The sequence below is a fragment of the Grampus griseus genome, assembly GCF_964374135.1.
Source record: "Grampus griseus genome assembly, chromosome: X".
NCBI lineage: Eukaryota > Metazoa > Chordata > Mammalia > Artiodactyla > Delphinidae > Grampus > Grampus griseus.
This window is the reverse complement of record NC_138999.1, coordinates 23,955,168-24,027,256: the sequence shown is the minus strand read 5'-3', so window position 1 is coordinate 24,027,256 and position 72,089 is coordinate 23,955,168. Positions and strand designations below refer to the sequence as shown.

The 72,089-nt window shown below is 36.2% G+C and overlaps 1 protein-coding gene across 1 annotated transcript; it reads left to right on the top strand.

Moving 5' to 3' along the window:
• Positions 1-25,815: 25,815 nt before the first annotated feature.
• On the top strand, positions 25,816-71,698 carry LOC309839995 (melanoma-associated antigen B10-like; the record flags this gene model as incomplete). Its single annotated transcript, XM_082682015.1, has 3 exons — positions 25,816-25,940; positions 60,772-60,895; positions 71,006-71,698. The coding sequence occupies 3 exons, from the start codon at positions 25,816-25,818 to the stop codon at positions 71,696-71,698; spliced, it is 942 nt and encodes a 313-aa protein (XP_082538141.1).
• Positions 71,699-72,089: the final 391 nt, after the last annotated feature.

The following is a 72,089-nucleotide window of genomic DNA, read 5'->3' as shown; positions in this document are numbered from 1 at the left end:
CTCATGAGAAAATAAAGGATAGGGGACTTGTAGAGTTGGGTAGCAATTCTGACACGTCACTAGGAAGACATTTGAATGTGGGGACTATTCCTTGATTAGACTCCAGATTTTCTCCCTAGAAGGAACTCCCCAGCCATTGATTTTTAAAACCCTTTTCTGTGTCCGGTGGTAGGTTCTTACATTTTTATTACCATCTTTGCCCACATTTGAAATGAGATTTCAGACTAAGCTGTTCTTGAGGGCTGTTCAGCTTTCTCATCCTGCTTTGTCTATTCAGAAGTTTGAAAGCCCAAGTATTGCTTTGTGTCTCAAAGAACTGTAAAAAATTTTACTACAAATTTGTGTTTTCTTTCTCTTCTACTCCAGTTTGTTCCGTGTGTAAACACATACACACACACCTATTAGTTTTTTGTGTGACATAATATTCTTTACTCACTTTTACATGACATTTTTGACAAAGCTACTCAGCTCTCCTCCTATTACAACTTTTTCTTTAACTTTTTATTTTGAAATAATTAAAATTTACATAAAAATTGCAAAATAGTAGAGTTCCCATATACCTTTCATCCAACTCCCACCAATATTAACATTTTATATAACAATAGTATAATTATCAAAACCAGGAAATTAACAATATTAACTAGATTACAGACTTAATTCAAATTTTATCAGTGTTCCCACTAATGTTTTTCTTCTCTTCCAGGATCTAAGCCAAGACTCCGTATTGTATTACTTGTCATGTCTGCTCAGTCTCCTCTAATTTGTGACAATTTTTAACTTTTTATTTTTCTTTCATGACCTTGACACTTTTGAAGAGTACTGGTCAGGTGTTTTGTACATGTTTCTTAACTTGGGTTTGTCTGATGTTTTCTCATGATTAGATTGAAGGTATTCATTTTTGGCAAGAATATCACAGAAGTATTATTCATAGTTATTTTTTGAGATCTCTCTCTCTCCCTTTCTTAACTGTGGGCACATTGTTGGAACAGTTTGTTTCCATGTCTGCTACCTAGTCCTAAAGCTAATGCCTCATATTTGAGACTTCTGTTATAGCAGTACTCCCTTTCTGGGAATCAACTTTGTGTCAGTCATAACAGACAGGTTACGTTATAGAAAGTACAACTTGCATATCTCAATGCTTAAAGAAACACATGCTTACTTCTCACTCACACTACATGGCAATCACTGGTTGTTAGAGAGGCTTTCTTTGCTCATGGTCGTGTCTCAGGTATTCAGGCTCATGAAGCAGCCACTATTTTCAATGTTTCTGGTCATAGCAGGCAGTATGTTACCTCAACAATTAAATGCCCCAGCCTGAAAGTGACACATCATGCTTCTGCTCTCAATTCAATGTTTTGATCTAGTCAGAGGTCACCAGGAAGTATATTCCTACCATGTGCTTAGAAGGAGGAGGCCAGAAATATTTGACAAACAGCATCAATGATGATCACATTCCTACTATAATACTTTATAAAATTTAAATGATTTTATAAAATTATTTTCTGATTTTGCATATTATGTGCAATGGAAAAATCTGAAAAGAGCAAAAAAGCATGAAGGATAAACATCACATTATTCCTAATTCAGCCCTCAAGAAATTATGCATAAGTGTTTATGCTTGTTTCCTTGCATTTGCTTTTCTGTGTGTGTGTGTGTGTGTGTGTGTAACCAGGATCACACTTCAGAAACAGATTTATATACTGCTAAATTTGACTTACTGTAAAAATTCTACTATTTCAGCAAAAATTTTTTGAAATGATTGTTTTATTAAATAACTATACTATTTCATCACATATATACAATGACATTTTCATTTATATTTTTCTTTGTTAGATATATTGCTGTTTTTAATACTCTACTATTCTAAAACTGCTATGATATAATCTATTTAAAATACATTCTTTCTGTTTTTCTACTTATTAGCATGGCAGATGAAAGCTGGACAGATTGTCATGAGACTTTGGAGGCTTATATATGGTGCTTGGTTTATTATTATTATTCCTGGATATTAGTTATCATGAATAAATAAAGTTCTTGCTGCACCATACCTTAAAGCACAGCACATGGAGTGTTCTCACTTACCTGCAAAGCAATTTTATCCTAATTCCAGAACATCACCAGCCCCTCATATGAATTTTAAACTGTCGTTTAAATAAGAAATATTTTGCTGTTAATCTTCTTGGGGTTTCCAAGCATATCTACAAATTCTCGTGGTTTTCTCTTATTTAAAAACTACACTGTGGCAGCCATGAGAATGAGCCTCTTAGATCTATGATTTCAGGGAGCATAATTGACAGAGATCCCCAGTTACTGCCCTCTGAAATCCGTCATGGTATTGGCACCGAGGTCACACTTCCCATGAGCTGCTCTCAGCCAGTGACTGAGCATGGCAGGGATACTAAGACAGACAGACCCGTCCTGGGAAACAGAACTCCTCTGACTCTTGATCTTGGCTCAAGGACTCCCCATCAGCTTTGCTGAAATTTTTTAGAACTGCACTGCATTTTTTAATTTTCTCTCTCTCCCACCTTTCCACTAAGAGGCATGCCAGGGATACTGGCCTGCTTTTGCTTTTCCTTGTTAGGGGGCAACTATGAGAAGAAACTCATCAGTGTTCGAACAGTGTGGGAACCAGAGCATCAAGGTTGTCTGAGAAAGCTAGCTTCCCTGCCGCTGGAGACACTGAGGTTCATAACAGGTGTGTTGCCCCTCCTTTCAGTAAAAGGAGCTCATCTATCCTTGGAGAACTCATCCATCCATCTCCTCCTGCTGAGAGAAGATTGTACTCAGGTCTCAGGCAGCTCATTGTCTAACAAGCTGAAGTAAGTTCCTAGGGTCACATTTGGACACTTTTGCTCATTGCCCCTACCACACATTAAAATGTTTGCTGGTAGTTCAAGATACTATTTTTCATAATACAAAAGTGTCCTTCTTTTATATTCATAGAATTATTAATATTAAGCTATCTTTTCAATCCTGAGATAGCCCTATTTTTTTCTCAGCAGTTAAATCACTTAATGAACAATTGAATTTGTTTTCATGAAATCAGGTATTCTCATTTGAATTTACTGGAGATTGAACTATTGTGGAACCATGGTTTTACGCAGATGTGTGCGTGTGTGTGTCCACAATGAGCTTATGTGTGTCCCTTACATTTGCCAATTATTGACAGCCTAGGTGTGTTCCATTCAAATACAAATTGCTTGGCTTTCCATTATTTTCTGTAAGAGTAAATGGTTTACTTAGCATGGAAATTATCATAACAGAAAACAACACATCATCTTTACTTAGAACCTATTTGAAAACTTTGGTATATTTTTCCATTTCTTCCATGTTAATTTGTTGGTTCAGGTTTTGTCTACTTACATCAATTTAGATAATTTATGTTTCCATAAATATTTATTTTCTCAGATTGACAGAATGTATGTTGTCTGTCTCTATATTTTTAAACAGCTCTGTAGGTTTTTCTTTCTTTTTGCTTCAAATTTTATTTATCAGTGTTTTCTATATTTAACTTGCCAATATTTATTTATGAAACACTTTAAGAAAACAAGTATTCTATTTGTTGTATTGTAATTGATTGTCCATATTCTTATTTATTAATTTATGTTTTAAGTGTTCTGATTTTTTTCTTGCTTTACTTTGGGTAATTTTTTCTTTCTAAAATTGAATTAATTATTTACTTAATTAAAATTATTTTTTCTCTAAGGAACATATTTAAACCTATGAATCTTTTTTCCATGAGTAGGGCTTCCAGCAAACTTCCTATGTCTTGATAAGTAATATTCTCACTGTTTTATGGATTATTTGCAATGACATTTTCTTATGCTTTTGTAATTTACATATTTTAAATGTAAAGAATAATGCATGCTTGCCGTGACAAACTGAGCAATACAAAGATTTATAAAGAAATTCGATATCTCCTCTACCCTGGACCACCAATGTTATAATTTTCTCTAATATCTTTTTGCATCTTTCTTTGTGCTTCCTTCTATAGATACTTCCAAATATCCATAAATGCATAGTTCCTCCCCCTCATCTATATGTTTACAAAGATGGGATCATTCTCTATGTATTACTCAGCTATTTAAAATTTTTGTTTGTTTTTTCTTAGTGATATACCATACTTAGCATTCCATGATAACACATGTAGAGCTAGCTCATTATTTTTCGATAATCGCTTAATATTCTGTGTTGAAGGATTTAGGCTCAGGCTACGGATTATTTCTCTATTGAGCTTCATTACCCTTTGTAACTAGTGAGATTCATTACAGGTTCGACCAGTTAGTTTTAGTTAATTTAATTTGGGGTATGTTGGAGTTTTTTTTCCTTTTTCCTTTGTCTTTGGCTCAGAAGACATTATTTGGAAAAATATGAGAGAAGATATGTTAGCAATTTAAAGTCAGATCCAGCTTTAAGTTAGTAGTCTCTCTAACTTTTGTGTTATTCTTTTCAACAAGCCTTGCCCCTCCATCCTCTTCATTTATGACTGTTCGTTCTTTCTCAATTGGAAGTTAAAGCTAGAAATTAAATTTCTCATCAAGATATACAAAGACCTCCATGACATCTTCTCTCCTCTTTCCAGCCTCATCATCAGCCATTCCCCATCTCCAAACAGACACTACACAATCATTTTCAATCCTAGATTATTCTTTGCTTTTCTGGACCTCCTTATTTAAATTCATGTTTTTCCTTCTGCATTGAATATCCTTTCTCCTTTTCCATTTCTGACTAATTCTTATATATCCTCAACAGTCAGTTTAGAAAGCACCACGTCTGTAAACCTCACCCCATCTCCACCCCATCCAATTTTAGGCCCATTTCTTTCTTTTGCACTGTCTATAATAGCACCTATCATCCTGTTGCTGCTGTATGTGACAGCCCTAAAAGTGTTTCCTGAGCTTCCCTGACTCCTCAAGTTCTCATTATGCATCTCCTCTTGGTTACCTGGAATAGCAAAACAGTAGCACCTACCACAAAATTTAACATTTAAACATAAATAATAAGGTACATGAAACACATATACATATGTATTTACTTATAAATTAGATAGAATACATAGAGATAACTTATCAATATGGACTTAAACCCCAGATGTCTAAACACAGAATACACTGCTAATCAATGAATATACGTTAAATGACAGATGTATCTTTTTTACTTCATAGGGAAGAAATAAACTTACATGGTTTTATTCTCTTTTTAGATGATGTTCAATGAAATTTTTAATGGTTAAATTGTAAGAAAGGGCCATGGATGCTTTATACGAGCATGAATAGGATAGACTTTTCTGCCTCTGAATGAAGACTATCCATTAATAAGAACAATTACAATTTACAGTCAGTTCTATTTTCAATCTCTCTTCACCATCTCAACCCCCCCAAAAGATTTATAAGAAATATGTTTGTTACAAGCATCACACTATTTTTTATAATCTGGGCACTCAGTAATGTTGGGAATATAGTCCCAAACCACCTGTGTTTTGCCCTGTGAATTACAGGAGCAGCAGCGCCAACAATGTTCTATTGTCACCTTCTGCCCCAGTGGCCTGCTGGCCTCTCTGCTCAGCCACCTGATTGCTCCTCATACAGAATGATCAATGCTAGAATTAGGATGGACCTTAGCACCAGCAATGTGAGCTCCCTTATGTTACTGATGAGGAAATTGAGGCCCAGAGGTTCAGTAGCTTGCTCATTAGTTTGCAGTGAGTCAGCGATAATGCAGACTCTTATCTCCTTGGCCAGTGCTTCTTTCTTTCTTTTTTCCCCCAATTTTATTGGGATATAATTGAATCCAGCACTGTACAAGTTTAAGGTGTACATCATAATGATTTGGCTTACATACATCATGAAATGATTACCACAATAGGTTTAGTGAACATCCATTCTCTCATATAGATACATTAAAGAAATAGAAAAAATATTTTTCCTTGTGATGAGAACTCTTAGGACTTACTCTCGTAACTTTCATATATAATCTACAGCAGTGTTAATTATCTTTATCATATTGTATATTACATCCCTAGTATTTATGTATCTTCTAACTGGAAGTTTGTACCTTTTGACTACTTTCATCTAATTCCCTCTCCACCCACCCCCTGACTCTGGCAGTCACAAATTTGATCTCTTTTTCTGTGAGTTTGTTTGTCTGTTTGTTTTTGAAGTATAACTGACCTACAACTCTACGTTAGTTCCTGGTACACAACATGGTGATTCACTATTTCTATACATTTCAAAATGATTACCATGATTAGGCTAGCTGTCCTCTGTCGCAAAACAAAGATTTTACATAATTATTGGCTGTATTCCCCATACTGTACATTTCATACCCATGACGTATTTATTTTGTAACTGAAAGTTTGTACCTCAATCTCCCTCACGTATTCGTTTCTTCTCCCAACTCTCTCCGCTCTGGCAACCACCTGTTTGTTCTCTGTATCTATAACTGTTTCTGTTTTGTTATGTTTGTTCACTTCCTTTGTTATTTAGATTTCACGTAAGTGAAATCATACAGTATTTGTCTTTGTCTGACTTATTTCACTTAGCATAATAACCTCTAGGTCCATCCATCTTGTTGGAAATGGCAAGATTTCCTTCTTTTTATGGCTGAGCAATATCCCATAGTGTGTATATGTATACATATATACACCACATCATTGTTCATTCAGCTGTTAATAGACACTTAGGTCACTTCCGACTTCCATATCTTGGCTATTGTAAATAATGCTGCAGTGAACATTGGGGTGCATATATCTTTTTGAATTAGTAATTTCATTTTCTTTAGATAAATACCCAGAAGTGGAATTACTGGATCGTATGATAGTTCTATTTTTAATTTTTTGAGGACTCTCCTTACTGTAAGGAGAGTCCTCAAAAACTGGCTGCACCAATTTACATTTCTACCAACAATGCACGTGGGTTCCCTTTTCTCTACATTCTCACCAACATTTGTTATTTCTTATCTTGTTCATAATAGCCATTCTGACAAGTGTGAGGAGATCTCACTGTGGTTTTGATTTGCATTTCCCTGATGATTAGTGATGTTGAAGATCTTTTCATGTGCCTGTTGGCCATTTGTATATCTTTTTTGGAAAAATGTCTATTCTGGTCCTCTGTCCATTTTTAATTGGGTTGTTTGATGTTGAGTTATATGAGTTCTTTATATATTTTGGAATATTAACCCCTTGTTGGATATTTCATTTACAATTATCTTCTCCCATTCAGTAGGTGGCATTTTTGTTTTATTGATAGTTTCCTTTGCTGTGCAAAAGCTTCTTAGTTTGATGTACTCCCATTTGTTTATTTTTGCTTTTGTTTCCCTTGCCTGAGGAGACATATCAAAAAAAGATATTGCTAAGACCAATGTCGAAGAGTGTATTGCCTATGTTTTCTTGTATAAGTTTTATGGTTTCAGGTCTTACATTTAAGTTTTTAATACATTTTGAGTTTGTTTTTGCATATGGTGTGAGAAAGTAGCCTAGTTTTATTCTTTAGCACATAGCTGTCTCTTTTTCCCAACACCATTTACTGTAGAGGCTGTGTTTTCCTCATTGTACATTCTTGCCTTCTTTGTTGTAGATTAATTGTCCATATAAGTGTGGGTTCATTCCTGGGCTCTCTATTCGGTTCCTTTGACTTATCTGTCTGTTTTTGCGCCAGTACCATACAGTTTGATTACTTCAGCTTTGTAGTATAGTCTGAAGTTAGGGAACGTGCAGTCAGTTTTATCTTAAGAAGAAGGTAATGTTCAGGATGATTTAAAAAACTGAAGTTTCATTTTGGAAAAATATATATGTATGAAAAGAAGAAAAAATTTTATATGGATATATATTTCTTTTTCAATTGTTTCTGTAGGCATAAAAAGAATGAGCATCAAGAAAAGAGAATTAGAAAAGTAGATAACTTTATGTATTATGTATGTATGTATTCATTTATTGCCTTATAAATTATAATATAGAATTGAGGAAGATAATACAGGGTTTATAACAGTCAGCAAAGCTGATAAAATGACATGAAGACTTAGGCAAAGCTAAAAAGCTCCTTAAAAAGTCAAAAAAAATTAAATTAGTAATTTTTGAGCTTGGGGAAATACTGGTGGAGACTAATTTGAATGAAAATGTTGGTTACCTCTAGAAATATAATATGGAGTCAGAGAACTATCACTTCCCAAATTAGGCAAATTATCTGATTTCTCTGAGACTTAGTTTCCTTCACTATAAAATGGCACCAAATGGCATGCCTATCTCCCAGATTTGTTTGAGGAAGTGAGATAAATACACTAAAAGCCTTACAATAACACCGATTAGTATATAATCTGATTCTAAAGGGAGAAGGGGAGGGATTAAAGTCCACAGCACCAAAATCACCCATTGCCATCCATGTTTAAGCTGTACTTGCAAGTGATTTTTCTTGTATTTGCAAGTAATTGATGACTTGTAAATCCCTATAGAAATGATAATTATAATCCCATAGGATTTCTAATAGTGTCATTATTAGTTCTTTTAGGGATAAATTTTTGGTTAATAAAATCAGTTTACTGACAAAATCAAAGCAGAGGCTTAAAAGGTTTACTTTGTCTACAATGGTCAAATTAATTAAATTTCATTTTTTCTTAAATAAACATAGTATTGATATACCTGTTAATGACAATGATCCCTTACATTTTTTAGTGAGAAGGTTGAGCCTAATAAAGGAAATTTAACATTTTCAGGAGGTGAAATTGGAAAAGATCATGAATAATTTTCCCAAAACTGGAAACTGATAATTCAAACTATATCCATTTACATACCTAAGTGTAATGAACGTCATGAATCTTGTTCATCTCTGTTGTCTAGAACATAGCCTGGTGCATAGTAGGTGCTTAATAAATATTGGATGAATGAACTTTGTATTGCATTCTAAAGGAGAAGGAAATCACAAGGAGTGAAATTATTTAAATTAACCTCTGAGCAAGTGTGTTTACCTTGAAAGGTTTGGATAGGATTAATACATTATGAAATGTGCATATTCTTTTATAGAAGACACACCATAACTTCACTTGGGTAAGCATGTTTCTGATTTGCATGTAAATGTAAAATACCATTGGATTCTGGGACAATTCATTTAATCAGTCTAAGCCTCAGTTTCCTCATTAATAAGGTCAGGAATTTGGGTTGGATAGTCATTCCAACTCTGGCAATTCTAAATTTCTGTAATTCTGGGTTTTACTTAAATAAAACAGGTTCATTAGATACCTGGGTTTTATGGCTATAAATGGGAAAACCTATACTTAGTTCACAGTATCAATAGTATATAATAAAAATAATCTGTTTGGCTATGTCTTTTGTAGTTTGTGTTTTTCCTCCATCTTACTTTCCAGAACACATGCATATTTTCTTGGTATTAATTTTATTTTTTATTGCAGCTATACAGACAAAAAAAATGCCAATTACTTTTTTAAAGGGTGTAAAAATGACTCAGTGCAGGAGACTTGGAAGTTATAACAATAGGGGGAATTTCTGTTTCTAAATCCAGTGTCTGTTATGGCTCCCGAAGGATTGAGAAGTGTTTTTAAAACACTGTGCAAGTTCATGCTCACGACTAATTGCTATGAAGAATATTGTGCTCATATAGTATCAGTATGTATAATACAGAAAATCTAAATTGAAGTTTGACAGTACTTATCTGTTTTTTTAATTGCCACAAAAAGCTATTAAATTTGCTGAAGCACAGTTTCTATGGAACCACTTCTCTGAGTTTTATCTCAGTTGTTGCACAGCACCAGGGAAGAGTATTATCTACTCCTCATACCGTCAACAAATCTAGCTTTGTGCTAGTTTCAAAAAGTTACACACACTATGTAAGGAGAAATTCATAGAAACTTAAAAAGAAACTTTTCATTTTAATGAAAATAGTGTCTAATAACTTGAGATTTTCTCTTTGCTCACCTGTGAGTCACAAAACAAATTGGGGAGAAATTGTTCTTTTTATTTAAAATGACCATTGGCAGGCATGTAAACCTTATCTGGATGTATTTTAGTTAAATTCCTTGAAGTAATTCACTTCTGGGCTAAGAGCAAGTAAGAAATTTCAGCCCCCAAAAGTAATTTTTCACGACAAATAACTGAAGCAAAGATTTGGAAGGAAGGTGCCATCTGAACTCAAGTTATAGCACTGATAATTTCAAGCCTGACGAAAACTGATTATTGTGTTTGCTCATCTTAGAAGACAGGGAAATCCTAAGTAACGGGGTAGAAAAAAATGTAGTCTGAAAATCTAATTGACTGTCCATGCTTAAAATAAATAATGCAAATAATAAAAACACAAAATAGGCTTCTTTTGTTATCATAAAGTTATATAGTTTAAAATTTGAATTTGGACCCCTTGAAGTAACAGAATTTACTTGAGGAAATTCTAAGTACCTCTCTTACTACAGAGAGTCATAGCAGAGTCAAAAGTCCTAGCATGAAACTGCTGAAAGTGGCTAATTAAAGTGTTGCATGACTTGACAGAGATGATAAAATATGGAGCTGCCTACCTTTAAGGAGAGAGTGGTTCATTTTCATGTCTATTTTTAACCAAGTATGAGAAAATAATGTATTTTTTAACAGAAATTCTGAAAGCTTTCGAAAATATAGAAAATACAACTTTAATGCTTCAATTTTAAGAAAATTGAATGACATTTGACTACCTCCCACCTTTTCCTTCTCCATTTTAAAGATCTGGAAACTGAGGATAAATGACCAGACCAAAGATTTCTGTTAGCTCATCTCAGGACTGGAATTTAATTTTATGATACTCTGCCATTGGTTTTCTCTCCTCACTGCATTGATTCCAATATTCAACGTTCCCTTTTTTTCTTATATAATTTATATGATTTTTCTCTTCACTACTTACTAGGAAGCCAGATTAATTAACCAAGCATTTATGTTTGGTTTCCCAGATAATTCCCAGACGCTATGACTCTGTCCAGGATGTCAAGGTTTCACACAGTTCTGTGGGTCCTGAGAGAGGAACGGCCAAAGCCTAGATGGCAGAACCTTCTCTTTTGTCCTCCTCCAGCCTGATATCGTCACTTGTTCTGGGATTCCCATGGCTTGGGATTCATACCTGCCTAGTGAGCGAGATGCTGAGAAAACTTAGCTTGGGTTTTTCTGCCTGGGGATTACCTTCTGATGTTTTCATTGTTGATGCCTTGGGCTGACTTTTCATATCTGTTAACTTCCTGCAAATTTCTGTCAATGAACATAATAAATAAAATATTCCCAAACCAGGTGGCAGTGTGGCCCAACAGTGTAGTCTGGGGGTCAAGAGATGGGATTTTGGCCTTTCACTTGATTTCTGTTCCACCATTGTACATAGTTCTGGAATAACACATGGTTTGGAAAATAGTTTTTTGAGTTCAAACACTGGGTTCAAAGCTAGCAATATGTTCTTGAGGGAATAACTTGGGAGCGCTGTGCCTGTTTCCCCATCAACCAAAGGAGATAAAAATAAAATATAAATAATAGAATTGTTGGGAAAAATGGCAATTTATTTGAAGAGTTTAGAATTATGCCTGACAAACAGTGTCACTTGATAAAATGTAGCTATGATTATTAATATTACTGTGGTGACTTTCCACTATCCATTTAGTAAGTAGGACTGCCATCTACTTCCACCTTAGAAAGAGTTTATTGAAATCTGCTGTGTGGAGAAAGGATGGGTTTTTGAGTTAGATCTTACTTGCATTTGAAATAGCAATTATACAAGCTGAAATATCAATTATACAAGCTACTAGGTATATAAACTCTGGATAAGTTATTCACTCTTTCACAGCCCTCGTAGTCCTCATCTGTGAAATGGGGATTGTATCAGAGAATTGTTTTAAAAAAATAAAATGAAAACTGATAGTGAGAGCAAGAGAGAGATTGATTGTGTTTTTGTCAAGTGGTGATGTGGAGGTAAGCCTTATGGAAAATGTGCGTGTGGGATGCGTTGGGGTTGGCGGGGGACTAATGCAATTGAGAATCCTGTAAGATTTGTAAGGAAATAATTTATTTCTGAGCATATTTGTGTATTTAGTAGTACTTCAGGAAGTTCTGTAGGTGTGACATAGAAAATAAATTGCCGAAATAAAAATTAAATAAGACATTATCTGTTACCCCTTTTAATGTAAAACAGTATCCTTGGCAGTTTGCAGCTGCTTGTGAGCATAGTATGTGTGTTAAAAAGCCCAGAGGTCTTTGGAAATTTGAATCCTCATAGCTAATAAAGAACACAAATGGAAATGATAATGTTGCAGTTTCAGTACACTGGGTTTTGGATTATTTTATAATTATGATGTTATGGTTTTCTCTTACTAAAATACTAACGATTCACTCGGCCAGAAAAGCCTAAGAAGTTGGTGGCATGCCAACTATGGTGAGCACATCGTTTGATTTGCTCCTATGGTTGCAGAGAATTTGAGTATTTCTGAAGCAGAAACAGAGAAAAGAAGGCTTATTTAAATAATATGATCCAGAAGTGAAATAACGAGGAAAAAAAGAAAACTCTCCTGGTGTTTGGGGCCCGTGTGTCTCTGGTCCAAAATGCTCTCACCTATGAAGGCCCTCTCCAGAACTATAGCTCCCATGAGATGTTCAGAATGACACCATCAGTGATTACACTTGTCCAATGTTTCTTTTTTCAAAATAAAAATATTTCTCCAAAGGATAGTACATCAAGTCTCTTATATTGTTATTTAGTTTCTTACTAATTGATTTCCCCCCCAGAGCTAAAGAAAGGGGCTGAGAGAAGGGGAGCGGAGAAGAACCAGGGGGTATTGTAGATTATATAACTGCTCAGAAATATTTACTTATTCTTGCCTCTCCTTTTTCAGGGGTGGAGTTTATTTCCCTATCATTTGATTTTTGGGTTTATGTGACTTGTGTTGACCAGGAGAATGCAGTAAAATTGACAACATAACCGGCCTGAGCCTTGGTCTTAGAGGGCTTCGTGGTTCTTTGCTTTCAGTCTTGTGGTTCTGCCATTGCCATGGGGATATTTCTGAGTTTGCCTGTCAGTTTAACAAGGAAAAAAAAGATACATGAACAGAGCTTCTCCAGCCAAGTCCAGGTGATCCGTAGCTTAGCCATTTATGCATAAGAAATAAATGCATAGTATTGTATGTAACTAGGATTGAGTGTTATCCAGTGTGTCATAGCAATTGATAACTGATGCAGTAGGGCGTGCTAAAAACCAGTTTTGCCTTCGCCACAATTTCTCAAGTTCTCTTCCCCTCACATGAGGCCTGAAGAAAGTCGTTGAGGGAATATAGTATAGACATAACTCTACTAGAGTCTTTATTCATTTTCCAGGCCTAAGTAAAGCATCCATGATTACGTTTTCTCTTGAAGTAGATCAAATTGCCTCCTTAAAGCTTGCTGTTTTTAGTTGCATCTGTTGTTTTTAATCCACATCTTTCATGAAGAATCTTTTAAAAAAACAAATGATCAGTGAAGGGTGTTCTACTTGTCTCTTTTGCTCTGGTTTTCTTCAATCTTCTCATGGTGATTTATACAAACTGATTCTTTGTCTAGGATTGTCTATTCAAATCCCAGGTCCTTAGACTTAATATTTAGTCTTCTTTAGCTCATTGTTATTTACTATTTTGTACTGTGTGCAGGAAAAATCATCATTATTGGAGATTTTAAAAAGTGGATGAGATGGAAAGAGAGTAAAGTATATTCATCTTTATTTTGATCCTTTCAGACATGCTCTTTCACTATTTGTAAAACTTAGAAGATTGAGCACATCTTATGAGGGCATCTCCAAACTCTCTTTAATCTCTATAAACGTACGTCAGTTACAAAATAAACCAATTGAGTCAGAACTGTAGGTAAAAACATTAGCTTACTCTTCCTCTCTTTAGTCAGGTGAATTTTGCCCTAGTTTTATAAAGGGAGACACTAGAATTTAGTCACTTGTTAAGTTATGAAAAAGTTTCAATATGTTAAGTGGGGTATCTTAGTGGAAAAAACAGAACTTATGTAAGATTTTTTCCTACATATCTCTGGTATTTACATGGTTTATTCTAAAATTGACCCACACTTATTTTTCAAAACATAGTTTTCTCTTATTCAGGGCTCTTCCCTTTATGGTGTTATTATAACTTGACAATTATGAGTACTACAATAGTGATCCTTTTTTACTACCCAATATCAATTCTATTGGAGAACTTTTTACATGCTCCAAAAAACTCTTTCCTACTCCCACTTTTAAATTTGATCCAACTTTCATCAATCCATTCTCCACTTAATAATCAAAGTGATATTTTAAAATTTAAATCAGATTATTTCTCTTTTTCTTGGCTTAAATTCTTCAGTCACTTCCAATTTCACATGGAATAAAATTTAATGTCTTAAATGAGGTCCTAAATTCTCTATTTCTCCTGCTTTTCTTTTATGTCAGCCTCACTATATTCTTTTACATCCTCTGAAAACCCCTTTTCTGGAAAACTCTTTTCTCATCTCAAGCCTTAGCAAGTAGCATTTGCAAAAACATGGAAGTACAAGAATGTATGGAAAATTCAGGAAAGGAAAAATTGTTCATTATGAATGTGGCATAGGGACATATCAGGAGTGGTTACAAAAATTAGCTTGTGTTTGCTCACATGCTACAGAAAATACTTGTGTTTATGTCAGCACATGTGATAATATATGCATTACACAAGTGCATATATATCATGTTTTTCTTGGTAAGTCAAGATAAAGTGTAATAAATTCAAGTTGGCAGGTGTGATCAAATGTCTTTACCATACAGGTGATATAAATTATTTAACGTCTTTGAGCCTCAGGTTTCTCACGCAAAAAAGAAGAAGAAGAATACCTACTCACAGGGTTGTTGTATTTCAGAGATTTCTTTTTTGTAAGGCGCACTAAACACTTGGCACATTGCAGCTATTCTATGCACATCAGGGAGTTAACTGTAGAGAGGAATGTTAAACAAAAAAACACAGATTTTACTCCCAGTGAGATTTAAAACTCTCAGAACAGAAATCTTTACAGGGCAAAAGGGGTAAGTACCCATTAACCTACTCATCTTTTAATATAATGACTAAAAATAGTAAAACTTTCTGGACTGAGAATTCCATATCCCAAATGCAGAGTCCTGCCATGAGGTCACTGAGGAAAGCTTTGATGGTGAGCATTGACCTCAAATATTTAAAGAACTAAATTCACCATGTTTGTGTGACCAGGACCCGTGCCCCTTTAGGTTCAGACACTGTATATTTCTCTGTGATTAAGCACATACTACAATATCAACTAACATTTTTAACTTGATTGTCTTTTGGTAACAAAGCTTCCAGGAGCGCCTGAGCCAGCTACGTCATTCAGGAAAACAGCTTAAAATTACGACACTAGTTTAGTTTTAAAAATATTATGAGCCGGGCTTCCCTGGTGGCGCAGTGGTTGAGAATCTGCTTGCCGATGCAGGAGACACGGGTTCGTGCCCGGGTCTGGGAAGATCCCACGGGCTAGGCCCGTGAGCCACGGCCGCTGAGCCTGCGCGTCCAGAGCCTGTGCTCCGCAACAGGAGGGGCCACAACAGTGAGAGGTCTGCGTACCGCAAAAAAAAAAAAAAAAAATATATATATATCTATATAGATATATAGATATATATGTATATTATGAGCCAGTCAGGTAATGGAGACTATTGTAATGCCTAAAGGAAATGAATACAGAAAGCGTCTAAGAAAACAAGTTAAGAAATTTATAGTCTATATATCACTTTGCAAAAAGCTCAAAAGTTTAGACTTTAAAAAATAAACCGAATCCTATCCTTTACAAATTTGTCACAAAACTTATGAGTACAGATTTTTTACCCGATTGTTAATGCCTCTTGTAACTACTGTAAATGCAACTAGTATTGTAATAGTCTAATATTCTTCAAGGATTTTATTTTGGCCAGAAACCATAATTGGAGAAAAAGGTTATTAAAAACAAATTCAACCTCAAAAAGTTGAAGATTTACTTTGATACTAACTGGGAAAGGCCTAATATAGTAGAATGCAAATATTAATCATGAGTTTATAAACTACGTAACATATTCAATAATAATTTCATCTTACAGAAACATTGTATTTTGATTTAGTTTATGCCAAACCACAGACTCAATCCAAGGAATTTTCTATGGCGCAACTACTCACTTGGAAATACAAGGTTTCTCTAGAAGAGAAGCTTAACTATTATATTCTTACTGATATTTGATTGCTCTAAATGAGACAGAAGTAGAGATAGAATGAATATAGCACTGGCTTAGTTCACTACATTTGGTGTGAAATGTAGGTTTAAATCCAGGGTAGTAGTTTCATGACACTGGACAAATTACTTAACTTCTCCATGTCTCAATTTACTTCTGGGGATGATATTAATGGTCCTCAAAATAATTTGATGAGATGATAGCTAGAAGTTGTGTGTGTTGTAGTAGCAGATTGAATTCCCCAGAAAGCTAACTCTGACTTGAAGATTAAGTTCATTATGGAGTACTCTTGGGATAAACACTGTGGAAGGGAATATGCAGAAATGGGATTAGGCAGAGGTAGAAGCTAAGCGGCAATGCGCTATCAGTGGAAGCCTCAGCCAGCCCATGGAGAGTTCTGTAGATAGGATGAATCTTCAGAGGAGTCCTGAGTTTGGATGAGAGGAATGAGTCGTTTTACCCCCTCACAGATCAGTCATAAGATGAGGGCCATCTGGAATGGCGGAATGACCTTGGCTGAGGCTGTTCACTTCAGCTGAGGCAATCATTGAAGAGGGCTTGGTAGCTTGAGGGCTGTCAATCATTAGCAGTACTTCCAGCGCCTGGGATAATTGACCCTTCCTTTCTGAACGGGATCTGGGCAGCACTTCAGTGTCCACTACAGTTAGACACAAAGTCAACTGTAAGTGTTTAACAGTATATGTTACTATGAGAAGGGTCATCTTTCATATTTCAAAGAGACTTTAGAAGTTCCCTCCCGCCTCTTTTTATTCAGTTGCACTATTTTTGTATTTGAATTTGCTCTTCTATATTGGGTCAGGCACCCTATGAGGTATCTTGCATGTCTTATATCATTTAATTTTCATAATAACCTGGTAAATTGGTATCATCTTCAACAAGTTACTGTTGTCAAACAGTAACTGTTTGACAACAAGAAACTGTTGTCAAAATTGAGGGTATAAGCATTTCAATTTACAAATCTAATATACAGTGAAATATGAATTCAACCCCAATATTTTTTAAAATCTAAAGCCTATATTTTATTGAGGACTTTGGTGTGGTTGGACTTTGCTATAATTTATAACTTAAGCTATTTTGACAAAATCTTTTAATGCCTATAAGGATTTTAATTTAGCATATGCTGTCGGCAACAATTATCATATTAAGATTAAATGTAAGATCTTTTAATTTTTTATATAATTTTATAAGTAGGTTAATTACATGAATTTAGTTTAATTATTAAAACTTGTATTTAATTTGGATAGACAGGTAAACCTAGAATTTTCATGAATATCTGACAAATATTCTCATATCTTATATAAAATATTTTGGCGCCATAATTTCTTACTGTGCTATTCACTCATTTTGACCTAGAAACACAAGTGAACTGATTAAAATAAGGATTTACCTAACTGTTAAATACCAGTGTCCAAAACAGAATGAACCAGAAATATCACAAGATATAATGACACACACATTAGGTGGTCTTCAAACAAATACACTTTGTTCTTTGAGATACATTAGTTAGAGGAGCAGAAGCAGTACACCATGAGAACAGCTGGGTTTTTCAAGTAGCTCACTCATGAAAGGCAGGTGAGTGGGTGGTGCATTCAGTTAAGGGATTGAGGAGTTAAGGACCTTTCTCCATAACTGAGGGCTCAGAGAAAAGCCTTGGAGGTACAGAGAAAGCGAAAAGGAGATCCAAGTGAGAAAAAGCACAATGTATAGTGGGCATACAAGTCTAGAAGCAGACAGATAACAGGGATCGCTTTTGATTTGGCCTGTGACCAAGGATTGCAATCATATGAAACATGTTGGGGTTGGCTATTTTATTTTATTAAAAAAATTATTTATTTATTTTTTTGGCTGCACCACGCACCATTTGGGATCTTAGTTCCCTGACCAGGGATTGAGCCCATGCCCCCTGCAGTGGAAGCACAGAGTCTTAATCACTGGACCACCAGGGATGTCCCTGGGGTTGGCTATTTTAGAAGGCTTCCAAAAGCGTTATTCTCAGCAGTTTAGTGATAGAAAGAAACAGCATCAGCCTCCAGGTTATGGGATCAGAGATCAGCTTCATCACATGAGAGTTACTAGAAATTTCCCCCAGGTTGTGGCACCAGGTTTTTAGACAGTTTTAGCCTCTGAGAGTGATATGACCTTTTCTTAAAAATCTTCCGTGAGTGTGTCTTCAAGGTATTTTAGAAGTAGATTGGAATTTATTGCATTGGGGCCTGGATGTAATAGTTAAGATGAATTTTAAACAAGAAATTCTTGGAGCGACATAGGTCATTCCCAACTTGGCTCCCCTTCCCAACAAGAACAACTAAGAACTATTCATGGACAAGACACCACTGAAAAAATCCTAGAACACAGTGGTGAAGCTAAAGCACCCCCTGTATCACAGAGGCCAAGACAGAACCAATCAGAGGATGAGACGAGCAGTTACATGCTGACTTCAATGTCCCTCCTGCAGGCTGGCCCAGTGACCAAGCCCCGCAGATTCCCGCACAATCCCCATGAGGTAAGAGCAGAGTGGGGACTGCCAAGAAGCAACCGACAGGGCTAAGGAAGCTGGATGTCGGCAAGAACTGTAGGCTCAGAGATCTCCCCTACAGTTCTTAGCCTACAGTTCTTAGCAGTGTGGGTCACTTCTTGTCAGTCCCCACTCTGTTCGCTTCATGGGGATTGTGGGGGGAATCTGTGGGGCTTGGTCATTGGGAACCTGATTGTGACTAAGAAGCGGGGAGGAGCTCACAACAACCAGCACTTAGATCTGGGCAAACCAAGTTCCTATCTACAGTACCCGAGTTGTAGTCCCAACCAGCAGCTATGCTCATCTGCAGAGCCAAGTGGGACAGTTTGACCAAGGAACGGGGAGGGGTGCGGATATGCCTGACTTGGGTCCTCAAAGGAAGAGCCTTGCTGGCCCTGGAGCCTGATCTGCCTCGCCCCCTGCCCACCCAGGCAGAGGAGGTGTCATAGCCCCACCCCTACTGAGTGTAGCTCCCAGCTCTGCCCGACCAGAAATCCTGTCCGGAACATGTGGAAGCTGTGTAGCCCAGCAACACTCAAGTGGAGAGTCTGGAAGACAGAACTGATCTTCTGCAGAGCAAAGCCAGTGGCCCCATTCAGCTAAGGAACTTGAGGTACTGGTCGGGTTGAGTCAAGACCGCAAAGAACCTCGCTAACTTTGGAGTCAGTTCTGCCAGGACAGGGAAACTAATTTGTAGCCCTACCTATGACTGAATACAGCCTTCAGCCCATCTGACTAGGGAACCTAACCAGAGCACACTGGAAGCTGCAGACCCCATTCAACAGCCCTGCTTACAGTGTCACTTGAACAGAGAGCACTACCAGTGGCTTTCCCCATCTGCAGAACAAAACTGGTGTCCCCATCTGGCTGGGGAATTCAGTGAATATTCTTGCTTGATTCAGGTCAGCGAACAGAGAGCACTGCAGGTCTTAGGGCTGTTCTGCTGCCCCCCAAGTGCAGGGAAACTAATTCATAGTCCCACCTACAAGAGTATAGTACCCAGCCCTATTATCTAGGAAGCCCAACCAAAGAACCCAGACAACCATGGAGCCCATCCTACAGCCTCGCTTGGGCAGGGAACAAAGCCAGCAGGCAGGTCTAGCCAACTGTTCTCAGCGAGTGGCACCACCCCAACCCCACCTCAGAGCTTGGGCAATGGCCTTGCCCCCAAATAGAGCCCATTAGTAAGCTCCACCTGCCCAAGGACATTACCAGCTGACACGTCCAGAAACCCAAAATGAGCTGCATGGTAGAGAACTGTCTCTGCCAAACACATTAGGGTGGTTCAATGTATGCAAATAAATAAATGTGATGCATCACATTAATAGAATGAAATATAAAAATCATATGATCACCTCAATAGATGCAGATAAAGTACTGGACAAAATTCAACATCCTTTCATAATAAAAACTCTCAACAAATCAGGTATAGAAGGAACATAACATAATAAAGGCCATATATGACAAGCCCACAGCTAACATCACACTCAGTGGTGAAAGGTTCAAAGCTTTCTTGCTATGATCAGGAAAAAGACATGGGTGCCCACTGTTACTGCTTATTCGAAGTCCTGGCTGGAGTATTAGGCAAGAAAAAGAAATAAAAGGCATCCAGATCAGAAAGGAAGAAGTAAAATTGTCTCTGCTTGCATATGATATGATCTTATATATAGAAAAGCATAAAGACTCTACAAAAAGTGTTATGTCAACAAATTCAGTAATGTACAACCTGGTAACTATAGTTAATAATACTATATTAGTTAAGTACTCGGAAATTGCTAAGAGAGTAGATCTTTAATGTTATCACCAAAAAATGAAATGGTAATTATGTGAAGTGATGGAGGTGTTAACTAACCCTACTGTGGTAATAATCATTTCTCAATATAAGCATCAAATCATCACATTGTACATCTTAAACTTATACCAAATTATATGTCAATTATATCTTAATAAAGCTGGAAAATAAATAAAATTCAGTTCCTCCCAAGAGGCCAATCCTCAATTAGATAAGGAGCTGAGCCAGAATGAAACTCAATGCACTGCTTCCTTCTTTGAGAAAGTCATATCATGAAAAATAGAAAGCTGGCTGAAAGAAATAGTGTGCTTAGTGATATAGCTGAATTACATTTTGGCATAAGCTCCTTATCTCATTGTAGTCTAGTCACGGACAGGCAGCCATTAACTTGGTGTAGCAAAGTTTTACCTGTATCATTTAATTTAATCCTCAAATCCATGCTATGAGAAATAATTATTAATCTCATTTTACAGGGAATTCAGATCCAGAGAGTTAGTGTAATTCACTCTCGTGTCTGCAATTAGCAAGTGCTGGTCAAGGATTTTCAATGCAGACTGACTCCATTGTCCTCCTGTTTAATTATTGTGCTTTACTGGCATTTCGAATATAAATGAGCTTTAGAAGCTTTTACACAATAATTTTTAAAATGAAATCTCATGTGTGTTCCAACACATAAAACAGATAAAAGTGGATGTATCTGGTTTGATTTGGGAAAGCAGGGAATTTGATATCTTACTTACTCAGACTCTATCAGCCCCATCTGTCTTGTTTTGTGTCTCTAGACACAGCTTGGACCCCTCTAGTCTAGATTATACTGGAGATTGGCATAGTTATTAGAGCACAGACAAGTTTTATTTTGTTCACTTGATAACGTAACCAAGGTATGTATGTAGTACACAAAATACAATTTCATTTTGTGGATCAGACCTATAGAGAACAAAAGGAAGTCATTATTCAAAAGTCTGGGGGAACACTGATAGAATCAACCCAAGATCATCAATCTGGGAATATCTTATTCTTGTTTCAATAGCTCCTTTAAGTCTCTCTTTACCATGCTTTTATTGATGCAAACAATCATTTGGGAAACCCAAATGTGATCAAAGAAGCACAATTCCTCAGTCTATGCAGGTACATGTTAATTCCATTTAAAAAAATTTTTCAGAGGATGTTGAAAGCATATCAATACTTCTACCATTTTATGATGAACTCCTTGTTAGGGTCAGTTGCCTCAGGTTAAAAAAAGTGTAAATATGCTGTTTCTTTCAGTGAAATTAGCTCCTTTTAAGGCCTGGAGGGATAAAGTTTGAATTGCATCTATGATTCCTGATGTTTATGTACTGAAGTTTGCATACAGGTGAGGTTCTACATTGTATTAAGGGAATGATCAACAAATCTGTTAAGATTACATTTCTTCCAGGCAAATCTTAGGATAAAAATGTAGAGTTAACAAAGAGACTTTGCAACGTGAAAATGTAGTATACGAAAATAACCATATTAACATAAAATATTTATATGTCCCAACCTTATTTTCAGTAAAATAATTTTATACCATATAACTATTCTTAATAAGTGACCAAGTAAAATAGCAGCTCATTGATACTAATTATTTGACTTATTTCCCTCAAAATATTTCTTAAAATATGCTTCCATTACTAAAACCATACTGAAAAAGCCACAAGCATCATTCAAATAAAAATTTCTAACTATGCAGTTCACCAGCAAGAGGAAATGCATTATTAATTATCAGAGCATTTGCTAGTTCCACTCACATTCTGCTTGGTAGTAGTTACTGCCATTTGCCATTCCATAATTTACACTCCACTCAGACCTAATTGCTTGCAGCTTCTAAAACAAACAAAACTGTTTTTAATCTTGGGTGCCTGCTGACACAGTTCTTTTTATCTGGGAACCCACTCTACTTTTAATAGAGTAATTAATGCTCCCTGCTATAATAAAATTCCCACAATCTCATTGCCTTAACCTACAAAGATTTAGTGCATTTTATCAAATCTAAGCTGCCATCTATTTTAAGGTGCATTGTTTTGTATAGTGCCCAGGAAGAAAATGAATTCTCCCAGTTAAATTATGGTACCTTGCTTCCTTATCACTTTAAGAAGCATCCTTATTATAGAGAAATTAAAATGTAAGGAGGAAAAGTACCTGAGAATCAATGATACTGCTTTCTCCTTGTGCATAGTCTACTGAAGATCATCTAACTGGAAAGGGTCTCCATCAGGCTGTGACTAAGGCATCCTGGCTCTTTCCATCTTGAGGCTCCACTGTCTCCTGGCGACTTCTGAGTTCTCCATAGGATCCTGTCCATTGAGATTAGCAAGAAGTCACGAGAGAGAGAGAGAGAGAGAGAGAGAGAGGATGGCAATCGTTGTTTCAAATGTCAGGTCTAGGAGTGTCTTACATCACTATCACTCACATCCCTTTGGCAGCACTGATCACATGACATATCTAGATTTACGAGGAGGAGAAACGTATTTTTCCTGTGGTCCAGGAGGAAAATGAAATGGTGTGAATACCACATGGTATCACTACTCCAGTTCAGCCCCTATCACTTCCATTCATCTTTCACAACTTACCACAAGAATCACCTTTTCTGTTCAAGTTTTTCTTACTCATTACTCTTCCAAGTTAAAATGACTACTCTTCCTTTCGTGCTGTACTGATTTTCTTTTTTTTTTTAATTTAATTTTATTTATTTTTTTATACAGCAGGTTCTTATTAGTTACCTATTTTATACATATTAGTGCATATATGTCAATCCCAATCTCCCAATTCATCCCACCACCACCACCCCACCCCAACTTTTCCCCCTTGGTGTCCACACGTTTTGTACTGATTTTCTGATATAAAATTAATAACCCTGTATGTTTGCATTAGACAGTGTCATAGTCTGCTAGGGCTGCCATAACAAAATACCACAGACTGAGTGGCTTAAACAACAGAAGTTCATTTTCCCAAAGATCTGGAGGCTAGAAGTCCAAGATCAAGGAGCCAGTAGGGTTCCTTTCTGGTGAGACCTCTCTTCCTTGCTTGCAGACAGCTGCCTTCTCACAGTTTACTCATGAGTCCTTTTCTCTGTGCATGTGCACCCACCAAGAGAGAAATCTCTCTGGTGTCTGTTCCTCTTCTATAAGGACACCAGTCCTATTGGATTAGGGTTCCATCTTTATGACCTCATTTAACCTTAATTACGTCCTTAAAGGCCCTATCTCCAAATACAATGACATTGGGAGGTTAGGGCTTCAACACAGGAATTTTGGAGAGACACAATTCAGTCCATAACAGATTCCAAGTCCTTTTAAATGAGTGGATCCCTTCTGCCTGGAAGAATTTAGAAAATTAATACATTTGTTTTAGTTTAATTGGAATTAAATTGGAAGATGATGAAGAAGGGAAACTGTTGGGTTCTAGTTCTAGAATTTACATCATTTATCTATGTGATCTTTTTTTGCAGTACGCGGGCCTCTCACTGTTGTGGCCTCTCCCGTTGTGGAGCACAGGCTCCGGACGCGCAGTCCCAGCGGCCATGGCTCACGGGCCCAGCCGCTCCGCGGCATGTGGGATCCTCCCGGACCGGGGCACAAACCCATGTCCCCTGCATCGGCAGGCGGACTCTCAACCACTGTGCCACCAGGGAAGCCCATCTATGTGATTTTTAACCCTTCAGACACAAGTTTCTTCATCAAAAATTTTAGGAATTACAACAGATGGGTCTTTAAGTTTTCTTGAATGCTAAAATTTTTAATCTATTTGACACCCACAATAAAAATCAATGAAAGATCTTAATTCTCAATCAGGGCTCACAATTTTGATATACATACATCTTTTAAAGCAACAGATCATATTCCTGTATTGGGTCACAATTTACATTTATGCAAATTCATGATTGAATTCATGATTCCTGACTTTGTAACTATATCCTACCACATGCTGAAGACACATAATGCTATTCCAATTTCCCTTGCTATTGACTGGGTTGAAGTATAATATATTCTAATAATTATTTGCCATCAGGGAATTCTTTAGCAAATCTTTCCTCAGTTATTCCATTTCTGCAATACAGATGGGGAGATTTTTCACTTTTCAAAACGCTAGTGAATAAAATTCACATAAAGCTACCTTTCAAAATATAAAGAATTCATCTCATTTGAATCCTACCAAGGTCACCAGTGACTCTAAATTTACTTGAAAAAAACACATTTAAGTTAGAATGTGTTGTTAAAAAAGCAAAAATCAGCTAGAGCATTGTGAATGAGGGATAATGATAAACAATATTCCACCATAGAGTTAGAAGTCATCAGCAGTAGTAAGTTAATACTATTAGCTTTGAGGCTAGTTATAGTTAGTATTTTTATAAAAATACATTAAGAAAACAAAAGAATGATAATTTATTTTTCTAAGTAGGAAGAAGTTAGAACAAAATACAAATATTCAAAAGAAAAATGTATCACTTCAGATTTGAAAATGTTTCCAAATATATTCATTTCTCTGTAATTTAATTACATATTTTGGGACTTTCAAATGATACTTCTCTGTTGAAAGCAGGAAATAAAGAATATTTTTAAAAGTTCAACAAATATACATGGTAAGATTTGGGTATATATAGATATATATGTTATTAATGGCACCAATGATCAGAAGGTTTTTTTTTTTTTTTAAACAATTAAACTATTTTTATTTTTGTGGTACGTGGGCCTCTCACTGCTGTGGCCTCTCCCGTCGCAGAGCACAGGCCCCGACGTGCAGGCTCAGTGGCCATGGCCCACGGGCCCAGCCGCCCCGTGGCATGCAGGACCCTCCCGGACCGGGGCACGAACCTGTGTCCCCTGCATTGGCAGGCGGACTCCCAACCACTGTGCCACCAGGGAAGCCCCAGAAGTTTTTATTGAGCCTCACTATATACCAGTCACCATATTCAGTGATTTAAATATAAATCCTCACACGAAATGAATGAGGTAGGTACTATTAACATCCTGTTTTGTAAATATGGAACCCAACCAAGGTACAGAGATTTAATGTCAAGACTATACAATTAGAAAGTTGTGGAGCCCAGACAATTTGACTCCAGAATTTGTGTTCTTTCCACCATATTCAACTATTTCTGATAACACTGGGGCATCAGTTATGTGATTCGTACCTAGAGTAAATAAAGTCTTAATAAATTTTGTACCTTTTTGTGTATGGTTGTAAAGTAACTTTTTATAGTACATAATTAAGAATGAATTAGAAGTATTTTTTTAGTCTTGCCAAAAATGTACAAACAGAATCTAACCATGAAGAAACAACAGATAAGCACTGTACAAAGTACTTGTATTCTTCAAAAACGTCAAGATCAAGAAATACAAAGAAAGGCTGAGGAACTTCTCCAGAGTAAAAAAAGACTAAGGAAACATGACAGGTAAACGCAGAGGATGATTTTGGATTGGATCCTGGACTGGTGATAAAAGGGAATATATATAAAGGGGATTATTGGAAAAATTGACTAGATCTGAATATGAGCTGAAGTTTAAGTAATAATGTATCAATGTTAAATTTCCTGTGTTGTGGTTATATAAGAGAATATACTTGTTCTTAGGAAATACACACTGAAGTACTGAAATGTGTGTGTGTTTGTGTGTGTGTGCATTGGTGGGGGGTGCATATGAAAGGAGAGAATGATAAACAAATGGGATAAAATGCAAATATAAATGAATTAATGAATCTGGTGAAGGCCATAAGGGGATTTTCTTGCAACTTTTCTTTAGGTTTGAAATCATGGAGAACATCATGCTAAGTGAAATAAACCAGACACAGAAAGACAAATGTTGTATGATGTCATTTATATGTGCAATCTAACATATTAAGACTCAGAATCAGAGAGTAGAATAGTGGTTGCCAGGAGCAGGAGGGAGGGGGAAACAGATGTTGGTTAAAGGGTACAAAGTTTCAGTTATGCAAGATATGCTCTGGAGATCAAATATACAGTATACAACACGGTGACTATAGTTAACAATACTGTATTGAACACTCAAAATTTGCCAAGAGGGTAGATCTTAAGTGTTCTCACCACAAACAAAAAGAAAAATGAAAAGAACATGGTGACTATGTGAGGTTATGGATATATTAATTAATTTGATTGTGGTGATCATTTCACAATGTATTCAAAACATCAAGTTGTACACCATAAATACATACAGTTCCTATTTATCAATTATACAGTTCAATAAAATTATACAGTTCAATAAAACTGAAAAAATAGGAAAAAACACACTAAAAGGATAGGATAGAAAGAAGTATGTTATCGATTGTTTAATTCATAAGCTTATAAAAATATAGATTAATAAGCCATCAAGCACTAAAGCAGGCACTAAGGATCAAATGAAATTGAAACTAAGTATCTTCATCAGGAATGTAATTATCTGCGAAGAAATGTTTGAAAGTAATAAAAACCTTCGGTTAAATAGAGAATTGGGATATGTTAGTTTAATTGTTTTTTATTAAGAAAACTATCAAGAGACTAAAAAAATATATTCCAGATAATATTAAAATATATTGGCTTCTTTCACAGGAAATATCCATTTTAATCATAAGAATGTTTCCTTTCTTGTGGATCTGCTTTGGTAACTTTTTTTAACTAAAATAAGTTAGGCACTTTCACATTTATTATTATTTTAATTCACAGAATCATTCTCTAAGTTGTGTTATTATTTCCAGTTTTGTAGATGAGGAAACTGAGGCTCAGAGCAATTAAATAACTTGTTCAAGGGCACACAGGAGTTATGCTTCTTGGATTTCACATCCCCATCAGCCTGATCTTAATCCCATACTTTTTCTACCTTAACCCTCTGGCATTTAGTGAAAGGTGATTCATTAAAATATAAAGTAAATTGAAATAGCCAAGACCACTTTCAATGAAAAATGAGATGGGAGCCTTCTTAGTGGCAAAATGGATTTTGAAACTTTGCTTTGTAATGAAATGCTAGCCCTTTACAAATTAGAAGTTGTTGATCTTTAAACCATGGCTCATTTCAGTTTACTGAAGGGGGAAAAAAAAAGACTAAAATGGAAAGAAAGAATAAAAGAAATACTGCTTTTATCAATGTGTTAGACATAAAAATGACTGATTAATTGAAAAATTGTCACATAGCTTCTCTGATATTGAATACTTTCAGACACATTTGGCTTAAAACTGAATGATTCCTTAGAGACCTTTTTTCTACCCCCATAACTGCAATGCACCTTAAAAAACCCTTATTGGCAGGAGTCTCAAAGCTGCTGCAGCATTTTGTATGACAAAATATCTGACAAGAACTCTTCTCACTGGGACAGTCATTAGAAGCCCAGGAAATAATGCCAATAGAATAAGTCATCCATCAGCTAAAGAAGATGTGCCTTCTTGGCTTTTTCATTTTATTTTAAGGAGAATCATAAAATAAATATGTGCCATTGTCATTGATATCCAAAAGAATTTTTTGAAGTGTTACATAATTATTTACTGAACTATTAAATAATAAAGAAAATAAGTTATTGTGTTAATTAATTAGTCAGTTATTTTGTATACTGTTGTTGCTCTACAACAGAGATTTTCAAAAGTGCATTAGAATCACCTGGAGGTCTTATTAAATGCAGATTGCTAGACCCCAAGCTTTGAGTATCTGATTTAAGATTGGGGCAGGGCTTGATAATTTATATTTCTAACAAGTTCGTAGGTGATGCTGATGCTGCTGATCTGGGGACCATACTTCAGGAATATTTGGTCTGGAATATATGTAAGATTTTTAGATTTCCAAACTAAGATTCTTCATTGATCATCTGGAATCACTTAGAATCCTTTGTATTCAAGAAAAGATTATAAATATGCAAACATAACTATCTTTAAAAGGCTCTGTTTCCACCTGGTTTGTTAATTGACCTTTGGACTTAGATCTTCACTGTCCAATATGGTAAACACTAGGTACATGTGGCTATTTAATTAATTAAAGCTAAATAAATTTAAAAGTTCAGTTCTTCAGTCACACTAGCCACATTCAAGTGTTCAATAGCCACATGTGGCTAGTGGCTACTAGAGTAGACAGAGAAGAACATTTCCTTCATCTTTGGAAGTTGTATTGGATAGTTAATAGAGTCTTCCTTAACTTTTTAAAAATTTTTTATTAAAAAAATTTTTTTGACTGCGTTGCTGCTCGTGAGCTTTCTCTAGTTGTGGCAGGTGGGAGCTACTCTTCGTTGCAGTGCATGGGCTTCTCATTGTGGTGGCTTCTCTTGTTGCACAGTGCGGGCTCTAGGCACACGGGCTTCAGTAGTTGCAGCACACGGGCTCAGTAGTTGTGGTATGCGGGCCCTAGAGTGTGTAGACTTCAGTACTTCCAGTGCATGGGCTCAGTAGTTGTGGCACGTGGGCTCTAGGGCACGCTGGCTTCAGTAGTTGTGGTGCACAGGCTTAGTTGCTCTGCAGCATGTGGGATCTTTCTGGACCAGGGATCGAACCCGTTTCCCCTGCATTGGCATGCGGATTCTTAACCACTGCGCCACCAGGGAAGTCCCTTCCTTAACTTTTTCAAGTTAACATAACATAACATAAACAGAGCAGGCAGATCAGTGATGTAATTTCAGGCATTTGGTCTTCCTCAACATCCCCCTCCAGCTAAGATCATCTGTGCGTGCATACATGCACACTTACGAACACAATTTTCTCACTCAATATCTAATATCTACAAGCTAACCTTCAAGTCTGGGATCCAGTTTAAAGACATACACACTGGGAAAGATTGTCCCTTACATGTTTTAATCATTTAAAATTCTGTAGGTTTTAAGAGCTTCCTGAAGTTCTAATTTGAGGGCACAGATAATAGAGAAAATTAAAAGTAAAATTAAAATAGTAAAACATATTTTGATCCTGGGATGTTGGAACAGAGGAATGTACCATTCAGGAACATGTAAAATATTCAATTTTACTTCATTTTCTTCTAAATTGTCCTGCGTATTATATTGAATCCTCTCTATAGTGCCAATTTGGCTATGAAGAATAGAGAACAGGGGGCTGTGGCTTTCTATACGGAATGCTGTATGTCTATGTCCCCATTCTACTCACTTTTCTGTGACATTGTATGACATCATTGGATCTCAGTGCCTTGTTTATAAATGGAACCAACATGATTGTTGTAAAGAGGACATGAAGAAAGTATGTTTGAATGTACTTTGTATACTGTCAAAGCTTATGCAAATTCTGTCTATGGCATTTCTCTCATGCTAAAAGTTGATATTCTGGTTGTGAAAGAAAGCTGATAAACAGCCTCACGAGACAGTATGGCACTACAATCCCAGAAATTCTCATCTTCATCTCTGTGAAACAGGGCTGCCAACTCAATGCACTTTGCAGCACTGTGCAAAGATAAACAACAAAATATTTCAGCCTTTTAAAGCTTCACACATTCAACTTAGAAGTATAAGATGGATGTGATAAGTAGGATGCTAAGGTGTCTCTCAATGTTCTTCACCCACTCCTATGAGATCCTCTGCCCTTGAGTGTTTGTGGGACCTGTGAATATAATGAGATATTACTACCATGATTATGTTAAATTTCATGGCAAAAGGAATTTTGCAGATGTCATTAAGATCTTAAATTAGTTGATGTTAAAATAAGGAAACCATCCTGGGTGGTTCAGACCTAATCAGATGAGCCCTTAAAAGGTCCTGAACTCTTCCTAATGCAAGAGATTGGAAGTGTGAAGGATTCAATGAGAGGGAAGGTCTCTGTTACTGACATTGAAGATGAAGGGGGCTACATGGCAAAGAATGTGGGAGGCTTCTAGGAGCTGAGAGTAGCCATAGATGATAGCCAATGAGGAAATGGGGACTTCATTCCTACAACCACAAGGAAGTAAATTCTGCTAACAACCTGAATGAACTTGGAAGAGAATCCCAAGCTCCAGATGAGAGTGCTGACATCTTGATCGCAGCCTTGTGAGATTATGAGCAGAGAATCCACTCATGCTAGCTCAACTTCTGACCTATAGAAACTGTGAGATAATAAATTGGTGTTTAAGCTGCTAGATTTATGGTGTTTTTGGTACAGAACAATAGAAAACTAACACAGTGCACTGGCACTTAGGAGGTTGCTTTTTAGTATCTATTATTTGAGAGAAAGAGACACTTTGACTGCAGCATTTCTGTACATAAAGTATTTGAAATCATAGCATGTTATTCATATTTAGTGTGGTTCAATTCCTCAGGAATCAGAGGACTTAAAGGGAGGAGAGTATGCAGTGAGTAGATGATTCCTAGGCTCTAATTCAGTAGGTCTGCATGTGTGGCCTGCAGTTAAGACTACTAGGGAACATCTGTCAATGGTTACTGAGAAAAAGTTAATTAAAATCAAGGCCACTTGGTCCGTACAATGAATTTTATGGGCGTGCCGTGTGAGAATCAGGTAAGGTCCTTTTAAAAACTGACTTAGAGAGAAAGGCACAATATATATATTTGTGATCACCAAAGTGTCAATAATATCCTAAGGCTTCTTACAGTTTTTCCATCTTCCATTCAAACTGGTAATAACATACAATATTCTAGAAGAAAGAGAGTAGAGAAAACCTTACCACAGAAGTGTCTGTGTTTTGAAACATCTGATACTCCTAAGTGATCATGATCCACCTTGTTCTCATCTTGGGCTGTACGGCCAACATTATTTTTATTGAGGATGATCAACTGCCTTACAATGTATCTTTGGTATGCAACTCAGTGATCTGCAAAGTCGAGAAACAAAAAGAGGTCATAGTGAAGACTCTGCTTATTAACAGCCACCCTGCCTTAATATCAGAGCCACAACAATGATTGGAAAATTGAACATTTTTTATTCCTTCTCAGTTAATTACAAATTTCCTTCTGGCATTAATATTGGACTATCATATGTTTAAAATTATATCTCAACATCGATGAACCTATATTTTAAATAATTCCTTAATTTGATTCTATTACTGCTGGTTCATTGATCTTCTTTTGAGAATCAATTGGAGAGATCATTGATAAAGAGCACTTACAGTGGCTGAGAAGTAATTTGATCAGACCTACTACCGTAGTCAAGATGAGAAAGTTACCAGTTCTGCCTATGGAATGAATCAATATTGGTAGTGAAATCTAAGTATAGGGATTTATTCCTCTTGACAATTATCTCCTAGGCATACAGTTCTGTTCCTGAAGATTGTTCCATGGACCACCCACATCAGAATCACCTAGAAAGCTTGTTAAAATGTACATGCCTTGGCCTCACCTCTGGCCTATTCAGTTAGAGCCTTTGGTTTTACTGCCCAAGAGTCTGCATTTTAAAGAAGCTCCCTACAAGATTCTTAGGAACACCTAAGTCAAGAAACAGTGATAAATGGAGGCTAAGAAGTGGAGTTGTTTTGTTTCCTAGGTCTGGTAGAGTCCAGACCTCTTCAAACTTGGCATACCCTCTCTTCTGAGGTTCATGAGGCCTACCTTAATGGTCTCTGATCTCAACTATAATGACAAATCCTACCTCAATATTGAATGTCTTTGTACCCTCTGCCAACAACATATCTCAAGTAAGAGACTGTTTCTAACTTGTCTTTAGCTTTGCAAATATCTCCACTTTCCTCCATTTTTATTCAAAAGAGTAAATCACCTAGAATGCCTTTGAATACGATGCTACTATTTTATACCAGATGAGTTAAGATGGTAGGCACATTTGGAAGGGGTTGTGCCTCAGGACTCCACAGTCATATTTTGAACCTGAAAACCTGAGACTTTTCATGCTTCAAGAGAAGTTATCTTAAAGCATGTCATAAGATCATGTGATGGGCCTGAAACTTCTGGGAATTTAAACAGGGATGATTAACTTTCGTGATCATGGGTGAAAGAAACCCCTCAAAAAAGTCAGGAGGTGAACTTTCACCTATACTTTACATATATATTTTGGGTCTTGGAGATGGATAGACCTCAAATTGTACTGCTACTGTGTTACATTCGAACCGTATGTGTCTGTTTTGTCTTCTATAAAGTTCATGTGTATATGTCTCAATTTTATCATCTATAAAATTCACCTGCCTTTAGGATAGAGTTTTCAGATAAAATATAGGACGTGCAGTTGAATTTGAATTTCAGATAAACAACAAACAATTGATTCAGTATAAGTGTATCCCATGGAATACTTGGGACACATTTACATGAAAAATTGGTTTGTTGTGTATCTTAAATTCATATTTAACTGGGCATCCTACACTTTGCTAATTCGCACAACCTTAGTTTAGGGATTTAAATTGCATAAGTCTAAGGATTTTTGGAACAATTAAATGAGCTAGCACATGCAAAATGCAAAAATGAATGCTTGGTAAATATTTGACATTGCTGTGTACATTTTCCTACTTCTTATCCATACCTTCTGTTCCAGTTTGGGCACTTTGCATAGGTGGAAGCTCTGACAGGAAGAGATCTACTTGTCTTCAGATTTTCCCATCTGACTAGATAACAACGTTTATAGTTAAATCCGCTATTAGTTTTCATAGCTTAGCTATATGTAAATTCCTATATTCTACTTTGCAAAAATTAGGAGCACAGAAAAAATGAGCTAAACATTATTTTATCTAAGCCCTGGAACAGGTTAATACGTATATCTAATAACAATCAATGAAAAGTCCTTTTTATTGATATGAAACATATAGGTTAGATATGAGGTATAGTATATAGGAAGTAATTTCCTTTGGGTATGTCTTAAAAATTTCTGAAAAACATTGTGAAATTGCATCAGTAACTTTTTTGATAATGCAGAAATGTTTCAAGAAGCCAAATAGTAAGCCAATTTCTGTACCACTTCACTTCTTTATAAATGAAAATGGTGTTTCAGTCTAATTCTAGTTGTAATTTTCTTGCCATGAATTTTCATAAAGAGAGAAAACCAATATGTATATACGTTAATTTTTAAACTTCATATTATATACTTATATAAGTAAATCCACATATACTTAATAAAATAAAAATGGGAGTCTTGTTTATTATCATTTACATCAAGTTGGTGATTTGATTTTGAGTTGGGTGCTCTTCAGCAGATCAGATTAATTGGAACTTCTCAGTACAGTTCAGCAAATACTGCTAAGTGATTTTCAACTGTTCGCAGCTGATGACTAGGAGGACAATAATTTGGGGGGCCTTTTTAGATCAAATACCACAATATTTTAGATTGAACATACCTAATGTTAAATAGCTGAGTACACTTTGCTTTGGCAGACAGCACAAAGGAAAAAGACACAATCTGCCTTTGGTAATTTTAACTCATCGAGGAGATAAGTTTGTATCTATTTCACTTTCTGTAGTTTCAAGAGTGTTCTTTAATTCAAGGTCCAAATTGGTTCTCCAAATATCAAGAGGTTTTTAATTAATAAGTGTGTAAAATTTTGGTAGAAATGCTGTATTGTTTATCACTAGACTGTGTGGTCCTCAATTTCTTCCCTATTCCAAAGTTTAGGGATCTTTGTGTGAGGGACAGGAGAATTAATGTGCAACAGGAAGCCTAGCCTGCTAAAGGAGAAACGGTTTGCTCAACGATTAACCACTTCAAATCGCAGTGTGGGTAGTTGCAATTAATTCGGGATCTCCCTTCTTTCCAGCAGAAAAGACTGTGTCTTCTAGTAGCAGCATTGTTCCTATCGTGTCATCCCTTGGCAATTCTATACCTGAGGAGTAAGAATGACTTAGGTATGTCAGAGGAATCACCTTGAAAGAGAACACAAAGTAATAAAAACAAACATTTATTGAGTGCTTCAATTTGCCATGCACTTTTCTAAGTTCGTACTCTACATATGTTACTGTTTATATTCTCAACAAATCTGAGGTGGATAGGATTATCCTCATTTAAAAGATGAGGTGATTGGGACACAAAAAACTTAAGTATCCTAACTAGTGTCACACAAGAATGAACTGGTGGAGTTACGATTTGAACCCAGGCGGTCTGATTCCAGAGCCACTGCTCTTATGATTTATATCATAATTGTGGGGAGATGGTTAGTCCTTCTTCATAATTCAGATTTCTCCTATCAAGAAACTATTACTATTGAGTGGAGTTCAAGATAAATCTTGGAGCAAAACATTTAGCCTAAATTATTTTCTTCCTTATTGTCTGCCACATGTCTGTAATTTCTTAGCACATTCAATCATTCAACATATGTTTATTGAACATCCACTACATTTGGGGATTATTTGAGACTTCAAGGTTAAGAATGCAAATAAATTACAGTTTGGCATTAGAAGAAGTTAACTACTTAAAGTGCAAGGTCCGGGAGGTATTAGAAGCACCATGTATAATATGTGCTGGGGAACAGAAAAAAATAAGGTCTTGGATTCTGCCTGGGCCCTTAGGAAAGGCTTCCTTCAGATTTTCTCTCTAAAATTATATGGTTTTAAGATCAGCATTAACTTAAGATCTTGATTGCTAACATCAAGGATCTACAGCAATCATACTCTGCCTTTATACCAAGACGTCAATAATGAGCTAAATAAAACATTCTGTATTATAAAATATTATCTATTTATATAATTTTGGAACTTGCCTTACCAGTTCTCATTCATAGATCCTACTAAGCAAACACATAACTATATATCCATGCTATTTAGTAGCGGCCATCATCTTCATCCAGGGTATGATGTCATCTTGATATCCCTCAGTGTTCTGCCTATATTATATCAACTTGACTCTGTATCTTAAAAAATGTAGCTGTGATCATTTGCTAATTTTCAGGGAAAGGGCCTTTTAACACTGACTAAGGGAAAGAGAAAATCAAATTCCCCTTTCTGTTCTTTTTATCCCTATACACTTTTCGGTGGTTAAGTTATGGATGGAGTATTATAGCATAGAATAAACACATTAAATGTACAGACTAGTGAACATACCTCCCCTCACATCCGTAACATGTGCCTGTACGCACACAAATACACACACACACAGGAAAATACAGACTCAGTAAATGGCCATTTATATCACATTTCATATAGAGCAGAGAAATACTCATATTTGTTTTTTTCCTTTCTAGTTTGCTTTTCTAAACAATTCAGGATATATAACAATGATATGACACAGATATATTACTCTGTGGAGATATGCGCATTCACGACATTGGCAAGTGGTTTGAGATTGATGACATAGAACTGCTCTAGCAGATGATCTGGCATTGTATGCTCTTCTCCTCTAATGAAAGAAGGAGCTACACATGGATCATAATTATCAAGAACTATCTGTTACTGTCAGTGACAAAAGGAAATCACATTGTTTCACTGTGTGTGTATTAGATATTACTGCTGAAGATTAAATAAATGTAATGTATTATAGATACAGAAGGAATACATTAAAAATTAGCTGAGATATTTATAAGATGCCACAATAGGAAGCAAGGGTTCATGGCATTATCCAAGGTAATGATGATTTTGGCATTGAACACGACTTACATGTTTATGCAATGGTAAATGTTTTCCTGTTTCAGAAGTTACTTTTTATAGAAAAAGGCAACAAGAATGTAATCACTGGTATTAAGTGCATTAGGGGAAGTAACTAAGCAGATGAAATCTTTCTGAACATTCTCCAGCATTGTAAAAATACACTTAATCATATGGCCATATCGCTGGTTACATGACCTCTTTAAAAAAAAAAAATCTGAAGAGGAAGCACAAATATTTTAAAATATTTTTAAAAACAAATACTGTGTTTTTGGCAGGAATATTATCTAAGTTGTATAGATTAGGATGACTTTGCTCTGTTTTAAAATCTAAGTTCAAAATTATTTAAAAGTGAAATGGAAATGATATACAGAAATACTATTTACATTACCAGATATAAATTTTCAAATATTCGTAGTAATGGACGGGAACCTGGAAAATACTGGTTGCAATTAAATTTGGATTTGGAATTGTAATCACCTATTCACACCCTCAGCATTCAGCTAACTAGTTTTTCTATTACATTTTAAAATTATCTTAGCTATACCTACACAAGTGTTAGAAGGCTTGAGTTTATAACTTAACAATTTACTAACTGAGGAGAAAGTAAGTGATCTTCTTTCACGTTAATCAGTTGTTACAATTGATGACACTGAGCAGAAAGAACAACCAGAAATCAAGAGCTCTGGAATTCTCAAAGCCTACTGCTTGGTTTCATTGCAGCAGCTGTTCCACTTTGGCTGTGTGAATTCAGCAGCAGGGTTTGGTCTCCCTAACCACTCCTGTGGTTGTATATTCATGCTATACTCTGAAGTCCACTTTCAGAAAACCTCCACTTGCTGGTTTTTGGTTTGTTTGTTTATTTACTTACTTACTAGTGTGGCAATTAAAAATATGTTTCTTGTAGGTCTAGACAATAAATTCATGCATACTTGGTAGCTAACTATAAAAAAGAGATGAGCCATCAATACATGTTCTGTAGAGGCATTCCAAAACAGGAGTGCCTGGTATATTTAACACAGGGCTTAAGGTATTATAATAATTTAAAGACATGCTATGTTTGGTATTTTACTATTATTATTTTACTTTATGGTATTTTTGTTTATTTCCCCTTTTTGTTATTTTTCTGGACTAAGTTGCTCTACATGCTTTTTTTTTCTCTGTCACTTAGAAGGCAAGACTCTTTAAAAATTTTCTGTTGGTGATAGGATGACTGAAATGTTTGGCCTTATCAAGTACTATCAAGGATGTGGAATTTTAGAACACTTACATTGCTAGTGATGATGTAAATTTGCACAGCTGTTTTGGGGAAAATACCTAAAATTACTTACTTAAGCTATGCAGCAACTTAAGCAGCTTATTTTATTCCTGGATATATACCCAACAGAAATAATTCTTCATGCATGTACAAGGCATGCATGACAGTGATCACAGAAGTTTTATTCATAATAGTTGAAAGCTGAAAACAACCTAAATGTATATCAAAAGTTGAATCGGTAAACAAATTGTGATATATTTATGCAGTGGAACACTTTACAGCAATGAAAAAGAGCAAACTACCGATAGGAGCAACTAGATGGAGTAATTTCAAAGACATAATATTGACAGAAAGAAGTCAGACACAAAAGAGCATGCACTGTATGATTCCATTCATGTGAAGTTAAAAATACAATTTGTTGTGATAGAGATTAGAATAGTATTTATCATTGTAGGGGGACGCTACTGACTAGTCAGGTGGACAGGAGAAACTTCTTGGGATGTTGAAGATGTTCTCTAACTTGATGTGGGTGGTGGTTACATACGTGAGTATATGTGAAAATCCAAAGAAATTAAGATTTATTTTTTCAATTTAAGTAATTCTTCAGTTAAGAAAAATATACTGTACCAGTATATTATATACCAGTTGTATATAAATGTCAACTACTTTTGAGTTAATATTTCTTTCTTTTCTTTTAACATCTTTATTGTACTATAATTGCTTTACAATGCTGTGTTAGTTTCTGCTGTATAACAAAGTGCATCAGCTGTATGTATACATATATCCCCATATCATCTCCCTCCTACATCTCCCTCCCACTCTCCCGATCCCACCCCTCTAGGTGGTCACAAAGAACAAAGCTGATCTCCCTGTGCTTTGCAGCTGCTTCTCACTAGCTATCTATTTTATATTTGGTACTGTATATATATCAATGCCACTCTCTCACTTCGTCCCAGCTTACCCTTCCCCCTCCCCAAGTCCTCAAGTCCATTCCTTATATCTGTGTCTTTATTCATGTCCTGCCCCTAGGTTTTTCAGAACGATTTTTTCTTGCTGTTAGATTCCATATATATGTGTTAGCATACGGTATTTGTTTTTCTCTTTCTGACTTACTTCACTCTGTATGACAGACTCTAGGTCCATCCACCTCACTACAAATAACTCAATTTTGTTTCTTTTTATGGCTGAGTAATATTACATTGTATATATGTGCCACATCTTCTTTTTTTTTTTTAACATCTTTATTGGAGTATAATTGCTTTACAATGGTATGTTAGTTTCAGCTTCACAACAAAATGAATCAGTTATATATATACATATATTCCCATATCTCTTCCCGCTTGCGTCTCCCTCCCTCCCACCCTCCCTATCCCACCCCTCCAGGCAGTCACAAAGCACCGAGCTGATCTCCCTGTGCTATGCGGCTGCTTCCCACTAGCTATCTACCTTACGTTTGGTAGTGTATATATGTCCATGCCTCTTTATCGCTTTGTCACCGTTTACCCATCCCCCTCCCCATAGTCTCAAGTCCATTCTCTAGTAAGTCTGTGTCTTTATTCCTGTTTCACCCCTAGGTTTTTCATGACTTTTTTTTTTTTTTAAATTCCATATATATGTGTTAGCATACGGTATTTGTCTCTCTCTTTCTGACTTACTTCACTCTGTATGACAGACTCTAGGTCTATCCACCTCATTACAAATAACTCAATTTCGTCTCTTTTTATGGCTGAGTAATATTCCATTGTATATATGTGCCACATCTTCTTTATCCATTCATCCGATGATGAACACTTAGGTTGTTTCCATCTCTGGGCTATTGTAAATAGAGCTGCAATGAACATTTTGGTACATGACTCTTTTTGAATTATGGTTTTCTCAGGGTATATGCCAAGTAGTGGGATTCCTGGGTCATGTGGTAGTTCTATTTTTAGTTTTTTAAGAAACCTCCATACTGTTCTCCATAGTGGCTGTATCAATTTACATTCCCACCAACAGCGCAAGAGGGTTCCCTTTTCTCCACACCCTCTCCAGCATTTATTGTTTGTAGATTTTTTGATGAGGGCCATTCTGACCAGTGTGAAGTGATACCTCATTGTAGTTCTGATTTGCATTTCTCTAATGATTAGTGAGGTTGAGCATTCTTTCATGTGTTTGTTGGCTGTCTGTATATCTTCTTTGGAGAAAGGTCTATTTAGGTTTTCTGCCCATTTTTGGATTGGGTTCTTTGTTTCTTTGATATTGAGCTGCATGAGCTGCTTGTATATTTTGGAGATTAATCCTTTGTCAGTTGCTTCATTTGCAAATATTTTCTCCCATTCTGAGGGTTGTCTTTTGGTCTTGTTTATGGTTTCCTTTGCTGTGCAAAAGCTTTTAAGTTTCATTAGGTCCCATTTGTTTATTTTTGTTTTTATTTCCATTTCTCTAGGAGGAGGGTCAAAAAGGATCTTGCTGTGATTTGTGTCATAGAGTGTTCTGCCTATGTTTTCCTCTAGAGTTTTATACTATCTGGGCTTACATTTAGGTCTTTAATCTATTTTGAGTTTATTTTAGTGTATGGTGTTAGGGAGTGTTCTAATTTCATTCTTTTACATGTAGCTGTCCAGTTTTCACAGCACCAATTATTGAAGAGGCTGTCTTTTCTCCACTGTATATTCTTGACTCCTTTATCAAAGATAAGGTGACCATATGTGCATGGGTTTATCTCTGGGCTTTGCATCCTGTTCCATTGATCTATATTTCTGTTTTTGTGCCAGTACCACGCTGTCTTGATTACTGTAGCATAGTAATATAGTCTGAAGTCAGGGAGCTTGATTCCTTCAGCTCCGTTTTTCTTTCTCAAGATTGCTTTGGCTATTCGGAGTCTTTTGTGTTTCCAAACAAATTGTGAAGTTTTTTGTTCTAGTTCTGTGAAAAATGCCATTGGTAGTTTGATAGGGATTGCATTGAATCTGTAGATTGCTTTGGGTAGTATACTCATTTTCAAGGTATTTTATTCTTTTTGCTGCAATGGTAAATGGGAGTGTTTCCTTAATTTTTCCTGCAGATTTTTCATCATTAGTGTATCGGAATGCAAGAGATTTCTCTGCATTAATTTTGTATCCTGCTACTTTACCAGATTCACTGATTAGCTCTAGTAGTTTTCTGGTAGCATCTTTGGGATTCTCTATGTATAGTATCATGTCATCTGCAGTGACAGTTTTACTCCTTTCTGGCTTGTAGAGTTTCTGCTGAAAAATCAGCTGTTAACTTTATGGGAGTTCCCTTGTATGTTATTTGTCGTTTTTCCCTTGCTGCTTTCAATAATTTTTCTTTGTCTTTAAGTTTTGCCAATTTGATTACTATGTGTCTCAGCGTGTTTCTCCTTGGGTTTATCCTGTATGGGACTCTCTGTGCTTCCTGGACTTCGGTGGCTATTTCCTTTCTCATGTTAGGGAAGTTTTCGACTATAATCTCTTCAAATATTTTCTCGGGTCCTTTCTCTGTCTCTTCTCCTTCTGGGACCCCTATAATGCGAATGTTGTTGTGTTTAATGTTGTCCCAGAGGTCTCTTAGGCTGTCTTCATTTCTCTTCATTCTTTTTTCTTTATTCTGTTCTGCAGCAGTGAATTCCACCATTCTGTCTTCCAGGTCATTTATCCATTCTTCTGCCTCAGTTATTCTGCTATTGATTCCTTCTCGTGTAGTTTTCATTTCAGTTATTGTATTTTTCTTCTCTGTTTGTTTTTTAATTCTTCTAGGTGTTTGTTAAACATTTCTTGCATTCTTGATCTTTGCCTCCATTCTTTTTCTGAGGTCCTGGATCATCTTCACTATCATTATTCTGATTTTTTTTTTGGAAGGTTGCCTATCTCCACTTCATTTACTTGTTTTTCTCAGGTTTTATCTTTTTCCTTCATCTGGTACATAGCCCTCTGCCTTTTCATCTTGTCTATCTTTCTGTGAATGTGATTTTTGTTCCACAGGCTGCAGGATTGTAGTTCTTCTTGCTTCTGCTGTCTGCCCTCTGGTGGATGAGGTTATCTAAGAGGCTTGTGTAAGTTTCCTGATGGGACGGACTGGTGGTGGTAGAGCTGACTGTTGCTCTGGTGGGCAGAGCTCAGTAACACTTTAATCCGCTTGACTGTTGATGGGTGGGGCTGGGTTCCCTCCCTGTTGGTTGTTTGGCCTGAGGCAACCCAACACTGGAGCCTACCTGGGTTCTTTGGTGGGGCTAATGACAGACTATGAGAGGGCTCACTCCAAGGAGTACTTCCCAGAACTTCTGCTTCCAGTGTCCTCTTCCCCACGGTGAGCCACAGCCACTTCCTGCCTCTGCAGGAGACCCTCCAACACTAGCAGGTAGGTCTGGTTCAGTCTCCCCTGGGGTCACTGCTCCTTCCCCTGGGTCCGGATGCGCACACTACTTTGTGTGTGCCCTGCAAGAGTGGAGTCTCTGTTTCCCTCAGTCCTGTCAAAGTCCTGCAATCAAATCCCACTAGGCTTCAAAGTCTGATTCTCTAGTAATTCCTACTCCTGTTGCCGGACCCCCAGGTTGGGAAGCCTGATGTGGGGCTCAGAACCTTCACTCCAATGGGTGGACTTCTGTGGTATAAGTGTTCTCCAGTCTGTGAGTCACCCACCCAGCAGTTATGGGATTTGATTTTACTGTGATTGTGCGCCTCCTACCATCTCATTGTGGTTTCTCCTTTGTCTTTGCATGTGGGGTATCTTTTTTGGTGAGTTCCAGTGTCTTCCTGTCAATGATTGTCCAGCAGCTAGTTATGATTCTGGTGTTCTCACAAGAGGGAGTGAGAGCACGTCCTTCTACTCCTCAGGGAACATTTGTATCTCTACCTTCTCTGTGCTTGATGAGGACACTGCACCGTGATATGACTTGCTTGGGTTCTTGTCAAGTGCTGCCATCTTAATCAGGTAAGAAACATTATCTGAGGTGAATTTTCCTCACTATACCTTTGGATGATTTTCTGTTTTCTATTGCAGCCTATATCCTGGGCCTAACATTTATCTATTCTTAAGTGTTGCCTGACGGTCTAATATATTAAAAAAGGATACCAAATGGCACCTTCTCTATCTGCCTAATAGCCTTTTTCCTTCTGTTTTCCCTTTTTAGTTTCTACAGATCCATACTTTATAAGATGAGATGCAAATTGTTTCTTGGTCTCTTTCTAAGATTTATTATCATCTGCACCACATTTAGCAGAAATAACTTTCATGTTTCTGCCATGTGTATAACCCTCTCCAGTAACTCACAGAATTCTTGGTGTCAATAAAACAAAAAAAATAAGCTATTCAGATATAGCAAAGTTTTTCTGATCGTGAGAACGATAGTGACTTCCCCCAAGGGCTCTCATAAGGAAAACATTGTATTTTGTTCTTTAGTGTGTAACACATTTGATAACTTAATCATCAATAAACATGTGAACTAATTTTTAAATTTTGATTTGGATCATTCTGTCTTCTGACCATCATTTTTTATCCATCTAGATAACTTACACCAGTACTCTTAATTCAGCAATTATTTGTCTTTATGGAAGCCTCTCACCTGGAGATTATCCATTGTCCATTGCCTGTGGATGTCTATATTCCCCTCTTACCCAGGTAACATTCCTGATCCATCATTAAAGTCACTCCTTTGCAATTTCTTGCAATATTCTTGCTCCACTCTTTCTCCCTTATACATGGCTGGCTAAAAGCATCTATCCAAATACTTTGTGCCTTCAGCCAGGAAGCTGAAATCAACATAAAAAATGCACACAAATATATTGGATATATTTTATATTCATGATCACGCATTTAAAACATACACAATATTGCGAGACAAACTTTTTTCACTTTCTTAATTTGACTGATTTCCCATCCTTCAAATTATTTTTCGTAAGTTTTTCTCTCTCGTCAAAGAACCAACATTTTTCCATCTACTCCCTCTCTCTCAGCCGATATTCTAATCTCACTCATCTCTTATGAGATAGAAACAATAAATGAGAAAACTCCCTCAGTTTCCTTTGACCAAGTTTATCATTGTGACTTCTTTTGTATTCACATTGCCTGCCTTTCTTCCTTTGCAGTGTCCCTACTTCTAAGGCCAACCTCAACAATTGCTACTCTTGATCTCAACCTCCCTTATCTTATCAAGCATAATATTCTTGCAATCATACACTCTCTCTCTCTTGCTCTGTCTACTAGTCTATCTCTCTACTAGTGCATTTTCCAAAATACACAAAATGATACTTTGCCAATCACCTTAAAAACATTGCTGGGATATTAGTCAGGACAGGCTTAGCTGAGGTAACAATTGAAACTATTTATTTCTGGCCAAACACAAGAAAGGTTTATATTTTCCTGATGTCAGAGTCCAAGATGGGTAGCTTGGCTCTTCTTGGAAGCTCTCCTTAATACTGGCCCAGCAACCCAGGTTGCTTGCATATTGTGGTTACTGTTTCTGGGACACATGTCTTTCAAGTTTGCCACTGAGGGCAAAAAAGAAGTGGAAGACTGCATGAGATGTTTTCAAAGCTCAGTGCTGAGAAATGGCATGCATCATTTCTATCAACACCCCATTTTCCAGATGCAGTTCCATAGTAGGAATCTAACTACGAGGAAGACTGAAAAATGTACTCTTCCTATGCTTAGGAAGAGGAAATGTTGTGAATACTAACATTTTCTCTGGCATAGTCACACTAATCCCACATGTCCCATCCAGCTATTGCTCTTATGTCTCTGTTCTTCTTAAGAACAAAATTTTTAAAAAGATCTCTATTACCTATTTAAACATCCTTAAATTCTTTTTTCTCTTCAACATACAGCAATCCATTTTCCATGCCCACTAAATCATGCTGCTATTATCAGTGATCTGAAAGGTGACATATCAAATGGTTGAACTTCTATTCTCTTAATACTACTCTCAACAACATTCCACACAGTTGGCCACTTCCCCCTTCCTGGTATTTCTTGATGTATATCATGTTTGGTGTCCATGAAACCATAGTGCTTGTCTTCTGCCTACTCTACTAACTTCCCCATCTCATTCTGCTTTGAGGTTGCTTCAACTCTTCCTCAAGTTTTTTTCGTAGGCTTTCTACTTTCTTCTCCAGAGGAGCACATCTGGTTTTGTGTTTTTAAATTCTTAGATACCACTCTGTCCTAAATTTATATCTCCTGTCTCATCCTCATTTCTTTTTTTAAAAAATTGAAATACAGTTGATTTACAGTGTTGTGTTAGTTTCTGGTGTACAGCAAAGTAATTCAATTATATATGTATTCTTTTTCATATTCTTCTCCATTATGGTTTATTACAGGATATTGAATATAGTTCTGTAAGCTATACAATAAGACCTTGTTGTTTATCCGTTCTACATATAATAGTTTGCATCTGACCATACTCATTTCAATGTGGCTTTTCATATTCAATGGCATTTGGTTTCTTTCTTTTCTTTTTACTGCCTTTCCATGTAATCTATCAGTGAGTCTTACTGGTTTCTCCTCAAAGATGTATCTTAGGTGTGAACCTTCTTTCCATCTCCACTTTTCCTCATTAAGAGAAGCTTATATTTTTCTCTCATCTAGCCTAGTACAGTAGTTTTATAACTGGTTTTCTTGATTCCTTTCTGTTGGTTTGTAACTCTTGTCTTCATAAAATCTGTTCTCCAAAAAACAGCCAGAGATTTATTTAAAAAAAAATTATATCACTCTCTTGCTTAAAACCTTACAAAGGCTGATTATAATTATAATATAGGGCTGAACTCCTTACTATCACCTACACAGTCCTATAAAATATGTCTCTTACTTGCCACTTTGACATCATGGCCTACCACTTATTCACTCTACTCTAGCCACTCTGGTCTTCTTGGCACTCATTGAACATTGCTCACCTCAGGGACTTTGCAGTTGTTCTTGTTTTCACTAGGAACTCTCTTCCCCAGATCTTCCCATGGGTAGTAACCTCTTGTCATTTAGCTCTCATTTCTAACACTACCTTTGTGAGATCTTTCTTAATTACCCAATTAAAACTTTTGATTTCCCTCTCCTACTACGTTAGTTTTAGTTTTCCCCAAAAGCAAATCTTGAGACAAGGCCTTGAATGCAGGTAGTTTATTTAGAAGTTTATTCCAGGAATCACAAATGAAGGAATGGGGAAAGTGAGTCAGGGGAGTAAAGAAAAATGAGTAGGTTGCTGTAGTGAGAAAATGGAGCTAAATCCTTCTAGGATACCCTAAGAAACTGTGGAACACACTTTAGAATTATCCCATCAGAGAAGGACACTGTGGTATTTATATACTAACTCTCATCCCCCATTGGTTGAGATTGAGGTGAACCCTGCCCTTTGCACTGCTGAGTTGTGCCTAGTCAGGCATACTACTGTGGTGCCAGAGAAAGTCCTCAGGCAGAGAAGCAGAAATATGCATGTGCTTGAGGTTCCAGATGGTGTTCTACCATAGTTGCAGATGAATTCAACGTAGGCCATGGAAATACATGGCAGGGCATTAATAGCATCTGTCACACACCTCTGTCCCCCAAACACACGTACACACTACCTATGCCTATGCTGCTTGTCAACTATTAATACATTTCTATATCTTCTCATTTATCATTGTCAAAGTTATCTTACATATTTGCCTTCTTATTTATGTTTGCTTTCCCCACAAAGAATGTGAATTTCATAAAAACAAGGTTCTTGTGTTTCTTATTCACTGTGACTTTCTGAGTGCCTTGGACAGTGATTGGAATGCACACAGCAAATATCTTTTAAATGAAGGAGAAAACAATATTCTCTGCAAATATTTCCTATAAGTACTGGGATCATTTTCTAGAACACTTTAAGGTTACCTTATCATTTTCTTATAAGTCTATGATTTTCCTTTTTTTCTAAAGGTGGGAACTGTGCTTTCTAAACCGTGACTGTCTTGCATTATTTACTACTGGAGATGTCAGCATATTTTGTGCAGTTGATGACATTTCTTCTAAAAAAAATGCCATCTTCCAGCCATATTAATCAGTAAGTGACAAGGCATACATAGAAAAATGTCTCTAAGCTCAAGTGACAAGAACATATAAGCATACACATCACCAACTGCATGCAGCTGTCCCAAGAAAGAACTAAGTGCTGTACATAAGAGAAAGTGGAAAGGAAACCAAAAGAAGAGAGAGAATGAATCATTAAAGTGATAGGAGTGGTACATCCTAAGTAGGTTCTAAAGATGCCACCAGAAAACTACCAGAGCTAATCAATGAATTTGGTAAAGTTGCAGGATACAAAATAAATGCACAGAAATCTCTTGCATTCCTATACACTAACAACGAAAGATCAGAAAGAGAAATTAAGGAAACAATCACATTCACCATTGCAACAAAAAGAATAAAATACCTAGGAATAAACCTACCTAAGGAGGTAAAAGACCTGTACTCAGAAAAGTATAAGACACTGATGAAAGAAATCAAAGATGACACAAACAGATGGAGAGATATACCATGTTCTTGGATTGGAAGAATCAATACTGTGAAAATGACTATACTACCCAAAGCAATCTACAGATTCAATGCAATCCCTATCAAATTACCAATGGCATTTTTACAGAACTACAACAAAAAATCTTAAAATTTGTATGGAGACACTAAAGACCCCAACTAGCCAAAGCAATCTTGAGGGGAAAAACCAGAGCTGGAGGAATCAGACTCCCTGACTTCAGGCTATACTACAAAGCTACAGCAATCAAGACAATATGGTATTGTTACAAAAACAGAAATATAGATCAATGGAGCATGATAGAAAGCCCAGAGATAAACCCATGCACCCATGGTCAACTAATCTATGACAAAGGAGGGAGGGATATACAATGGAGAAAAGACAGTCTCTTCAATAAGTTGTGCTGGGAAAACTGGACAGCTACATGCAAAAGAATGAAATTACAACACTCCCTAACACCATACACAAAAATAAACTCAAAATGGATTAAAGACCTAAATATAAGACCGGACACTATAAACCTCTTAGAGGAAAACATAGGAAGAACACTCTTTGACATAAATCACAGCAAGATCTTTATTAATCCACCTCCTAGAGTAATGGAAATAAAAACAAAAATAAACAAATGGGACCTAATGAAACTTAAAAGCTTTTGCAAAGCAAAGGAAAATATTTGCAAATGAATCAACGGAAAAAGGATTAATCTCCAAAATATATAAACAGCTCATGCAGCTCAATATTAAAAAAACAAACAACCCAATCCAAAAATGAGCAGAAGACATAGACATTTCTCCAAAGAAGACATACAGATGGCCAAGAGACACATGAAAAGCTGCTCAACATCACTAATTATTAGAGAAATGCAAATCAAAACTACAATGAGGTATCACCTCACACCGGTTAGAATGGGGATCATCAGAAAATCTACAAACAAATGCTGGAGAGGGTGTGGAGAAAAGGGAACCCTCTTGCACTATTGGTGGGAATGGAAATTGATACAGCCACTATGGAGATCAGTATGGAGGTTCCTTAAAAAGCTAAAAATAGAATTACCATATGATCCAGCAATCCCACTACTGGACATAGACCCAGAGAAAACCATAATTCATAAAGACACACGTACCCCAATGTTCACTGCAGCACTATTTATAATAGCCTAGTTATGGAATCTAGCTAAATGCCCATCGACAGAAGAATGGATAAAGATGTGGTACATATATACAATGGAATATTATTCAGCCATAAAAAGGAAGGAAATTGGGTCATTTGTAGAGACGTGGATGGACCTAGAGACTGTCATACAGAGTGAAGTAAGTCAGAAAGAGAAAAACAAATATCATATATTAACGCATATATGTGGAATCTAGAAAAATGGTACAGATGAACCAGTTTGCGAGGCAGAAATAGAGACACAGATGTAAAGAACAAACGTATGCACACCAAGGGGGGAAAGAAAGGGGGTGCGTGGTGCTGGGATGAATTGGGAGATTGGGATTGACATATATACACCAATATCTATAAAATAGATAACTAATAAGAACCTGCTGCATAAAAAATTAAATTAAATTTAAAAAAAAGAAAAAAAGAGAGAAGTCATAAAAAGGAAACATGTATTTCAATGAAATTTATAAGGAACATTAAGGACATGGGTTTATAGAAAAAATACATCAGGAAAAGGTAAGTGACGGTGCATTGAAGGTGAAGCAGAGATTTTAATATTAATTGTGGAAAGAAGAAAGTGGGCTTTGGAGTGGAGATCAATGCTGTGAATCACAATCAGCTAAGCGCCTTAGACACTAATATGGATGTTTATAAATGTTTACAGCTGTGAAATGGCTCGGCTTTTTAGAGAACCTCAGTGGTGTTGGGGGACAATAGCTGTGAGTTCAGCACCTATAGCTTTTCCACCCCTAAAATCACTACCATGGTATTTTTTAATTTAGGATGAGTTGCTTTGGTGATTCTTGTCTTGAGCAGTCCTAGAGGGGACTAGGATAATGCATGATTATCTGGATTGGCACAGTGGACTAAACAGAGGCTATTTCTAACACAAACTAGTATCTTATTGATGAAGTGCAGGTTCCTGTTTTTGTAGATCACTCCTTGGCTTTGTGCCTCACCTTTGTTTCCAGATCAATCTTTAAATCTTCTGCCTTTAATGCATGAAACTATTTGATGTGGGGCTTCGCTTGTGGCGCAGTGGTTGGGAGTCCGCCTGCCAGTGCGGGGGAGGCGGGTTTCATCCCTGGTCTGGGAAGATCCCACATGCTGCGGAGCAACTGGGCCCATGCGCCAAAATTACTGAGCCTGTGCTCTAGAGCCCACAAGCCACAACTACTGAAGCCCACGTGCCTAGAGCTCATGCTCCGCAACAAGAGAAGCCACCAAAATGAGAAGCCCACGCACTGCAACAAAGAGTATCCCCCACTCGCAGCAACTAGAGAAAGCCCGCGCGCAGCAACGAAAATCCAACACAGCCAAAAATAAATACATAAATGAATAAATAAATAAATAAATAAATTTAAAAAAAGAAACTATTTGATGTAACACTTCTTTAGAAAGAAGAAAAATGGGGGATAAATTCCTTGAAATATTTTCTTGTAATATTTTATAAATCATTCAAGGTGGAGATTATTGGTAAAACGCCAAAAATGAAGATTCAAACTATCTTAAAAGAGACTAACAAGACAATATTTTTACACATTTCTATCCACATACATGAAGGTTCATTTAGAGCATGAAAATATAAGCACTTCAAGGAAGATTAATAACTTTATATATCCTTTTTAATTTCACTTAAGTCAGTATCTGAGTGTATATATACAATCTCCTCTTTAAATACATGTGAAGAATCGATGTGCAGGGTGTGTAAACCATGACATAATGAAGCAGAAATGGCACTCAAATCGATTTTAGTATCTACCATATTACAGCCTAGCATGGTGTGTCATGATTGCAGATGGACGGGGAAACCACTGTAACCCGCCCTCTTGCTTGATGGATGCTTTTAATCCAAGGGATTCTCTGTTTGAGAAAAGATGAGAATACAACTGGGATGTTAAGAGAAGAGTTAAATCGTTTGCCACTTTTCCAGAGAATAGCTACAGATATGAATAGAGAGAGAAATTCCAGGGCACTCAGGGTGGAACGTCATTGGTCCTGAATTGCTCATGTCAGAATTGCTCAGGCCACACATAGATTCTAATTGCTGAGAATAGCAACAGCTTTAATAATGGAGGCTAATAATAAATGTATGAAATGGGATGGGCTGTTGATGTTCAGACCCACAATGAAAAGGCTCTTCCAAGTGTTGGTACTGCTGCACTGGGATTGTTTTTTTGCAGTCATCCTCAAAAGTAAAAAATCACAACAGAATAATAATCTAATTTTTTAGAGGGGAGGGGATAGGCATAGTGGAAATTATACACAGCAAGAGAATTAAACAAGTGAAAATTAAGAAAGAAAAGAAAGGGCAACAGTGGATTATAGGAAAGAAGAAAGGGAGGGAAGGAAGGAGGGGGGAAGGAAAGAATGAACTAATATTCTTGGGATGATTATTGAATTTTGGACTCTTGGCTCTATACAAAACAATTTAAAATTCTACTTAAAGCTTTACACATAGCTCTCTAAAATATCTAATTTTATTTATGCAGTTTTTGTCTATAATTGGACTCTTCCACTAGTTAAGAAAGCTCTGTGAGGAAAAGACTTTGTCTTATTCATCCCTGTATCGCCTGTCTCTAAAACAGAGTCTGACTCATTGAAGACCTCGAGGGAACATGTGCTAAATAAACAGTCTAACAAAATAGGGATTCTTTTCCAGAAAAGGTAATAACTGAAGGCTGAGCTGCTGGTGGCAGGATGCACAAGGGAAGACTTTTTCCACCAAAAAACTAAAAATCTGTGTAATTTTCTTCTATTTCTCCTTATTAAAGACTGTTTTCATACACCTGATGTCCACTGTCAAGTTCAAGGTTCTATTATCCCTGAAAGAACAAGGTACATTCTTGTCTAGGCTCTAGATATATTTAATTCTGTTACAAACTTCTAAGGTATCAATTCATATTTTTAAAATATATCTGATGCCCCCATAATTGAGAAGGTATTTGAGGGCAGAATATATTTCTTTCTTTCTTTTTTTTTGAAAAACACATGGTAGCCTCTTGACTGTTGTACCAATTAAAATTTCATCAATAATGTGAGAGAGTTCCTTTTTAATAAGTAACTTATACATGCTGTCAGAAAAGAGGGAAAATGGAGTTATATTAAGAGAGCTGCAACAGTTAGATTAAGGAGACAAATAAAATTTGTGTAAACATTTGATAAATGGGAAAATCATAATGCCCTTTTCAGAATAACCATTTGATTTTTTGTGGGTATTATTTGAGTGAAATTAATGAATTTTCATTTGAGCATGTTGGCTTTTTACTCATAAAGGAAAAGCAATTCAACAGAATAGTCAAAAGCAAAAACCTTTTAAAAATTTTACGTTCCAAGGGATGATTCAGCCCTCTTCTTTACTTCGTCACTTTGAACTAGGCTGCTTACATTTATCAAATTAATTAGATGCTTTACAAATCTTTGTATGTGCTGGATAAAACTGGCTGATGTCTGACAAACTATAGTCTACAATCTCCACATCAGTTGTCTGTAACATGCTTTGAGCTGAATTCTAATTTTCACTTCCCTATTTCTAATTTTTGATAATTGCACATTGCCTATCAATAATGTTCTCATTTAAACCCTTGCTGTAATAGATACATATATATCTAGTTCTTTTGCTCTTGCATAAGACATTGTGGCAGTTAATTCTATAGTCTAAGGACCATTTTGTAATGAAATTTTGCTTGAATTGCTTATAAAATAATCCCCTTCTCAAACTTGATCGATAAACCTCTTGTTTTTCTAATTAGTTATTACATTGGCTCAAACAGCTTCCTAGAATCAATCAGTTCCTTTCTATTTCAAACTTCTGTGCCATCATTTCTTTAACTCTATCAGTCACCTCTGACTAATCTATCTTTATAATTCATACCCACAACCCTGAACTATTTCTCTGCCTTCTGACCTAAACTTTTCAATCTCCACTATCCTTTCCCTAGTTTAGGGAATCTGGAGGTAAGCCTGATATTTCAAAAATGATACTACTGGACTTCCCTGGTGGTGCAGTGGTTGGGAGTCCGCCTGCCGATGCAGGGGACACGGGTTCGTGCCCCGGTCCGGGAGGATCCCACATGTCGCGGAGCGGCTGGGCCCGTGAGCCATGGCCGCTGAGCCTGCGTGTCTGGAGCCTGTGCTCTGCAACTGGAGAGGCTGCAACAGTGAGAGGCCCAAACAATACTACCTCCCTTTGGTGGGACACATTTAATAATTTTGTTATAAAATACTTTATGTTCTTTTTCCATTTTGTCCTCAGTTTGAGAATAATATGGCTTTTTGTTTGATCCATTTGTTGATACACTAAAGTCAAATTAAGTTATGCTTAATAAACCTGAAACTTTTATATGATTCAACGTGCCACAGTTGAGATTTATTAGTAACTGAGGACAAATTATCACATTAGTATATTTTATTCTTTCTAAATACAATTTTTATGTTATATGTCGTAAAATTCACTTTGTTGTGTACATTTTTATTAATTTTGGCACATTTGCAGAGTCATGTATCTACAGCCAAAGTCATGATACAGAGCAGTTTTATCAAATCATAAACTTTCTTTATGGGTTTCCCTGGTGGCGCAGTGGTTAAGAATCTGCCTGCCAATGCGGGGGACATGGGTTCGAGCCCTGGTCTGGGAGGATCCCACATGCCGCGGAGCACTGAGCCCGTGAGCCACAACTACTGAGCCTGCGCGTCTGGAGCCTGTGCTCCGCAACAAGACAGGCCACGACAGTGAGAGGCCCGCACAAAAAAAAAAAAAACAAAAAAAAACCTTTCTTTATGCCTCTCCCTGATAGTCAACCCTTTCCTCTACCCTGAACCCCTAGCAACCACTGATCTATTCTCCAACCCGATAGCTTTGCCTTTTCCAGAACATCATATAAATAGAATTATTTAGTTTGTAGTCTTTTGACCTGGCTTTTTCCAGTTAGCAAAAAGCATTTGAGATTTATGAATGTTGTTGCACGTATCAATAGTTTTGGGTTTGGTTTTTTTTTTAAGTTTTATTGCTGAATACTATTCCACTGTATGGATGTACTACAGTTTGTTTATCTGTTCACTGGCTGAAGAACATTTGGGTTCTTTCCAGTGTTTTGTGATTATGAGTAAAGCTGCTAAAAACTTCCACATACATGTTTTTGTGTGAACATAATTTTTCTCTCTTTTGGGGGGAAGTGGGATTTCTGGGTCACATGGTATAGGTGTGTTTACCTTTAAAAGAAACTGTTTCTGCTTTCCAAAGTGATCATTTTGCAATTTATGAATGTTCGAGTTGCTCTGTATCCTCACCAGCAACTGACGTTGTTTTTTAGGCATTCTAATAAACATTTGGTAGTATTTCATAGTGGTTTTAATATGAATTTTCTTAATGACCAGATAAAATGAACATCATTTTATCTGCTTATTTGCCATCCGTATACCTTCTTTGATTTAGTGTATATTCAAACATTTTGCCCATATTTTTATTGTGTTGTTTACTTTCTCTTTGATGAGTTTTGAAAGTTCTTTATATATTCTGTAAACAAGTCCTTTGCCATATAGGTGATTGACAGATATTTTTGCCCTGTCTGTGGTTTGTGTTTTCATTCTCTTAACAGTGTGTTTTGCTGTCTCAGGTCTTCTACCAATCTTTTGGGGGGAGGGTAGGGGAGCGAGGCCCATGGAGTAAGTTAGGTGTTAAGAGTGGGTCTGAACTCCCTCCCTATCTATGATCCCCAAGGGATCCACATACTCTTGCCAGTCTCTACTTGTCCTTTACCAATTTGTTAATAATTCCAGCTGAACTCTTTTTAGATTTTGGTCTAGTTGGCTACCCTGTGACTGAGGTCTCTTACGGATCTAAAAAAAGTTGTAAACCTGCAGTTTGTCCAGCTTTGGTTCTTGTTATAAGGATGGATTAATGTTTTTTTCAGCTCTCTACTTCCCATGTAGAAACCAGAATTCTCTTCATTCTGTTTTTCATGTGACTTTTCATTTACCTAAGTTGGGGAAATATTATTAGAAACAAAAATCGTTTGTTAACCTAGAAAACCTCTCCACAAAGGTAGAAAAAGAGAAAGAAAACAGTTTTATTATTGAATGAGCATTAAACTGGAGTGTGATACATAGCACAGGCAATCTAAAAAGAATGCAAAGACAGAAAGAAATCTTACCCTTTTATACAACCAAGCAGATACAACCCATTATATACTTGTTCCCAAGTAAACAATAAACAATAACAAGCCTCAAGTATGAGGACTTGACAGCACCCTTTCTCACACAAAGTTCATCCAAAATTCACCTGGTAATTGGAGTGACCATTTGTGTTTGGTAATGGTCTTTATCCAAAAGAAAAAAAATTTCCTGGATCTTTATGACAGGAGCTAGGTTTGCAACTTAGAGCCAGATACCAGCTAAACTTAGGCTCCTGTCCTCCGTGGAAACTGGGAGATAGGGGCACTATTTTCCTTGATGATTGCATTTCAAATCATGGCTCCCTGGTCCTTGAGGAAACATTACTGGGTTGTAGAACTAAAAAAAGGCTTACTTAGCTTTTGAAAAGATTTACATACATTTCAAAGAGGCAGAGAAAGATTTTATAATTACTGAAATTCTAAAGTAAATGCTTTAAGAAAAGGAAGGGGGAGGAGCCTGTTTCCCTGTTTGCACCAGGGAGAATTGATTTTTTTTTTCTTATTTTTAATTTGTATTTTTTCTTACACCTGTAAACATCAGGAATGCAGCCCACAGAAAGGTTTACACAATATATTTAAATGCTTTGGTTTACTTGAGATTTACAACAATCCTGTGAGGCAAGCTAGAAAGTAATTATTTCTATTGGTCCAGTTTAGTAGATGAGGAAATTAAGATGCAGAGAAGCCAGCTGAATTGTCCAATTACACACTTCTAAGAAGAAATAAAACCAAGGCCTCTCAAATCCAGCTTCTCTGGAGTTGTCTCCAGTCCTGCCACTCTATACTACCTTCTCAAAAGCTTATATATTAATAATCCCAAATTTATGTTTAGGATCAAAGAGTAAACACATGCACACTTCGCAGGTCTCAACAAACGTTTAGGATATATAATTTAGCCATATTAAATGTACCCTTGATTGGTTCAGTTGACAAGTAATTTGGCTGAGAGCAAAAGAGCCAACAGAGTTAATATTTATTGATACATTTATTATCAATACACACATCTCACCTCATTTATGCCTTCAAAGAATATTTATTGAATGTGTATTATGTACCACATATCATTTTAGGGGCTGGGGAAGCAGTAATGAATCAAACTGATCAAGTCCCTGCCCACATGAAGCTTATATTCTAGTGGGTGGAAAAGAGAATAATACTTAACACTACATAAAATATGTATATATATACACAAAGTGATTGCAATGTATACAGTGTAGAAAACCAAAGACCAAAACAAGAAACAGGGGACAATATGTGTTAGGAGGATACAAGAGCCTTTTTTTTTTTTTTTTTGGCAAAGGCCTGAAGAAAGCTAAGAGTAAGCCATGATGATACCTAGGGAAAAAGCAAATACATAGGGGAAAAATAAGTAAAATGTCCTTGAAGCAAGACTATGTTTGTGTATTCAAGTAACAGCAAAGAAGATATGTGACTGGCGCTGAGTCCAGGAGGAAAGAGAGGTGGAAGGGGCTAGGTTATTAAGAGCCTTGTAAGTGAGATCAGAAGCCTTTGTGTTTTGAGAAAATGACGTTGATCAAACATTTAAAAAGTTCACTCTGGCTGAGAAGACACTATTGTGGGTCTAGGGCACCAGCATTGAGACCAGATAGGCAACTATTGCAATTCAGCTGAATTCATGGTACCAAATAGGGGGAAATATCCCTGCTTTATCTTATTGTTATAGTTTTTAAATTCACTTTTTTTCAAAATGTTTTTTTAAATTTATTACAGTGGTAATAGATTTATGATACCATGTAAATATAAAATATGGACTTTAATACATCAGAAGGGCATTTGCTTAGGAAACATTTCATTGACATTTCATGTAGAAAAATAACTTCACATTTGCCTAGGATAGGCTGAGACCATGACAGAATGAGTAGTAAGAGTGCTCCGAGCTGTGTTTTTCAAATAAGAATTTACTTGATAGTTTATCAAGTAGACAACATGTGGAGAGAAAGATAGAGTCTGCACATCCAAATTCATCTTGTAGTAACATTTGCGATTGAGATTAAGGAGAGATGTACTGGAGTAAATTCCTATCTGCTTAAGAACTGACAAAACTTGATTTACATTTGTCAGTTTCTCAGTATTACTGAAATATGTATTGGTCCACTAACAAATTATTGCAGAATATCTTCCACAAATTCAGTAACAGTTTTTCTGCACGGTGTCCCTATTTTTATCTTAAATGTGGCAAATTATCCTCAACTTTAGGATAGTCTTCAAATTCCTTTGCATGTTAAGTAAATTTATTCAAAGGGCTTTTAAGTCGCTTTATAATTTTACTAAGATCTGAAATACAATTTCTAGGCTCTTTCTACTTTATTAGTTTGAAATAACTAACTGAAGGCTTTGGAAGAAAAATCAGTATCTAAAAATGTTTTCCCTTTTTCTATTGTTAGAGTAAAACAAAGTAAGTGTTGAGATCTCTTTGTCACCTATAGATTTCTCATTACCCTCATAGCATTCCATTGTTTGCTACATCCTTAATTGAAGGACTGTTATAAACACTTATGATCATCGATCTTAGTAAGCTCATGTAATTTAATAGACTTCTTGTGGGGTAGTTGTTCCTCAAGAAAAAGTTGCTCTTTATTGTTCAGTTTATTTTCACATTAATGGTTGTTTGAGAAGCTGCATCTATTTGTTTCTTTTCTTTTCTGACAGCTTTTAGCTTCTCCTCCTTCTTGTATTTATTTTATTATTATTATTTAAAGAATCTAGATCCTACCCTCATCTTTTACATAGAGTTAACAATAAGAATGACTAAGGTAAAGATGTCACTGACATCCCCATGACCACAACATAAATTCAGTCCAAATTAAAAGCCATCATCTTCCAGGCTTCCATTTCTTTGACCTACACCTAGGTATTTTCCTTTCTCATTTGAGTATACAAAGCCAACCTTCTTCACTTTCATACCCTTTTTCTAAGATCATAAAAACTTAAGTCCCTATTCCATAAATACACTCATTCAACACAATTTATATGTAGAATATATGAATCAGTGGTATCATCAGAAAAGGCAAAGGAATATGCATTGAATCTTGGGATCAGATAACACTGAGAGCTATAATGGACCTTCCAGATTATTTATACCAGCAATTTTATTTTATTGGTAAGCAAATTCAAAGGTCTGAGAAGTTAAGCAGCATACTTCAGGATACACAACAAAGTGCAAGTACCGAATTGGAACACTGGTATCTTGACTGCCATTTCGTGTTTCTGCTACTACACCACAATGATTTTCACCTACATAAGTAGTCATAGTAACAGTATAATGAAACAATACTTCAAAAAGGAGAATTAAGATTATGTTGATGATAATTATATTACTAAGCACCTGCTTGGATATGCCATTCTTTCTTTCATCCAAATTACTAAAACAGAATACAAAGCACTTAAAAAGATACAACTGCTATATTATAGTAACTTATAAAGAAGAAATGACCATGGTTATAATATAAATAATTTCCAGAAATGTACCTAATTATGGAACATTTTCAGAAAGTAAGCATTTGCTTTATAAAAAATTAAGTGGCAAGGTTTTCTCTGATTTGAAAGAGAAGAAATCAAAGGAGGTCAGGAAAAGTTGAATATGCACTTTTATTTTTGTTTAAAGGAGAGTAAAAATTTTAAGTGGATACTTTATGTGAATTTTTAATGTAGAAAGTTATAGAGGCATAAGGAGTTCTAAGAGAGAATCAAATAAAAAGATAATTCAACAATGAACCCCGTTTATTACATTCTTACTATGTAACAGATGTTTCCTGGCTCTGGGTGGTAAAAGAAAATAAGACCTAGTTTTGGATCTTAGGAATCTCAAGACTAATATTAAAACAAATTTATACTATTTAGTAAACTACAATATAGGTAGAAATATATGTAGGAAACATGATACAGACGAAGTACAAAAAAGGAATTTGTTTGCTTGACCCATCAATGTCAAGAAAGGCCCTGCCAAGAAATGATGACTAATATTGGTGTCAAAAGTTAAGAGTTCACCATAGAGACATGAGGAATATTATATCTCAGCAGGGGAAGCAGTCTGTTTAATGGTTTGGGGACATCAAACAACATGACATGTTTGAGCAAGGGCCAAAATTTTTCCTTTTGGATTATGCTTAGAATGTTTCAGGAGATGAGGATATAGAATTAGATAGAGAGCAGGACTTGGGAAGCCTTGCTCTACATAACACATCAAACAGCTTTTTCATAAGAAGTGAAACATACGGAGAAAAAGAAAAACAAAAGAAATGTACAAATCTGGGTTTATTTTGGTGAAATCTGTTGAAGCAAACCTCAGGATCATGATGTTATATATATTGTAGTGAAAAGTAATGCTTTGGGAAAGACAGAAAATCATCCACAATCGCATCATCATTTACCTTGACTTCTTGAAAGGTAGTAGCATCACACTCCCCTCTACATGCCCCTTCTCACTTTCGTTTCCATGAAGAGCCCCTCACTCCAACTTTTCTTCCTAGATATCTAAGCTCTTTGCTGCCATCATGCCCATAACTTTGTGACTTGAGGATGTAGTGGGATTGTAAAAAATTCCTCAGCAAATAGTAGTGCAGCCAGGGAAAGAGGAATGGGCAAATCAGTTAAGTCAGGGGAGAAAATAGTATGGTTAAAGGCAATGCAAATTGAATAGGAGACTCATGTTTAAGTTGAGGAAAAATGAGGAGAAAGACATAGTGATTTGTGTGAAAAAGACTAGAGGACTAGGGCCGAAATTAAAACCCTTAGAGCTGAATTTTAAACTAAATGTACAAAGTAATTTGAAGCAAAGCTAGTGGACCAAAATATAACGAAGAGTCCAAATTGTGCCTTTCCATAAGCAAAGGTCATGAACCAGTGGTATTTTCTTTGTAATAGGAACCCTATAGGAAATCTAAGATCAATGCTGGATGTAGATTTACTTGCATTAAACATGCTGATTCTACACTATTTTTGAAAGGTTAAGAAAACATGTGAGGAGCCCAATACAATGAAAAGTGTTTGCATGATTTCTTTTTTGAACCTGAAGAGGTTGAAGCAAACCCTAGACTGAATCTGTAAGATGATAGTTGTAGCAGACACAGATGGCATCCCACCTCTCACCTTTACCATCTTGATTCATACTTGTGAACTTCAAACTGCCAGCTCTTAAATTTATGTGTGTGTGGGGTTTTTTTTGGCCCTTGGGGCTTGTTTTGCAGCTAGACAGCAGACCAGAAATTATAGGCAATTAATAGCTCCCAGGACAGCTACATGTAAAAGAATGAAATTACAACACTCCCTAACACCATACACAAAAATAAACTCAAAATGGATTAAAGACCTAAATGTAAGGCCACACACTATCAAACTCTTAGAGGAAAACATAGGCAGAACACTCTTTGACATAAATCACAGCAAGATCCTTTTTGACCCACCTCCTAGAGAAATGGAAATAAAAACAAAAATAAACAAATGGGACCTAATGAAACTTCAAAGCTTTTACACAGCAAAGGAAACCATAAACAAGACCAAAAGACAACCCTCAGAATGGGAGAAATTACTTGCAAATGAAGCAACTGACAAAGGATTAATCTCCAAAATTTACAAGCAGCTCATGCAGCTCAATATCAAAAAAACAAACAATTCAATCCAAAAATGGGCAGAAGACCTAAACAGACATTTCTCCAAAGAAGATATACAGATTGCCAACAAACACATGAAAGAATGCTCAACATCATTAATCATTAGAGAAATGCAAATCAAAACTACAATGAGATATCTCACACCAGTCAGAATGGCCATCATCAAAAAATCTACAAACAATAAATACTGGAGAGGGTGTGGAGAAAAGGGAACCCTCTTGCACTGTTGGTGGGAATGGAAATTGATACAGCCACTATGGAGAACAGTATGGAGGTTTCTTAAAAAACTAAAAATAGAACTACCATACGACCCAGCAATCCCACTACTGGGCATATACCCTGAGAAAACCATAATTCAAAAAGAGTCATGAACCACAATGTTCATTGCAGCTCTATTTACAATAGCCAGGAGATGGAAACAACCTAAGTGTCCATCAATAGATGATTGGATAAAGAAGATGTGGCACATATATACAATGGAATATTACTTAGCCATAAAAAGAAACGAAATTGAGTTATTTGTAGTGAGGTGGATGGACCTAGAGTCTGTCATACAGAGTGAAGTAAGTCAGAAAGTGAAAAACAAATACCGTGTGCTAACACATATATATATGGAATCTAAAAAAAAAAAAAAATTCTTCTGAAGAACCTAGGGGCAGGACAGGAATAAAGAAGCAGATGTAGAGAATGGGCTTGAGGACATGGGGAGTGGGAAAGGTAAGCTGGGACAAAGTGAGAGAGTGGCATGGACATGTATACACTACCAAATGTAAAATAGATAGCTAGTGGGAAGCAGCCACATAGCACAGGGAGATCAGCTCGGTGCTTTGTGACCATCTAGGGGGGTGGGATAGGGAGGGTGGGAGGGAGACGCATGAGGGAGGAGATATGGGGATATATGTATATGTAATAGCTGAGTCACTTTGTTATAAAGCAGAAACTAACACACCATTGTAAAGCAATTATACTCCAATAAAGATGTTAAAAAAAAAAGAATGCTAAGTGGTAAATTTTGAAATCTAATTTTATATTTAATATTTCAAAAATCTCCCTGTAACCAAAGGCTACCCCCATTAGAACAGTGGTAAGGATTCAGGTGTTATTATATCTCACTGATTCCTTATTTACAGGATATTAGAGAATATAAAATATGCTTCATCAGAGAAGGAAATGAATGCTTATTATTGTGCCATTGACAAGCTGAGAACCTTGGGGTCAGAGCACTCAAGAACATCTACCTGTCACGTACTAATGGTAAGTGTGTGTAAAATGTAAGAGGAAGGAAGATTTTTCCTAACCCTATAGCTTTCATTATATTCACCTATCTGTCCTTTACATCTTTGATTAATTCCATTTAGGGGCACATAGATGTTTTCACAGACAGTTTATTTTGATTCACAAAATGGAAAAACAAAGGACCTTTTTTCATTTTGCTTAAGCTTTAACTTCTAATTGAAGAAACTCACCTGGAATAAGCTTTACAATAGTGAGTACATTTTGTGAGTCAACTGTCACTTAAAACATATAATTCCTGAAACAAATTGGTTTACATGGACTTTAATTTTTGTCCTACTGTTTACTTTCTCCCAATAAAATATGCACCAGATGGATGTTAAGAAAATGGATTGAGTGAGAGAATACATTTTTGCAAAGGTGATTTCTCCTCAAGTAAATCGTTCATATTACTTCGCCAAAAGTTTATGTCTAAGGAGGAGAAAATCAACTATACAAATGACTAACTATTAAACAGAACATATAATGTTTAGGGACAATTCTCTATGGGTCACTTGCTATTCTGCATATCTTGTGAGGCACTGGCTGCCCTTTGTCTGATATTTTCAACAAAGTCTGTGTATCAAACAGCCTTGGAAGTTATAAATAATGTCTCCAGAGCAGGGGGGAGGCATGCTTTCTGCCCATTATACAAAATTCAGGTTTCCTAAGCACAGGGCTCCTTTCCTGCAATGCAACTCACTGTATGTTCTGGTGTCACCTGGACCTCTCCATGTCACTCTCTGGTTACTGGGACTTGGATAACCAGTGTAAGAAAATGCATATACTCTGGCTACTACTATTGCTTTGAGTAATGACGTTCTTTATCTCTTACCCAAGCGTCTTGTGTTTTTTGCCAGCATCCATGAAACTGTGACAGGCTAACTTGTTAGCTTGCAAGAAGAATAAAAATCTTAGCTTCTTCACAGCTCTTGACAGCAGCAAATATCTCTGTTTTCCTATTTGCAAACAAAAAACAAACAAAATTAGCCTTTAAAATAGCATTTAAGGGCTTCCCTGGTGGCACAGTGGTTGAGAGTCCGCCTGCTGATGCAGGGGACACGGGTTCGTGCCCCGGTCTGGGAAGATCCCACATGCTGCGGAGCAGCTGGGCCTGTGAGCCATGGCCGCTGAGCCTGCGCGTCCGAAGCCTGTGCTCCGCAATGGGAGAGGCCGCAACAGTGAGAGGCCCGCGACCGAAAAAAAAAAGCATTTAAAATTTTCCTTTTGCTCCTATTTTTGTTTTAATATGTATCATAAGTCTGAATTTCTTCAAATCATTTAACTAGCTTCAAATATATGATTAAAATGTGAGATACGTAACATGATGAAGAGTGAAACTGTAAATCAAGGAATATAGTTTTGATATCAGTTATTTATGAAAGTGACGCTACAACCATTTTAACTTGTCTCCTTGTAGCACTGTGTTCTTTTTTTAACAGAACATCAAATTCACTAAGGTTAAGTAATGATGATAAAATTGAACTCTCTATTGTTACATATACATTATTTTTACTTGTTTATATCCATATTTTTTACTTTAAATGTTGTCAGAACTGTAAGAATAACATATATGTGTATATATTAAACAGGTATACATTATTTAGATCTAAATTTATATACATTTCAGTATTATTTATATACTTACGTTATATATAAATTTATATATTTTTATTAACATACATTTGAGGAATATGTGTGAATATTTAAGCCACATCACTATAAGCTCCTTTGCTAATTACTTATCTAAGTCTGAATTTCTTCTGTATTTAAGCAGAATAAACAATTTAAAATTGTAGGCAACAAATTAATTCTACTCATAATCTGCATTGATTATCTTATATAATTATCTAAAATAGTTGTACACAATGTTTGTATGGTGTTATATGCAAGAACATGGGGGAAACAAAGGTATTTAACTACTGAAAAATTTCATGACTTCCTGTCATAGGCTTTTGTCCTATCCCCTTCCCCATGTATTTTCTCTTTTGAATTTTAAGTACTGCACAATTTCAAACATGTGCTCCTATGGAGAAGAAGGGACATGCAGTTTTACATCCAGGTGTGATGCGACAGATAGCATCACTGAGTTCTGTATACACAGAACAGTATTACCAATTCCATGTCATAGTTATCTATACTACTATAGTGCTTGCTAGAACAGGGAATATCTTCTCCCTGGATTTCATCAGCATCAGGATTAATTTGCTGGCCTCAGTGTTGACCAGGATACTGGTGCTGGTGGGGTTAGAGATCTGGACATCATCACAAAGCTATTTCTATCACCAAACAACAAGGACTACTCTAAAGAATAGGCACAGTTTTAGTAAATCATTTTTATGCAGTTGCACGTGACGTCATTACGGGAAACTTGGAAGCTAGAATTAGAGGACATTTTTGATCCTTTAAGAAACTTTCCTAGCTCAGCAGACTATGAATACTATTAAATCTCTTTCAGAGATAGTATCAGCATGATGGCGTACTTAGGATTGTACCCTAAAAACCCATCTAAGTCAACATGAAAAAAGAGATTTGGACATTCACTACAGTGCTATCAGTTTGAGAATGTTTGAAGTCTGTGCTTCCTCTTCTATTATTCCTGTTTTTAGATTAGAAACTCGAGAAAGGCAATGCTAACATTTGTTCCTAATTGCTAGGCAGTATGCTAAAAAATAAAGATAAGCAGAAAATAAAAATGTTGATGGTTGTTATATCTAAGTTATATGATGATAGAAATATTTTTTTTGTTCTTTAAAGCTAATTCTATATTGCCAAAAATCACAACTCATTCTCGAGCCTAATCCCTGGAGACAGATGTAAAAACAGAATTCATAATTGGTTAAGTCTTAAAGAATGGGGCAGAGATTAAGAATATGGTGAATATTAGCACATGAGATATTGTCCTAAGACGCTGTGTTTTTGCTGATGGGTAGAGGGTCACTGATGAGATATGGAGTTTAGGGATAACAGAAGTAGTAGAGATGGGGTAGGGATGCCTGTTACATGAATTACTTGCTAAAATAAGTTAGATCTTAATAGCTGATTTGGGGTTTAAAAAAACGTAAATATCAAAATATGATCTACATGAGAATGACCATATCAAATGCCTAGGTAAAGCCCAGTGATCAATATGGTGAGCAGTCTCAAAGAGAAGTAGTCTATTTTGAGCAAAATACCACCTACCTGTGAAATGAACAGTCAAAAAGCTTATCTTTCTGTAACAGGGTATAGATAATATACAAATATCTCACGCACTACATCTGACTCTCTTCTTTGGGGCTTATGCCTTGAGGCCACATAAACGTGTTTGCCATAAGTTAGTTTATTATTCTCTTTCATTTTAAGTAACTTATTGAATATTTCCTGTACTTTTATGGTAATTTTACAGTAATTTGCTTCCATTATGGTAATAATGAACGTTTATCAGCAACACTGTAAATAGTTAAACTACCTACATTTTTTTTTTAACAGTCTGGCTTCAAAAATTGCTCATCTAGAACTTATCTAGCCTTAATTACAAAGCAATGTTACCTTGTTCTTTTTGTTATTGTGATATTTGGGATGGGGTTAATTATGACCAACAAATATTAGGAATCGATTCTAGATGAAGGAGTAAGATGGGCTCTGAAATGTCTAAAAGATAGAAAGATCAGTTGAAGGATGTATATACAATACCATCACAGCCATGTGAAAAGGGAAAATGCATGGAAAATTACTCAAATACTTGGTGTATACAAAGCTAAGAAGGATTAAGTAATACTTAACCTATGCTTCACCAATGCGTTAAATAAAGTGGATAATTAAACATTATCAGTAAAACTTGGGTATTCCTGTTTTCTTAAAGTTCATGTTGTTCTATTCTGAATCATATCGTATTCTTATAATTCTTATACAATATTCATAGAGGCTATTCACAAAACCTAAATGTATACAATATTCATAGAGGCTATTCACAAAACCTAAATGTACAAATGCATACACATATGTAACCCATCCCCATCAAGATATAGTGTTATTCCACCACCTCACAAAGATCAGTCATGCCTTTCCCAGCCAATTCCAATAGACCACCTCCACATCATTCCTCTTCCACAGTTCTGATTTCAACTATAGATTGGATTGGCTCATTCTAGAATTTTTAACAGCTTTATTAAGGTGTAACTGACATACAATAAACTGCATATATTGAAAGCACAAAATTTGATAAATTTTGGCATATGAATACATTCACGTAACAACCAGCACAATCAATATAATGAAAATATCCATCACCCCCAAAAGGTTCCTCATGCTCCTTCGTAATTTCTTTCACATCCCTCCCAGTCCACAGGCAACCACTGAATGATACTCTTTACGTCACTATACATTCGTTTTCATTTCCTAGAATTGCATATAAATGAAATCATACAGTATGAGTTATGTTGTTATGTGTTATGTTCTTTCACTCAAAATAATTATTTAGAGAGCCATGTATGTTATAGCATGTATCAATACTTTGTTCCATTGTATGTATACACCAAAGTTTATCTATTCCTCTGTTGATGGACATTTGAGTTCTTTCCAGTTTTTCACTATTACAAATAAAGATGCTATGAACTTTCATATAAACATCTTTGCATGGATATAAGCTTTCATTTCTCTCAGGTAAATACCTGGTGGTATAATAGCTAGGTCATGTTGCAGGTATGTGGTTAACTTTTTAAGAAACTGCCAAACTGTTCTCCGAAGTGGATGTACCAACTTACATCCTCACCAGCAGTCTCTGAGAGTTCCTTCACATCCTTGGCAATACTTGGTATGAGCAGTCTTTTTACTGTGCATATTCTGATATGTGTGTAGTGGTATCTCATTGGGATTTTAATTTTTATTTCCCTAATGATTAATGATGTTGAGCATCTTTTCACGTGCTTCTCTGTCATTCTTAACTGTCTTTCAGTGAACTGTCTGTTTAAACCTTTTGACCATTTATATTGGGTTATATGTTTTCTTATTATTGAGCTTTAAAAGTTCTTTATAAATGCTGGGTAGCTTTTTACCATATAAGCCTTTTACCATATATATGTTTTGCAAATATTTTCTCCCACTCTATTAGTTGTCTTTTCATTCTCTTAGCAGTGTCTTTTTGAAGAACAGATGTTTTTAATTCTGGTGGAATCCAATTTATCAATTTGTTCTTTTATGAATTGTCCTTTTGAAGTAGTAGCCAAAAAATCTTTGCCTAGCCCAAGAACCCAAAGGCTTTCCCCTACATTTCCTTCTAGCAGTTTTATAGTTTTGGATTTTACATTTAGATCTGTGATCCATTTTTTGTTATTTTTCTTGTACAGTGAAAGTAATGGATCAAAGTGTGTGTGTATATTTCCAATTGTTCCAGTATCATTTTTTGAAACGACTATCTTTTCTTCACTGAATTGCCTTTGTACCACTGTTGACAATCAGTTGTTTATATATGTTAGAGTCTATTGCCAGTTTTTCTATTCCGTTCCATTGAGCCATTTGTCTATCTTTACAAAAATACCACATTGTCTTGATTATCATACTTTATAATGTCTTGACATGAAGTAGTGTCAGTCCTCCAAATTTCCTTTTCTTTTTCGAAGTCATTTTGGCTATTCTTGTCCATTGTATTCCCACATAAATTTTAGAGTATATCAATTTCTTTAAAAAAATATAAAGGCCTTCTGGGATTTTGATGGAGATTTTGTTGAACCTAGAGATATTTGGGGGAGAACTGACAACTAAATGGTTTCATTTTCCAATCTCTAACTCCTTTATTTCATTTATTTCCTTTTACTGGGCTGGCAGGTGTCTCTTTTACAATGTGGAATAAAAAATAGTGATAGTAGCCATTCTTATCTAATTCCCAATTTCCAGTGGTTTTCCACTAAGTATGATGTTTGCAATGGAGGGTATTTTTTTGGTAGATATCCATTATCTAGTTTGATAACATCTCTTTTTATCATGAATCAATATTGATTTGTATAAAACAATTTTCTTTATCAACTTGTATATTTGTCTCATTTAATATGTCATTGTGTTATGCCAGCCCTATACTTATTTGCCCTCAGAGCCACTCCTTACTCTTTCTTTGCTCTGCTCTGTAGTGTTTTGCAGATAACTCCTGCAGGCTGCAGCTCCTAGGTTCTCCAATATTTGGCTACTATCAAGGATCGGGCAACAAGGACACCAGCAGATTATAGTCCAGGAGGAGAGAAACAGTCAGACATTTTCTCCTTCTCCCTTTCTCTCTCTGAATCAAGTGGCTTCTCCTTCAATGGTTACATCTTCTCTATGACTCTAGCCCCCAATATGTTGGTTAACCATGGTTCTGGATCCTGCTGACCCCAACTCCCAGTCTCCAGTAACACTACCTCGTCTCTTTGTCTCTCTATCCTAAAGATGGGAGTGATTTCCTCAAGTTGCAAAGTATTGGTTTTCCTGACTCTATCCTGTTTGGCTTCTCCATTATTTGAGTAACCAGTTTCTTGCATTAAATTCTACCTGAGTTATCGATTGAAAGTAACTTCTGTTTTCCTGAATAATCTCTGACAGTTGCATTTGTAATTATTTTGTTTGATTTTCTAATGTGAAACTCTCCTTTCACTCCTAGGAAAAACTCAATTCAGTCATAAGCAGTTAAATGTGTTCAAGTCTCTTATATCATATATAACCAAAACAAAACAAAGCAAAACACCCACTGGGACCCTGAAACCTCTCTAAATAATTCTCTGCTTCTCTCCTCCTCTTCACATCCTTCTCCAAAATAATTTTCTCCACTTACTAGTATTTGTGTGTGTTTGCATGTATATGTGTGTGTGTATGTATATATATGTATATAGATATTCAAAAAATTCTAAGAACATAAGGAATACAGAGACATTCAGCTTGTAAAAAATTCCAGCACTACACATAAAGCTCTATTAGCATTACTTGTGGGAAACACCCCAAGTGGTACTCAGAGGGATATTTATAGCCTTAAATAAATTTATTTAAAAAATAATGCAACTGCTATGGAAAACAGTATGGAGGTTCCTCAAAAAACTAAAAATATAACTACCATATGATCCAGCAATTCCACTTCTGGGTATTTCTTGGAAGAAAATGAAAATGCTAACTTGAAAAGATATATGCACCCCCATGTTCATAGCAGCATTATTTACAATAGCCAAGATATGGAAACAACCTAGATGTCCACCAATGGATGAATGGATAAAGAAAATATCATATATATATATATGTATGTATATATATATATACATAATGTAATATTATTTAGCCATAAAAAGAAGGCAATCTTGCCATTTGCAACAACATGGATAGACCTTGAGGGAATTATGCTAAGTGAAATAAGTCAGACAGAGAAAGGCACTTATATGTAGAATAAAAAAAAAAAATGAACTCAATGATACAGAGAAACTACTGGTGGTTGCCAAAAGCAGGGGGTGGAGAGTGGGCAAAATGGATAAAGGTAGTCAAAAGGTACAAACTTCCAGCTATAAAATAAATAAGTCCCGGGGATGTAATGTACAGTATGGCAACATGGTTAATAATACTGTATGTGTATATTTGAAAGATGCTAAGAGGGTAGATCTTAAAAGTTCTCATCACAAGAAAAATTGTAACCATGTGTGGTGATGGGTGTTAACTAGACTTATTGTGGTGATCATTTCACAATATATACAAAAGTCGAATCATTATGTTGTATACCTGAAACTATTATGATGTTATATGTCAATTATAACTCAATTTAAAAATAAAATCCATTAAAGAGAATAGAAAGCATAGAGACCATAGGAATAAGAAATTAGGGAAAAGAACAGGCTAATTTGAAAAAGAACTAAAACAATATCTGGAAATAAAAATATAGTTATTGAAATTGAAATCCCAATGGACAAAAAAAAATAGAAATATTTAAAACATGCAAAAAATTTCAAGAAACTAGAGGAGCACCATATTAAACCCCCCAAAATAGAATGTATGAAATAGTGTAGAAATGATTAATTAAAAGACAATGAAAAAAAAAAAAAAGGGTTTCCCTGGTGGCGCAGTGGTTGAGAGTCCGCCTGCCGATGCAGGGGACACGGGTTTGCGCCCCTGTCCGGGAGGATCCCACATGCTGCAGAGCGGCTGGGCCCGTGAGCCATGGCTGCTGAGCCTGCGCGTCCGGAGCCTGTGCTCCGCAACGGGAGAGGCCACAACTGTGAGAGGCACGCGTACCGCAAAAAAAAAAAAAAGACAATGAAGCCAACTAACAAAAGCCTACTCTTTGAAAACGCTGATATAACTGACAGTTTTATAGTTATCATCAATTACAAAAGAAAGAAACAGAAGTGATATTAGTTGAATAATATTGTACAAAATATAGGTGCAGAAGGAATTTAAATATTCTAAGAGAACAGTATAAATATTACCAAATGGAGGACAAGGATAGGTTTCTACATAAATATATATTTCATCTAATAAATTCAGAAGGAATGATAGAGAAAATTAACATTGTGTAACTCTCAATTAGTTAATGGATAAACATGCTAATCTTCAAAGACTGCAAACATCAACACAAATGGAGACAGACATTAGGTTCCTAGTAATAAAAGTGCACAGTATCACCTATGGAGCAGTCTTTCCAGAAGAAGAAAAAAAACAAAGAGAAAAAAGTTAAACCTTAATCTGATCTAACTTCAACCGATTTAAAGAAATACACGGGGAGAAGGACACCAGTGTTGGCATCAGCAAAATCCAGGCCATACGAAACCGGACTGAACATAAGATGAGGGTTTTCCCCCGAACAACAGCAACAAAATGACAAGGAAAAAGAAGTAATGTATCTATTGGAGACGGGGGAGGATAAGATCTATAAATTAATGGACATAAAAAACAATGACAATGAACAGACTTTACTTGACTCTAATTCAAGGACAAAACATTTAAAAAATATGTCAGGTAAATGTGAAAAGTAATTGGACATTTGATGATATCACAGAGTTAGTTTTTTTAAGGTAGAATATGTAAAATCCTACCATATAAGGTTTATATTTCATAAAGAGTACTTACCTTTTGGAAACCGGTACTGACATATTTAAAGATGAAATGGTATTATATCTAGGATTTGTTTCTCATTATTTCAGTGGCAGAGATTGGAGTACCTATGGGTATAAATGGAACCAGACTGACTATGTATTGATAATTGTTGATTCTAATGTCAGATGTATTGGTTTTACTACACTAGTCTCTCTATGTTGTATATGTTTGAGAATTTCTCCAATGAAAAGAATATACATGTTGCCATTAAATTTGAAACCCCAATGAAAATAGACCATTATTTAGAAAAAATATTAATTACCCAATTGATCCAAAGAGAAATAGAAAACTGTAATTGAGAAATACAAACTGAAACTCTCCTCAAAGCTCCAGCCACCTTCAAATGTTTCAGGACAAGGCAGTTCTGCCATATAATAAGCAAAAAATGAACCATTATCTTATGTAAACACATCCAAAGCATACAAAAAGATGGGAAATCTTTCAACTCATTTTCCCAGGCTAGCTTTCCTTGATAAGAAAACCAGCTGAGGACACCCCGAAAACAGAATACTTGAGCCAAGCTCACCCACACACAGGCAAAGATCCTAAATAAACCCATAGAAGTTTCAATACAGCAGTGAATTAAATGTAGAAAAATGAGGCTGAATCCAAGAAATGTAAAGATGATATAACATTAGGAAAAAACTGCCTAAAATATTACCACATTAACAGATAAAATTTTAAAACGCTTTGACCATGTACTGAAATGCAGAAAAAGCTTTTGAAAAGAACTCAACACTAATGCATAGTAATACCATTTAGCAAACTGACATTAGAAGGGAATTTTCATTTCCTAAAATCTACAGCAAAAGAATTGAAATGTGAAACACAAAGTGTTAGTAGCATTCCCGTTAAGGTAAGGAAGAAGACACAGCAAGCAGAATGCTACCAACTCTACTGTTCAACACTGGACTGGAATGCATAGCCAGAGGATAAGAATACAAAAATAAATAAATTTTAGGACTATTAAAAAGAAACAAAAGTTATTCGTTGTAAATTTGATCATCATTTTAGAAAATCCAAAGGATTTTGTACAAGTATCAAATGAAAGAGCCCGTTACCAAGGCGGATATGTTGAGAAATGTAATACAGATGTACAAGAATCACTTCTATAAGATCCTCAGGAAAGCCTCTGAGCATTTGGAGCTGGTCTTTGGCCTTGACGTGAAGGAAGTGGATCCCAACAGGAATATTTATGTCCTTGTCAATAAACTGGAACTAAGCTATGATGCAAAGCCGAGTGATGACAGAGAGGTTCCCAAGACTGGTGTGCTGATGACTGTTCTGGGTGTGATCTTCACGAAGGGCAACTGCGCCACTGAGGAACAAGTCTGGGAATTGCTGAATATAATGGGGTTGTATGCTGGGAGGAATAACTTCATCAGTGGGGAGCCCAAGAAGCTCATCGCCAAAGATTTAGTGCAGGAAAGGTACCTGGAGTACTGCCAGGTGGCCAACAGTGATCCTCCATGCTATGAGTTTCTGTGGGGCCCGAGAGCCCGCGCTGAAACCAGCAAGATGAAAGTGCTGGAGGTTCTGGCCAAGATCCATGATACGGTCCCCACTGCCTTCCCATCCTGGTATGAAGAGGCTTTGAGAGATGAGGGAGAGAGAGCCCGAGCCAGGGCTGCAGCCAGGGCTGGCACTGCTGCCCTGGCCAGTGTGCGCTCCAGGGCCATAGCCAGCAGCTTTTCCTGCCCTGAGTGAAGGCTGAGGAAGATTATTTAACATGTTCAAAGAGAACAGCTAATGTTCTCATTAGTGGAAGGTTGGGGCAGGGCTGGAGAAAACAGAGTATATAACATGTTTGTGCTCCTGTTCTATGTAGTAACTTGGATAAATTTGCCTAAATGTTGCTCCTTTTAGTAGAAAGTTTAAGTAGCTTCAGAGTCTGAGTTTATGAATGATGTAAATCAGACATTTATTGATGTTTATGAGGTTTAAGAGTAAGAGTTTTACTATTTTATAGAATTGGGAAATTTTCCATCTCATTTAGTTATTTGGAACAAGATAACATGTTATTGGGTTAGGCATTTCCTTGGAAATGTGAAAAGAAATCAGCAGTAAAATGGTTGGGATCAAGAAATAGAGGAAAAAG